At 51.1% G+C, this 72,089-nt stretch overlaps 2 long non-coding RNA genes across 2 annotated transcripts; one reads left to right on the top strand and one right to left on the bottom strand.

Annotated features, from left to right (window-relative positions):
- Window positions 1–59,383: 59,383 nt before the first annotated feature.
- On the top strand, window positions 59,384–63,787 carry LOC144737019 (uncharacterized). Its single transcript, XR_013588853.1, has 3 exons — window positions 59,384–59,953; window positions 61,403–62,790; window positions 62,983–63,787. It is a non-coding gene; the product is annotated as an uncharacterized LOC144737019 (long non-coding RNA).
- Window positions 63,788–65,128: 1,341 nt separating this feature from the next.
- LOC144737020 (uncharacterized) lies at window positions 65,129–71,487 on the bottom strand. The gene is made up of 2 exons (XR_013588854.1): window positions 71,192–71,487; window positions 65,129–66,680 (listed from the first exon to the last, which is right to left on the bottom strand). It is a non-coding gene; the product is annotated as an uncharacterized LOC144737020 (long non-coding RNA).
- Between the last annotated feature and the right edge of the window lie 602 nt (window positions 71,488–72,089).

Here is a 72,089-nt window from a genome sequence, read left to right as displayed (position 1 = left end):
TCCTCTCGACCAAGGGAGTATGGCAAGTGGCACTCCTGTAAAAAGTAAACGTCCTTTTTCAGGGACCGTAGATAATGTAGAATGGCCCCCCTCCTAGCCCTGCCCCACATTCCCCTCACGTTTACTGATGCTACGGTAAGGTCCATACCCAGAATTGTCTCTCCCTACCCAGACCCGTCGTCCAATAGTTCATACAGGTTTGTGTCAGCCAATCCCTGCAATTGTTCCCCTCTCCTAGGCTCCTTGGGCAGCCCTCTTCCCTGGTTGGTCTTAGCCGCCACAGCACCATCTTCCGACGACCTCGCGTCTATCGAGGAGTCTGTTGCCTCCAGGTCCCGTTTGCGGGTCGACCTCGCTGGGCCACGCGGCGCTTTCTGCTTCCTTTTCACCACCATCTTGAATTTCTCCCTCCTGGTGCTCTCCCTCTGCTGCTCCTCTCCGTCTTCCCCCGCCTCCACCGCCTCCGCCCAGTCAACCACCGTTGGGTCGGGGGGTTTTCCCACGGGCTCCTCGTCCTTGTCCCCAGGGTGCTCCACCTGCCGGCCCGTGGGATCCGCGTCTTCCTCCGACGTCATCTCCCCCTCCTCCCTCTCGTCCTGCAGTGGCGTACCCTGCCTGCCCACCTCTCCACCCCCGTCCTCCATCTTCCCGCCAGGCTGCGTTGGCTTCAGGCCGTCCTTGGCCACCTCCCCTTCTCCATCCGCCACCCTGCTCCTATGTGCGCGGACCTTATTTGCGTACGACAGCGGGCAGTCCCTGTACAGGTGGTCTTTATTCCCGCATAGGTTGCACAATGCCGGGGTGCAGCATTCTGCCACAACGTGGTCTCGTGCCTTGCATCGGTAACATATCCGTGCCTCGCACGCTGCAGCCAGATGGCCACTCCCCCCACATCGCCTGCAGAGCTTCGGCTGCCCCGCATACACCACGTAGCCCCTATTGCCACCAATGTTCAGGGCGCTCGGGATGTGTTGCAGAGCCCCTTCTGCCGTTCTCAACCTCACTCGCCATTGCCTGGCGCCCGTCCAGATCCCTAAAGAGTCTTGGACCCGCTTACTGTCCGAAAGCACCAGGCAGTGCTGCCTCAGCCACACCTCGACGTCGTGGTCTGGCAGAGCCTCGTTGTACAAAAATATGGTGACCACTTTTGTATCGAGCTCAGAGAGCAGTTGGAGCTTCAGCAGTGACAGTGGCCGTTCCCCCGCCTTCTCCTCGAACAAAGTCATAAAACGCTGCAGTAAGTTACTTGTCTTAAAGCTCACGTCAAAAGCCCTGCCACCTGGCAAGGCTATCAAGCAAAACAGATCTGCCGGATCCACCTTCAGAGTTTCGACCATCACTGACCGCACGAACCTCGGTCTGTCGATTGTGACCTCCTCTGGCACGTCCTCCTTAAAGGACACCCGCACGCAGTTATGCCTCTTAGCGTGTAGCGGGGTGAAGTTCCCTGCCGAACCTCCGCGCCACCACCCTGCGCGCTCCTGGGGCCGCCCTGCCCCCACAGGTCCAGGACTTGCCTGGACAGCGTCGCTTTGGGCACCTTGCGCCTGCAGGCCCGCCGAGCTCGGTGCTTCCTCCGCCTCCTCTCCTGGGCTGGCCGACACCATCCTACTCCTCGTCGGCTCCTCTCCCTTCCTCGCCCGCTGCCACCAGGCATCCTCCTCCGCTCGCCTCGAGGTCGACGCTCGCGCCTCGTCCCTCTCCTCTGCGGGTCTCCCTCCTCCAGGCCGTCTCATCGCACCATCCTCCGCCTCTTGGCTCACCACCCCAGATCGCTTGGTCGCCATGGCCCCGAGGGCCTGCGAGGCTGCCACTGGCCAGGCAGCCAGGGAGCCGAGACTAGGCACGACACCAGCAGAGACACGGTAGATACAAACCAGCCGCGATTTAAGGTTTTTATTTCCTTTCAAGCGGGAGCAGGCCACTGCTTTGTACAGCCAAAAGGACCGGAAAAACCACACAAACGTAACGGGAACAGGGGATCCCCTTCACTGCCGACGCACCGAGCTACGCCGCGATCAAGTTCCTCTCTTTCACACCCTTCACTCAGAAAAAACCAAAAATTCACCGTCGCAAAAAAAGGGGGGGGGGTGCGTTCATCCACTCATTCTCGAAAGGGGGGGGGGGGGTCGTTTCGAATTAGCCCATCCCGCACTTGGGCAGCGGCCACCGCCACTTCGCGCCCGTGGCTGCTCCGCCCGCTGTCGCCCGCTCCACCTCCACCACCCTCTCCAACAGCCCCCTGGCCAGTCGGCACACCTCGGGAGGCGACATATAGGCGCCCTTAATCAGTTTCTGGCGCGCCATCCACAGGGCCTCTTTTACGGCACCTATGACGGCCCATGCCTGAGCCCAGACCCCACCCGCTCTCTGCCTGAACATCCCCCAAATCATATTAGGCGCTGTGGCCTTTACGGGGCAAAAATGGGACAGCAGGGGTCGGCTTAACTCCCACACCTCCTGGGCAAATGGGCACTGTATGAGGGCATGAGCAGCACTCTCTCCCAGGCCGCAGCCTCTCGGGCAATCAGGTGAGCGGGCCAATCTGCGGGAGCACATAAATAGTCTGCACTCCAGCCTGTCCCATGCGGCCAGCCAGGATAAGTCCCGCTGCCTTTTTGTCAGGGCTGCCGATGCTACGTTTTCCCAAATTTGTCGTGCCCGGGTACCCCGAGCACCTGGCACCTCTGTGCAGACCTCCTTTTTCGACATTTCCGCCAGGACTTCCTTGGGAACCCACGACCCCCGCGTCCGGTCCGGCTCGTACTTCGTGATGTATTCATTTACCGCGGTGCACAACCACCCCTGAGGCCAAGCCAGGGGGGTGCTGCGCGGCAACGACGCCATGCTTAGCCGTCTCAGGAGCCATGCCAGTCTATACCGAACATAATATGAGGCTTTCACCTGGAGCCCATTGGAGAAATATAGTCGCAGCGTATTACAGACAAAAATCGTGTTAAGGATACACACGACATTCGGGGCTCCCCTCCCACCGTTCTCAGCACGTTTATACATTGTTTCTCTCTTCACTCGGTCCATCCCTCCCCCCCAGATGAACTTGAAAAACAGGCGCTCCAACCTTTTTGCCATTTGCGCCCCTGGCGGGAACACGTAAGCCAGGTAGATGAGTACCGGGAGGATTTCCACCCTCAAAACTAACATTCTACCTTCCATTGAAAGGCGCCTGTCTGCCCAACCAGCCAGCCTGCCTCTCACCATGCACTCTTTTCCCCGCCAATTCTTAGTCGCCGAGTCCTCCCTATAGAACGTGACTCCTAAGATTTTGATACCCTCACCCTGGACCGTTATACCTGGCGGGCGGCCCTCAAATAACCTGGGGTCACCGAATATCAGCAGCTCACTTTTGCTTACATTCACCTTTAATCCTGAGGCCAAAAATAATCTATCCGCAAGTCTTAGGGCCTCCCATACTGAAGCAACATTCCCACAGAAAATGACAACATCGTCCATATACGTTGCAATTTTTGCTGGTTCCGCACACCCTGGCATGCTCACCCCTCTAATCAGCCGACTTCCCCTGACAGCCTGGGAAAAAGGCTCCACGCACATTATGAATAACACCGGCGACATCGGGCACCCCTGCCGCACACCGGACCCAATTGGAAACCCTTCCGAGAGGACTCCATTTATTAGCAGGCTACCTGTGAGCTTATGATATAGCTTCCCTATCCAGTCTATAAGCTGTTTCCCCACCCCCATTTGCCTCAAAACCGCGAACAAATAATCGTGCGAGATGCTATCAAATGCCTTCTCCTGATCCAAACTGAGTAGACCCAATGAATTACCCCTCTCCACAGTGGTTTACACCACCTACCTCAACAGAACGAGGGTATCGGATATCCGCCTGCCCGGAACCGCACACTTCTGGTCCGACCCCACCACCTCCCCCACCACCTTCCCCAGACGCGCCGCGATAACTTTGGCCAGGATTTTATAATCGGTGTTCAGCAGGGTGATCGGGCGCCAGCTCCCGAGGTCGCTGCGCTCCCCCTTCCCCTTGTATATAAGGGTTATGACCCCTCTTGTCATTGAATCTGGCACAGGGCCTTCCTCCGTAATTTCCTTATACATCTGCCACATGTCGTCCCTGAGGGTACTCCAAAACGTAACATAGAATTCAGCCGGTATCCCATCTAAACCTGGTGCACTGTGCCGACGTAATCCCCCCACCACCTCATCCAATTCTGCCCTCTGGATATGCTTGTTTATCTCCTCTGGAGCCTCAATAACCCTATCTACCCCCCCTAGCAGTGTGCTCCGCGCCCCCTCATCTGACGGCCTGCTCCTGTACAATTCCTTGTAGTAACCCCTGGCGGCCTCCGTTATCCCCTCTGTGTTCTTGAGTCTACCTAACCTGGGACATACCAATTCTCGGATTGTGTTGTCTGCTTTCCTGCACTTCTTAAAGAAAAAACGCGTGCAACGCTCACCCTCCTCGACCGCCTTCACCCGAGCCCTGAATGCAAGTTGCGCGGCCTGCTTCTCCCACACCGCAGAGATCCTATCTTTTAGTTGCTTTATTTCGCCCATGACGGGGAATCCCAGTTCCATCAGTTTATATGCTCCCTCCAATCTCTCATTCAATCCCCGCAACACAACCCCTACGCTCCTCCTTCTACTCTGGGACTGGAAAAAGGACTTAATTCGCCCCTTCACCATTCCCCACCATTCAGCTATCGTGCCAAAGCAGCACCGCAGGCTCCTCCATTCCTCGTACTGCCTGACAAATTCCTCCACCACCTTTTTGTCCTCCAGCAGTCCCGAGTTCATGCGCCAGATTCCCCTTCCCAACCTCAGCTCATCTGGGATTCTGAGCCCCCCCGCTATCATCTTATGGTCAGAAAAAGAGAAAGGTTCGTTTTCCACTCTCTCCACTTTAACCTTGGCAGAGACAAAGAGGAAATCAATCCTCGAGTGTGCGGTTCCCAAACAACTCGACCACGTGAACCCTGGTCGCTTTGGGTGTAACGACCGGTAAGCGTCAATCAAATCAAAATCTCCAACCAAAGCCCCCAGCCTCCTAGAGGAGGGGTCCAACTTTCGACATCCGGCGACTGGCCGCGTGTCCGCCAGGGTTAGAGGGCAATTAAAATCACCCCCCATGACGATGTGTCTTCGTGTTAGCAGCAAGGCTGCCACGTTCTCTAGCAACTCCACACGTTCCGGAGAGCCTGTGGGGGCGTACACATTGATCAGCCGGACCGCCGCCCCACCATATGCAACAGACATAGTGGAGTCGTCCCGGGACCACTTCTCGGGCCTCCTGCACCTCTATGTTCTTTCTACCTAGGAGGATAACCACTCCTGAGCACCTATTAACATTGCTTCCGGACCAGAAGCAGTGTCCCTCCCAGTCCCTAGCCAGATCCTCTCGACCAAGGGAGTATGGCAAGTGGCACTCCTGTAAAAAGTAAACGTCCTTTTTCAGGGACCGTAGATAATGTAGAATGGCCCCCCTCCTAGCCCTGCCCCACATTCCCCTCACGTTTACTGATGCTACGGTAAGGTCCATACCCAGCATTGTCTCTCCCTACCCAGACCCATCGTCCAATAGTTCATACAGGTTTGTGTCAGCCAATCCCTGCAATTGTTCCCCTCTCCTAGGCTCCTTGGGCAGCCCTCTTCCCTGGTTGGTCTTAGCCGCCACAGCACCATCTTCCGACGACCTCGCGTCTATCGAGGAGTCAGTTGCCTCCAGGTCCCGTTTGCGGGTCGACCTCGCTGGGCCACGCGGCGCTTTCTGCTTCCTTTTCACCACCCTCTTGAATTTTTCCCTCCTGGTGCTCTCCCTCTGCTGCTCCTCTCCGTCCTCCCCCGCCTCCACCGCCTCCGCCCAGTCAACCACCGTTGGGTCGGGGGGTTTTCCCACGGGCTCCTCGTCCTTGTCCCCAGGGTGCTCCACCTGCCGGCCCGTGGGATCCGCGTCTTCCTCCGACGTCATCTCCCCCTCCTCCCTCTCGTCCTGCAGTGGCGTACCCTGCCTGCCCACCTCTCCACCCCCGTCCTCCATCTTCCCGCCGGGCTGCGTTGGCTTCAGCCCGTCCTCGGCCACCTCCCCTTCTCCATCCGCCACCCTGCTCCTATGTGCGCGGACCTTATTAGCGTAAGACAGCGGGCAGTCCCTGTACAGGTGGTTTTTATTCCCGCATAGGTTGCACAATGCCGGGGCGCAGCATTCTGCCACAACGTGGTCCCGTGCCTTGCATCGGTAACATATCCGTGCCTCGCACGCTGCAGCCAGATGGCCACTCCCCCCACATCGCCTGCAGAGCTTCGGCTGCCCCGCATACACCACGTAGCCCCTATTGCCACCAATGTTCAGGGCGCTCGGGATGTGTTGCAGAGCCCCTTCTGCCGTTCCCAACTTCACTCGCCATTGCCTGGCGCCCGTCCAGATCCCTAAAGAGTCTTGGACCCACTTACTGTCCGAAAGCACCAGGCAGTGCTGCCTCAGCCACACCTCGACGTCGTGGTCTGGCAGAGCTTCGTTGTACAAAAATATGGTGACCACTTTTGTATCGAGCTCAGAGAGCAGTTGGAGCTTCAGCAGTGACAGTGGCCGTTCCCCCGCCTTCTCCTCGAACAAAGTCATAAAACGCTGCAGTAAGTTGCTTGTCTTAAAGCTCACGTCAAAAGCCCTGCCACCTGGCAAGGCTATCAAGCAAAACAGATCTGCCGGATCCACCTTCAGAGTTTCGACCATCACTGACCGCACGAACCTCGGTCTGTCGATCGTGACCTCCTCTGGCACGTCCTCCTTAAAGGACACCCGCACGCAGTTATGCCTCTTAGCGTGTAGCGGGGTGAAGTTCCCTGCCGAACCTCCGCGCCACCGCCCTGCGCGCTCCTGGGGCCGCCCTGCCCCCACAGGTCCAGGACTTGCCTGGACAGCGTCGCTTTGGGCACCTTGCGCCTGCAGGCCCGCCGAGCTCGGTGCTTCCTCCGCCTCCTCTCCTGGGGTGGCCGACACCATCCCACTCCTCGTCGGCTCCTCTCCCTTCCTCGTCCGCTGCCACCAGGCGTCCTCCTCCGCTCGCCTCGAGGTCGACGCTCGCGCCTCGTCCCTCTCCTCTGCGGGTCTCCCTCCTCCAGGCCGTCTCATCGCACCATCCTCCGCCTCTTGGCTCACCACCCCGGATCGCTTGGTCGTCATGGCCCCGCGGGCCTGCGAGGCTGCCACTGGCCAGGCAGCCAGGGAGCCGAGACTAGACACGACACCAGCAGAGACACAGTAGATACAAACCAGCCGCGGTCGGGGCCCTCATCGGGCAATTCGCCAGAATGGTGAGGCTCTGCTGTGTCTCCCGTTCTTATATAGAGCAGCAGCAGGGTGACGTCATCATTAACTCATTAACTCATCAGGTGCAAAGATTTGAGGGGGGGGTTATTGTAATTATATACTTGATTAGTAATAAGGCTATTGTTACGATGCGAGTTGTAGATTAGTAATCATTTGGAATGCGTTATATTGTGATTATGCTATAATTAATCATCAGTTAGTGCTTGTTTCCCTTATAAGGAATTGTAATGCATCTTATTTAATAATACGCTTCCAGGCCGCACTAAGCCTGTAGCTGTCTGAGCGATTAAAGTTATTTCTGTTTCTCTCAATCTCAATGGATTCTCTAATTAGTCTTTGCCAGTAGTAACTAGTTTTACACAACACTTCAACGTTGTCAAAATCAATTGAGTGTCCCTGTTGGCAAGCATGTTCTGCCACTGCCGACAGTTGTGTTTGCGAAAGTTTAATATTTCTCTGGTGTTCTTTTAGTCTTACACTAACGTTACGCCCTGTCTGTCCAATATAGCATCTGCCACATACACAATTAATCCGATATACACCTTCTGTTGATAATTTAGGTAATTCGTCTTTAGTGCACGTTACTAGTTGTTGAATTTTGTGTACTGTACCAAATCTTACTGTAATGTTTTGCTTTTGCAAAACACGGGCTAATTTGTCAGTTACTCCTGAGATAAATGGTATTTTTATTGTTTTAATAATCTGATCGCTTTCAGCAGTGTTGCTTTGCGATCGTGATTTGGCATTTAGTGCTCTGTTAATTTGAGCATTATTGTAGCCATTCTGTCTTAGTGCTTCTTTAACATGTTTAATCTCTCTCACTAGACTTTCATCATCTGACACTGTTTTAGCCCGATGTATGAGCGTCTTGATAAGAGAGGATTTCTGAGCTGGGTGATGATGCGATTTCGCATTCAGATAGGCATCAGTGTGCGTTTGCTTTCTGTAAACGCTGTGTGTTATTTTACCATTTAGGCCATGCCCAAGTAAAATATCCAGGAACGGGAGTGTGTTATTCACCTCCATTTCCAAGGTGAACTGAATGGCCGGGTTTTGTGCATTGAGATGATTTAGAAAATCGTTAAGTGTATCTTTACCATGTGGCCAGACAACCAAAGTGTCATCCACATATCTAAACCAAAAGGATGGTTTTAATGTGCTCGAGGCAAGTGCTCTGGTTTCAAAGTTTTCCATGTACAAATTTGCTATAGCAGGAGATAAAGGAGAGCCCATTGCTGCTCCCTCCCTTTGTTTAAAGAATTCACCTCTCCATAAGAAGTAAGTGTTATTTAAACAATGGTCAGCGAGTTTCGGAATATCTTTTGGTAAATCTGTATTCTTTACCAGTGTATCAAGTAATTTAAGCGACTCGCTCACTGGAACCTTAGTGAATAGCGAAATCACATCAAAACTCACCAAAATATCATTAGGGTTAAGTTTAATATCTTTGATCATATTCACAAGATGTTCTGAATTTCTTATGAATGATGATGTCCTACCGATGTAGGGCTGTATTTGTTTAGTTACATGTTTTGCTAATTTATATGTGGCAGAGCCAATTGTACTGACTATGGGTCGTAAAGGGATGCCGATTTTATGGATCTTTCGAAGGTAATACCAAACGCAGTTAAAATAACACATCACATAAAGTCTTCTAAAGCTAACAAAATACTACACAAAGCTAGCGAATTATTATTAATAGAGAGAATACAACACAACAGGAGTGAATTATCCAGCATTTCTGAATCGCTAAAGCATTTACATTTAAATATAAGCAATAGTGTGTCCATGCATGATTGGAATATAATCGATACTATAACACAACAATCGGCTGATAAAGTGTTTAATCTAACAAATGCTAACCAAATTAACACATTTTCTAGACTTTACAATAAACAAATCCCTATTAAAAACGAACAATTTAAAAACAAAACCGTAATGATCTTGACTAACACTGATTTAACCACTGACATGATTTCTGTCCTTTCTAAAGGCCTTAACTTTGCCGTTACCCCACGCACAATTCCAGTGGATGAGATAATTGCTGAGGTAGAATCAGCAGTAAGACTCCTTCCACATAATGAGGCAGAGATGACTAGACACGAGGTTGCCAAAATAATTGAGAATAGTAAAATACCGAAAGTAGCAGTTACATTGGGGAAACCAAACGACATGTCTCGGACCGCATCCGTGAACATAAAGCTGACCTGAAACACGGTAGGACAAACACCTCAGCCGTGGCAGATCACTGTTACAACTCAGTGGGCTCACATGACATTGACTTCTCCAAGACAGAGGTTCTCTGCAAGCCATCTGGCTATCATGAGAGATTCGTTCATGAGGCGATCCACATATACAAACACAGAGACAATTTTAACCGAGAAGATGGATTCTGGCTTAGCAATCATTGGAAGGATGTAATAAACCATTTCGATACACATTAGGGTGGGTAGAATAATACATAGTGTTATGTTGAAATGTATAAGGTATAGGGTGGTTTATAGTAATACAGTATATAATGTAATGTTGGGTTTATCTATGGCAGTATATAGTACGGTATATGCTCGTGTGATGTAAGAGAATGAAGTTTAGATGGAAGCATATTATATAATTTTTACGACGTAGAATTGTAATGTATTACTTGCTGTTAGTAACTCAGCTTATTGTAGAGTATAGTAAGTATACTGATGGTGCTATGCAGTTTATACTTTAGTTTTTTATGTAGTTTATACTTTAGTTTTCTACGTGGTTGTTTAGTAACTGCAGCTACATATCAATAACATTCCTTTCCTTTGTTAATGCTACTCCCTGCACCCCCCCTTGGTGCTGTTGATCCTGCATAATGCATGGGCATAATATGCCTTTGAAACCCCCCCCGCCCACCTCCTACGCATTTTCCATGAATATGCTAAATTCCTCTTAATATACACATTCTTTTTTGTTAAGGCGCTCTTCCACCTCCAACCCAGTTTATATATAAGCTCATAGCTTGGTAGTGTCTCATTCTTCACCTGAAGACGGCTGCTTGCGTTGTAGCCGAAACGTCGTGAGAATTATTTCATTTTATTATGTTTTATTTTTATTATTTTATTACTTCCCTTCTACGTGACTTTACCGAAAGAACCAAGAATATGATAATAAAATTAAAGATTTATTAGAGGAAAGTACCTACATTAAAATTAAACGAGATCCAACTAATACTCTGGAACGTAAGACTACTGCAATCATTGCAAATTCATTAATCCCAAAAAATGAGCAATTCCTAATTAAGCCAAGGGCTTCAAAACCACCTAGACTGTATGGGCTACCAAAGATCCATAAAATTGGCATCCCTTTACGACCCATAGTCAGTACAATTGGCTCTGCCACATATAAATTAGCAAAATATGTAACTAAACAAATACAGCCCTACATCGGTAGGACATCATCATTCATAAGAAATTCAGAACATCTTGTGAATATGATCAAAGATATTAAACTTAACCCTAATGATATTTTGGTGAGTTTTGATGTGATTTCGCTATTCACTAAGGTTCCAGTGAGCGAGTCGCTTAAATTACTTGATACACTGGTAAAGAATACAGATTTATCAAAAGATATTCCGAAACTCGCTGACCATTGTTTAAATAACACTTACTTCTTATGGAGAGGTGAATTCTTTAAACAAAGGGAGGGAGCAGCAATGGGCTCTCCTTTATCTCCTGCTATAGCAAATTTGTACATGGAAAACTTTGAAACCAGAGCACTTGCCTCGAGCACATTAAAACCATCCTTTTGGTTTAGATATGTGGATGACACTTTGGTTGTCTGGCCACATGGTAAAGATACACTTAACGATTTTCTAAATCATCTCAATGCACAAAACCCGGCCATTCAGTTCACCATGGAAATGGAGGTGAATAACACACTCCCGTTCCTGGATATTTTACTTGGGCATGGCCTAAATGGTAAAATAACACACAGCGTTTACAGAAAGCAAACGCACGCTGATGCCTATCTGAATGCGAAATCGCATCATCACCCAGCTCAGAAATCCTCTCTTATCAAGACGCTCATATATCGGGCTAAAACAGTGTCAGATGATGAAAGTCTAGTGAGAGAGATTAAACATGTTAAAGAAGCACTAAGACAATGGCTACAATAATGCTCAAATTAACAGAGCACTAAATGCCAAATCACGATCGCAAAGCAACACTGCTGAAAGCGATCAGATTATTAAAACAATAAAAATACCATTTATCTCAGGAGTAACTGACAAATTAGCCCGTGTTTTGCAAAAGCAAAACATTACAGTAAGATTTGGTACAGTACACAAAATTCAACAACTAGTAACGTGCACTAAAGACGAATTACCTAAATTATCAACAGAAGGTGTATATCGGATTAATTGTGTATGTGGCAGATGCTATATTGGACAGACAGGGCGTAACGTTAGTGTAAGACTAAAAGAACACCATAGAAATATTAAACTATCGCAAACACAACTGTCGGCAGTGGCAGAACATGCTTGCCAACAGGGACACTCAATTGATTTTGACAACGTTGAAGTGTTGTGTAAAACTAGTTACTACTGGCAAAGACTAATTAGAGAATCCATTGAGATTGAGAGAAACAGAAATAACTTTAATCGCTCAGACAGCTACAGGCTTAGTGCGGCCTGGAAGCGTATTATTAAATAAGATGCATTACAATTCCTTATAAGGGAAACAAGCACTAACTGATGATTAATGTAGCATAATCACAATAGAACACATTCCAAATGATTACTAATCTACAACTCGCATCGTAACAATAGCCTTATTACTAATCAAGTATATAATTACAATAACCCCCCCTCAAATCTTTGCACCTGATGAGTTAATGAGTTAATGATGACGTCACCCTGCTGCTGCTCTATATAAGAACGGGAGACACAGCAGCGCCTCACCATTCTGGCGAATTGCCCGATGATGCTGGATGCAATTACCAGCGAAACGTCGTACTCAAATTGTAAATGTTGTGGCTTCACGCTTCAACACACCGGTGGGCTAAAGCAGTGAACTATTTGTCTTTTGTCAACGTGACACTTTTTTACTGATTGGCCGTGTCGGGTGGTGGAGTGTTACGACACATTTATAAATAACGCGATCTAAACCCAAAAATCGTTGATTATGAACAATATTGGTCGCGAAAGCCTACGTGTTAAACAAATTAAATAACGCATGTTATAAAGGGAAATTATCAAATGTTTCATTGTGCGTCTGTATGTATCGACTCGTTTTACTGGCCCGATGTATTTCCATTTAGAATGACGCAAAAACCCAGAAACCAGCTCTGTCCACATTCCATTTCCATCATTTTAACTAACGATCAAAATAACCCCAAACAGCAACAGCAACAGCAGCAGCAACAACATCGCATTCAACAACAACATCAACATCTCATTCTCATGCGGCGACCCCCTTCTGCATGGCCGCGGGATTGGGAAATGCAATTTATTCACCCGCGCCCCGCGAACCCCGCGAACCGCATTACTCCGTGACCTCCCGTTATTAACCCGTCCCGCACGGCTCTCTCTCTCTCTCCTTCCTCTCCCTGTCTCTCTCCCCCCCCCTCTCTCTCTCTTTTCTCTCTCCCGTCTCTGTCCCTCACTCCCTCTCTTTTGTTTTACGATCAGTGGAAACAAGAAGATGCTCGGTTCTAGATTTGCAGCTTTCGTGACTGCAAGAATTCATATTCTTAGGTTTTTTCGGTAAAGTCACGTAGGTAAAACATTAAAATTAATAAAAGTAAAATAAAATAAAAACCACGACGTTTCGGAGGCAACACAAGCTTCCGTCTTCAGGTGGAACTGTCACAGCCACGACAGCTGTATCAAGTACAGCCACGACAGCTGTATCAAGTACAGCTGTCGTGGCTGTGACGGTTCCACCTGAAGACGGAAGCTTGTGTTGCCTCCGACACGTCGTGATTTTTATTTTATTTTACTTTTATTAATTTTAATGTTTTACCTACGTGACTTTACCGAAAAAACCTAAGAATAAGATGCTCGGTGTAGTCGGCCCTTTGCTTCGTTCATCATTTCGTAATTTTTTTTTTATAACTTTGCTTTATGTACACCCCCACCTCTCGCTCACTCTCTCGCTCACTCTCGTTCTGCACGCAGCCCTTCTCGCAGTCCGACGGCCTCCGACGGGTAGCTCATAACTGCATGCAGAGCTCCCCGTCATCTGCCACCGAGCACACGGCCTCCTCCCTCGCCCACTGCTCCTTGAAGGCCGGCACGGCGTGGGTCAGCCGCGCATGGCGGAACTCCAGCCACACCCTGGCTCCGACCAGTCTCCATCTCTCTCTCCCCCCTCTCTCTCTATTTCTCTCTCCCGTCTCTGTCCCTCACTCCCTCTCCATGTCTCTCTCGCTCTTTTCCTGTCTCTCTCTCGTTCCCCCTCTCTCCCTGTCACACACTCCCGCTCGATCTCTCGCTCTTTCTCCCTGTCACTTTCCCTGTCGGTCCCTATCTCTCTCGCTCAATGTATCTCTTTCTGCAGACTCCGGCAAGCTCCTGAAGCTCCGAGGCTGCAGGAACGTGTCCCTGAAGAGCACCCCGAACAAAGCGCTCTACACGTGCTGTGTCAAGGCGCTCTACACGTGCCGTGTCAAGGCGCTCTACACGTGGCTGTGTCAAGGCGCTGCATTCCCGGGACCTGGCTGACCTACCGGACACAAAATGGAGAGACTATTTTTGCCCCCTCATTGCGGCCGCCCCCCAGTGGAAACAATTGTACAAGTCTCCCGTAGCCAAACGCTGCGTTGACCTCCAGTGGAGGTTGGCACACTGCACGTTGCCATCAGCCGTGTGGCTCAGCCGAATCTCGCCGGGGGTAACAGACTTGTGCATTTCCTGTGGTGCCAGGGAGGATCTGCCCCACCAGTACTTACGCTGCCAGCACCTCAAACCAATGTTCCGCCTTTTTAGGGACATCTTCAGGAGACTGGGGGTGCCCTTCTACAACAACAGCTTCGTATATGGGGTGGTGCCTTACCTGGCTAACAAGCGCCATGACCTCGCCAACTTCGCCTGTGCTCAGGCGAAGATGGCGGTGTACAGAACGAGGGAAAAGATGCTGCAAGGTGACACTGACGGCTGCTCTGTGCTTCCAGTGTTCAGGGGCCTGCTCAAGGCGCGGCTCCGGTTGGAGCACGCGTACCAAACACATGCCGGTGATGTGCACGTCTTCTTCGAACGCTGGGGGGCAGGAAAAGACCTCTGTACCAGCGGGGATGGCACCCTCGTGTTCACCTTCTGAAACACTCGCTCATCCGTCACTCTTTCCTCGTCACTCTCGCTCCATATCGCTCTTTCTCCTCTGTCCATCTCTCCCCTTTTGCCCGAGGCTCGCATGAGGCTGGGTCACATAAGCGATGTTCTTCTCCATTGTTGACATCGCTTAGGTCGACGTCTGCAACTACCAATGCCCATTTTCCACTGCACCACCAGCCATGCCGAAGTGCCAGGTCGCTTCCAACTGATTGATTTTGGCGTCCTCTGGACTAACACCGTTTGAGACGAGGCTCAAAAGAAAGCTGTCTCTGGTGTGGACCAATCAGTTTCAAGGACAATGCAAATATTATCAGAGTATGGTTTTTGTTTGCAATCTGACCACAAGCATTGTGGTTGATGCAGCATGATTCCTTGTAAAAGGTTTCAGTTTGGTGTTTTAACATCTTAACACCTGTTTTGTTGCCAAAAAAAGGGGATACACCTATGATCATATTTTGGTACTGGCAAAGGAGGTCCCGTGATGTAAATGTGTTACTAGGTCAGCACACCGGCGTATTGGAGAGTAAACCCACAAAATGTACAATTAGAATACGACGTTTTGCCGATAATATCAACTTGCATCATCAAGTGGACAGCCGACTCTGATGGGACAGCCAACTCCTAGCTATCCTCCTGATGATGCTAGTTGTAATTACTGTTATGGGTGCTCAGCTAGTAACGAATTGGCATGTTTTGTTTACGTGACAAACCTTACTAATTGACTGTGTCAGGCGGTGACAGTTTAACGACAAATCTTGACTTAAAGCATTCGTGACTGCAGGAATTCGTAGTATTGGGTCTTTCCTGAAGACGACCGCTTATCTTGCGATCGAAATGTCGTGGGTTTTTTTTTGTTTTTTTCTTTGAACCTATCTGCGTAACTTTACCGAAAAACCCAAGAATAGAGGTTTATGCGATCTAACCCAAAAACCTCTATTATGGAGAGCAAAAGTAACTGCGTACACATTGAGATCAAAAACACCGTACAAAAACAACGGCCACGTGAATTACAACCACGTGAAATACAACCACGCAAAACACAGCCAGGCAAAATACTAAACAGCAGTAAATGGCAAAATTCACCGCTGTTTCCAATTTGGTCCCAACAACAAGCGTCGCCACCCCCCCACCCCCACCCCCTGCCGTCTTCTGGGCCTCCTCGCCGGTGTCTCTGTTAATTTCTTCCCAAAATTAAGCTAATGGGCCTCAAATCGAAAAGCGCAACCACATCATCACCATAATCAGCAGCAACAGCATCACAAGCAACATCATCACCATTAGTTCTCTCTGGAACGTTAGGTCGATTCGGCACGGCACCACGTGGTGGACGAAGGTGGCTGCGCGGTGAGAATGTAACGCGTTGCGAGTGTGGGGAGAGAGAGAGAGAAGTGCGCCACGGGTAGTGAACAAAGGGTGGCCGGGCCCGCCAGCATCCATCACCTATAGCAACTCCCCTTGTATGTGCGCCATGCCAACCTTCCTAGGTGCTCGCTAACAGCCGACTAAAAACTATACACATTTTTTGTTATCGTACCAGGTAAGGCCCACTGTGCTATGTAGCTCTTTTCTGAAGCGACCTGGCCACAAATAATAGCTCAACGTAGTGGCTTATCGTGTGGAACTGTGTAGGAGCCAAATACTTCAAAGGCATGATTCCGGAGGACCCGGATAATAATGCACGCGACCACGGAAAGAGAGACACGCAAACTCCAAATGTACAGCAGGCGTCAGGGTCGAACCCACGACCTCCTGTAGACCAGGTGAGGGAATTAACATCTCGCCACCACGACACTCTACCGCAGCACTTGTCTGTGGAAGGTTCTACGGGGGAGCTTTGCCTGTGTTGCGTGCACACGAGCGAGAATGCGTGCAGCTTGTAATGGTGCTATTGAGTTTGCTTAATTGAATCACAACCCATATCTCTGTCTTAATGACGCTAATTGCACATCGAGCCGGAAAAAATGTTCGGGATACTGTCTGGGCAGTTCGCGAGCTCCTATGAAGGCCGGCATGGCGCACAAGCGAGGTGGGTGGCTAACACCACGCCGCCTTTGTCTTTCTAGTGGCGATGTTTACACACAGCAGCAGGTCCTCATTTGAGGCTGAGTCGACCTAGGGGTGACCCACGACCGTTTTAGATAATCGGCACTGGTGTTGGACGTGACTGGGTTGAGTAGCGAATACAGAAGATTGACCGCGGTTTATTTATATTCGCTGTCACGTTTCAGTTTGTGATCCTATGAACGTATGTTCTCTCGCCAGAATATTCTTTAAATGCTAGAGAATATAAGAAATAAAATGCAAAAAGCACATTGTCTATGTATTGTATTCTTACGTAAAAAGCAGGATGACTGAGAGAAGAGAGTAAACATGAGGACAGCTACTCTGCTCAACAAGAGCTATACATGTCCTGATACTTGCATTGGCTTTGTACTATTCGCATTGTGGCGTTGTTCTCTGATCTAACACTGGTGCAGAGACAAGGCCATGCAGAAGGTTGTTGGGGTAGGCCAATCAGTCTCAAAGACAATGAATACATTTCTATTAGAGCATGTTTGTTTGCATGTGTAATACCGTCGAATGCAGATCGACACCCGGGGTTGAGGCACACTAACGTTTATTACAATAAGCACAGGGGATACTTAATACTGGAGGGGGTAACGGCCCCCTCACCCGGATAGCTGGGAACACACGGCTATCTACCCTGACCTGCCTCTTAATCCTCCAATCTCTGGGCTAGGGGAGGCTGTCTGGCCCGACACTGGTGAGTCGGCCTACGGCACCCAGAGTCCCAGAGTCCTAGCTCTGATTCACGGGGCCCCGCCACTGGCTCGGTCCTGCGCGGCCCTTACAAGGGCGGCGTCTCAGGGGAGACCAGGGCTCTCTCTAGGCAGTCTTCGATCTTCAAGAGTTACCAACACATTCTGCCTCGAGCCCTCCGGCTCATCCCCTTATATCTCGACCCCTCCCTGCTGGGGTCCCAACTGTGGACGTCGTTGCGAGCACCCTCCCGTGTGCTCACGAAGCCCCGCCCACTGTGCTAGTTTCTCGTAGGATCCCATACATCTCACCTCTACACATATCTCCTCCGTAAGACCCCTACATCACCCCCCCCCTCCCTGTACAGCTCGCAGCCGTCCCGGCTGCAACATTGACAATAAAAGTTTATTCACCCCTCGATCCCCCAGCGTGTGCCTCATTTTTTTCAACAATAACGCAACGAGAAGAACAACAGGAAGGAAAAGTAACCCGACGAACCCCCCCCGAATAAATACGAAATCCGTAGGACGAGCGTATATACACGTGTTCCTCTTCCTGGAACCCCCCCAGCACGCACAGAACACACAGAACACACACAACACACAACACGCCCAACAATCGTACAGCGCAACGTGGCCCGTGCCGGGAACACAGCACGGACGCCCCACACCGTGAGCACAACATGCGAATGTACACCGGAAAGAGAACCCACAAAAGATGCAAAAAAATAAAAACAAATTTTCTTCTTCTCTTTTTTTTCACAAGAGTTTTCGCATTTTTGCGCGTGTCCTCGCCGCAGGCCCGTCACACGGGACAGGCCCGGCCGGCAGGTCGTCGGCCGGCAGGTCGTCGGCCGGCAGGTGTTCATCACCGAGCGAGTCTGTTGCCGACGTCGCAAGACCCTCAGCATCACCTGCGGGGGTCGTCGGGCGTGAGCCCGTCACTCCCGGTGCACCTGTGGGTGGGACAGCCGGCAGCACGTTAGGCGGGAGCAACGGAGAAGACCCCTCTGAGTCGGACGCCCCCCCACATGTTTGGCCACGCGCGTGTGTAGTGGGATCTCGCACCGCAACGAAGGGTTTTAGCCTGGAGGGGTGTACAAACCACCGGCGCCTCCCCCATTGAATGCACACGCACTGGGGTCTCAGGACCTCAACCACCTCGACGGGACCCCGCCACGGTCGCAGCAGTTTAGAGGAGGACGCGAGCGGTACCTGGGGACAGTGCAACCATGCCCTGTCCCCCGGCTTCCACTGTATCACATGCGCGCGACCCATTCTGAGGCGCTCATTAGCCCTCTGCCGCCTGGCAGAATTCTGCATGGCAGCATCCCGTGCCTCCGTTAATTTTTCCAGGTTGAATTTAACATGTTCGGCCAATTGAGTCTTCCCATGCGGCGCCGGGATCTGCAGTTGGGCCTGAACAGGTGGCTCCGGTTCGCGGCCATACATAAGGAAAAAGGGGGAAAATCCCATCGCAGCATGGGGGGCCAACCGGTATGCTGACAGGACCCCCTGAATTTTCAAATCCCAATCTGTCTGTGAGTCAGAAACGTGCTGCGACAACATCGACGTGATGGTACGATGCAACCGCTCGACCATCCCGTCGGTTTGTGGGTGATATGGAGAGGTGTGAATCTTTTTAGTGCCAAGGATCTCACAGACCTGTTTGAGCAATTTGCCTGAAAAATTTCTACCCTGGTCGGTCAGCAGCCGCTCGGGAGCACCTTTGTCAAGGACATATCCCTGGACAAAGGCCTCCACGATGGCTGCTGCCGACTGGTTGGCCAGGGGCCAGGCCATAGGCCAGCGCGTGAAATATTCAACCCCGGTTAGCAAGTACCTATTTCCCCTGGGGGTGGCGGGGAACGGTCCTAGAATGTCCAGCGCGACGAGTTCGTTCACCCGGGAAACCCTGATAGATTGCAGGGGCGGGTTCGACTCCTTCGCTGGTGGTTTGCGCTGCGCACATCTAGGGCACGATCCTAATAGATCCCCAACATCCCTTGTCATGCCCGGCCAAAAGAAATCAAGTTGGAGCAAGGCCAGGGTCTTTTGGGTACCCAGGTGGAGGAGGCGCTCGTGAGCGGCCCACACCACCCTACCCCGTAACCCCGAAGGGACCACCAGCCGGTGTCGACGGGATTTGCCGTCCCAATGCATCAACAAGCCACCGAGCATTTCCCATGCGTCGGCATCACTCCTCCCCCGCCCCCGGTCCCTGACGCGGCGGCGCAACGCAAGGAGGGAAGTATCTTCCATTTGCAACCGACCCCATTCCGTAGCAGGCAACCCCAACAGGGAATCAGAACCCTGGTGTGCGATGGAATTTGTCACTGGTGCTGCATCGTCAGCAGCCGCCAAGACCGGAACAGGCAATTCAGCAGGATGCCTGCACCGACCAGACCCCAGGAGGCATGCGCATTCGGGGGTGGTCGGCATGCGTGACAGGGCATCCGCGTTGGTGTGGCGAACGCCCTTACGGTACGTGGTCTCAAAATCAAAATCCTGGAGAACCTCCAGCCATCGAGACAATTGTCCCGATGGTTGTTGGACTCGCAGGGCGTACTGTAGCGCCGCATGGTCTGTACGGACGGTGAAACACTGTCCGTACAGATATGGCCGGTACTGCTGGATGAAGTAGACAATTGCCAGCAGTTCCCGACGCGTGACACAATATCGTTGCTCCGCTGGAGACAACACTCGGCTACCGTACGCGACCACCCGTTCCACGCCCTCGACCACCTGGGACAGCACGCCCCCAATACCTGTGTTGCTCGCGTCGGTATCGAGCACAAAGGGTTTCGAAAAATCGGGATAAACCAGGGGAGGGGCATTAACCAGAGCGTCCCGAAGTGAGCGGAACGCAGCCTCCTCCTCCTGTCCCCAATGGAAGCGGACCCCCTTTGACGTCAAAGCGTGCAAGGGCTTAGCAATGGTGGCAAAGTCCGCGACAAAGCGTCGGTAGTATGACGCGAAACCAACAAAGCTCCTGACCTCTCCCACCGAGGTGGGAGCCGGCCAGGAGCTGACGCACTGCGTTTTGGCGGGATCGGTAGCAATACCCGAGCGTCCTACGATGTGCCCCAAATAACGTACCGATTCGCGCAACAAATGACACTTTTGAGGTTTAAATTTCAAATTAGCAGCCCGCATTTTGAGGAAAACGGCCCGCAACCTCTGGAGATGCTCGTCAAATGTTCTGCTAAAGACGATAACGTCGTCCAAATAGATTAAACACGAATCCCACTGCAATCCAGCCAAAACCAATTCCATCAATCGCTGGAAAGTCGCCGGCGCCGAGTGTAATCCCATCGGCAACCGGTTAAATTGGAAGAGACCATGTGGTGTACGGAATGCAGTTTTTGGCTTAGATTCATCGTCCAGAGGAAGCTGCCAGAATCCCGAAAGCAAATCCAATGTGGAGAAGAATCGCGCCCCCGCCAAGGCGTCGAGCGATTCATCAATACGGGGAAGCGGGTATGCGTCAGCAACGGAAATTTTGTTGAGGCGGCGAAAATTGACGCAAAACCGCAACGATCCATCCTGTTTCTTTACCAGAACGATCGGTGCTCCCCACGGGCTGGTAGAGGGGGAAATGATATCGGCGGCTAACATGTCATCAACAGCCGATTTGACATGATCCTTCTCGGCGGGACTCAGCCGGAAGGGATTTTGGCGTATGGGCGCGCTGTCACCAGTGTCAATATGGTGACGCAGCAAATGGGTGCAGCCCAGATCAAATTTGTTTTGACTAAACACATCGGCAAATTCGCGCAACAGTGTCCGAAGTTTTTGACGCTCTGCATCCGACAGGTCCGTCGAACCCGCACAAAGCGCCTCAAGCCAGCCTTCATCGGTGTCCGAATGTGGAGTCGGCAGAGTGGCAGCGCGCACGTGATTTGCGACAGGCTCCTCACAGGGCACCGGCGTTGCGTGAGCAAGCACGGTCCCTTGGGGAATTACCACGGCCTGCGACCCCACATTGAGGACCGCGATGAAGGGGTCCCCGTCCCCCCTTACGATGGTCTGAGCGGGAATCAAATGCGGCCCGCTAACCCCAGCCCTAGACGGCCCCAGCAGGATACCCTGGTCCCCAACACTCTTAGGGAATGGTCTACGAAGCTTTAGGGGCACCAACATTTGTGCCCCCGGCGGCACGCGAACCGTTTGAACTACAAACGCGGGTACCGTCGCGAACGCCGACCGATCCGTAGTAGGGGAGGGCAAAAACGCCATCCGTCGTCCCGACGGGAGCTCAATGCAACCCTGATCAATCATAATCCGAATCGGCATTTTGCCCAAGAAATCCGTCCCCAGCAGGCACGGAACCGCCAGCGAGGAGGAAACGAAAATAGGGCCGGACAATTTAATATCACCGATGGAAATTTGCGCGCGAATCTGACCCATGATACCCAATGAGCCCCCGTTAGCAGCGTAGAATGGGACATGAACCGGTAGCAAGGGACGACTTTGGACAGGAAGAATGTTGTATATTAGTTCCGAAATGATGGTCGCCGATGCTCCTGTATCGACAAGGATACGCACCTCGACCCCGTCAATATACCCTACTACGGCCGACGACCCCGACGGCGCAGCCAGAACGCGATGGGCCAACATGGATTACTGGGCGGGTTCGATTTGGGTCCCCATAGTGGTTGGTGTTGGCCCCACGGTGTGCAATGTTGGCCCCCCGTTCGTTGCGGTGTGTACATGTGTAACGGGTGTGTGCTTCGGCCAAACATGTGGGGTGCCGCGACTCGCCGGGTCATGTCGGTGGAGCTTGGGAGGAGGAGGAGGACCGGCGTCCCGACGAGGCGTCGTCCCACGCTGTCGAGGGGAGCGGCACCCCGAGGCGACGTGGCCCCGGATGCCGCAGTTATAGCAGCGCGGGAGCGCAGGTGGTGAAGACGTGCGGTCGGAGCGGGCCGACCCATCCCGGTCTGCCCGTACTCCCATCCGCTGCTGCTGTCGGAAGTCAGCGGCGTAGACCTCCTCCGTCGGTGGGGTGATGGCAGCCACCGTACGCCCGGCCGCTGCCCTGCTGGCCTTCCTTCGCTGCGACAGGAGGTTGGCGTGGAGGAGCCGTGCCGCTTGGAGGGAACCCATTTCCGCGTCATCTTGCGCGACGATAGCGACGTCCAGGTCGTCCGCCAGCAGAAGGATCTTCTCGGTGACCATGGCGTCGACGCCCTGGTCATCCATACGAGGGAAGGCCGTCTTTGCGAGCGCCAGAAGGCTCGTACGGTAGGCGAGGGGCGACTCCTTCGCACCCCGCTGGCGATCGTAGAATCGCTGCCTACACTCCGCCGAAGGTCCGTAGACCCCAGCCAGCAATTGCAGCGCCATCTGAAGAGTAGAGAGCTTGTCCCTCGGTGCGGACGTAAGAGCGGCGAGGGCATCGCCGTCAAGGAGCGCCGGTAGCGCGCAGAGGGCTTCGGCGTCTGACCACCCCGCCATCTCTTGATGCGCGAGGAAGCGCCGCTGGAATCCCCCCCAGTCGCCGTCCTCAGCCACAAATTCCTTCAGCGGGGGCAGCCTTTGGTGTAGCGCAGCGACCGCCGTGGAGGACCGCACTTTGCTGTCGCCACAACTCGGCTGAGCGTCAGCCCGAACGACAGATGTGATCGCCTGTCGCGCAGGTAGTGACGCTCCGTCCGAAGTTGATGACGCGGCAGCCCCAGCAGAGCCGATGTCGGACCCCAGGCTGAGGTTGGCCACGCCCTCGGCAGCTGCAGCGGCGATGGCGGGACTTTCAAAAGTGCCGTCGGTAGAAATGGCGGGAAGGTGTAACGGCCGTCGGCCGTCCTCGCCCCGCGGTGGTCCAGCAGCCCCCAGCCGAGTGATGGTCTCGAGTGTGGCGGCAGCAGCGTACAGCAGCTCCGCCAATCTCGCGTGCGCCAGCCGAAGTCCGTCGGACAGCGACTCCCCTTCCTCCCGATGCCCCGGTAATGGTGCATTCGGTCCCGGCTGCTCGTTGCCCCCATCAGCCGTCTCTGGTAGCGCATTTCCCGCGGAGTCGTCTGCCTCCTGCACCCCGGCCCGAGCTGTTCGGCGCGTGTCCATGTTCGTTGTTGTTTTTACTTCTGACGCCAGATGTAATACCGTCGAATGCAGATCGACACCCGGGGTTGAGGCACACTAACGTTTATTACAATAAGCACAGGGGATACTTAATACTGGAGGGGGTAACGGCCCCCTCACCCGGATAGCTGGGAACACACGGCTATCTACCCTGACCTGCCTCTTAATCTTCCAATCTCTGGGCTAGGGGAGGCTGTCTGGCCCGACACTGGTGAGTCGGCCTACGGCACCCAGAGTCCCAGAGTCCTAGCTCTGATTCACGGGGCCCCGCCACTGGCTCGGTCCTGCGCGGCCCTTACAAGGGCGGCGTCTCAGGGGAGACCAGGGCTCTCTCTAGGCAGTCTTCGATCTTCAAGAGTTACCAACACATTCTGCCTCGAGCCCTCCGGCTCATCCCCTTATATCTCGACCCCTCCCCGCTGGGGTCCCAACTGTGGACGTCGTTGCGAGCACCCTTCCGTGTGCTCACGAAGCCCCGCCCACTGTGCTAGTTTCTCGTAGGATCCCATACATCTCACCTCTACACATATCTCCTCCGTAAGACCCCTACACATGTTTGCCACAAGTGTGTGTGACGCCCTGTGATAGGTGTGTCTATTTGGTGATTCAACATCTTAACACGCCTTTTGCTTTATTGCCAGAAAGGGTAAAAATATGACAATTTTTTTTTATGAGAGCAGCTGTCTCTGATTTCTCCGCATGTCCTCTCATCCTCATGCTCCTCTCTCTGCCTCTCAGTGTCATTCTTATAATGCATCTCCCCACGATTTTATCATCGTCATGGTCTACTATACTGTTGGATGAAGATCCATGATGATGATGTCGTCGTCATTAACCTGCCTGTGTTCTCTAATCCGCGTGTTCCTCCGTCACTTGATTGCGTAAGTGGGATGGGTGAGTGAATGAGCGGGTTAACCAGATAGGATTGCATGGGTCAATGGGTGGGTGAGTGAATCCGTGGGTTAGCGGGTGAGTGGGTGAGTGAGTGGGTGAATTGTATTCATGTGAAGAGATAGGGTGAGTGTGCAGCATTATTACTGAGATGTGTTGGGGGAATTTACTTGTTTTCTGATCACGAGTTCAAAATTGAAACTAAACGCTCATGCCTGCCTTCTGCCTTTGATGGCTTACACACACACCCATCACATACATGGAGCTATCACACGCACACACGCATCACACACACATCACACTCTCTCTCTCTATGTGTGCCTTATTGTCTTTGTGTCCCTTTGCGTCTGTCTCTCTCCCGATCCGTCTCTAACTTTCTCTTCTGCTCTATCTCGCGTGTGCTTTCTTTATCCCTCTTGGTTAGTCTCTCTCCATCTCTTGTATATTTTCTGTATCTTTTGCATATCAAATTAACCTGCGCAGTTCCGAAGATGTTGACACTGTTCAACAAAATTATGAATCTGTGTTGCTTCTGGTGAGCAATGCAGTCAGGTGTTTTTAAAAGTCAAACCTCTCTCTATCGCTCTCTTCCGGCTCCCCAGCGTTCGAAGAAGACGTGCACATCACCGGCATGCGTGTGGTACACGTGCTCCAGTCGGAGCCGCGCCGCGCCTTAAGCAGGCCCCTGAACGCTGGAAGCACAGAGCAGCCGTCAGTGTCACCTTCCAGCATCTTTTTCCTCGTGCTGTACACCGCCCTCTGCACCAGCGTGGACGGCACCCTCGTGTTCACCTTCTGAAGCGCTCGCTCGTCACCGTGGCGTGCGCGATGACCACCACCACCACGTGACGTTTCTTTCGTGTTGTGCGCGGTGCATTTAGCGCCACAGCGCGTGGATTTATAGCGTTTATTTGCATTTGTTTACTGATGACTGTATTTCATATCGGAATCGCCTCCAGTGCTGTTGCTGCTGGCAGCAATAAAAGTTTTTAAAAGTCAATAAGTCTCTCGCTCTCTTCCTCGCTCTCTCTCGCTCTCTCTCGCTGTCTCTCTGGGCTCAGTTAATTGAGGGGGCTCGAATTTAGCAGATGGCGTCACAAAGCGACCAGCATCACGACCAGCGTCCAGCATAAATACTTCCTCATCGGAGACCCACACAATCATCGTCAAACTCCTCCTGGCTCACATGTCCTCCTCGAAGGCACTGGTGGACCCATAAACTCAATCATGCGCTCACCAACATCCCTCACCACTGGTGGAGCCATCAACACCACCATCCCTCTTCACAACTTCCCTACCCACTCACACTCACTCGTCATCAAGCGCTCGTCGTCACTCATCATCGTTTACTTCAGGCATCATCATTTTCAAGTACAGGAACACCCCGATTTACACACTACCGGTGTACCTACTCTCGCTAGAACGTGCTCCACTTATTGATACCCAGTTACGTTTTATACACCGTGGTGCCTCGCCATAACGTTCACGACAGCATTGACGGACATTACCGCTGAGTTTAACGTTTTTGACGTTGCACAGCGACATTGAGACACCAGATGGCGCACAAACGTTAACGTCTCATGACGAGATTCTTGATTCATTCGGTAAAGTCACGTAGATAGAAAATAAAAAATACAATATTTTTTTTATTTAAAAATAAAATAAAAAATAAAAGCAAAAAACCGCGACGTTTCGAATGCAACACCAGCGGTCTTCAAAGCTGTGCGGCGTAAGCAGCATGAGCGGGGCAGCCAGCGCCAATGTAGGAGCAAAGCACCAGAAGTACAAGCGAAGCGAGTGCGTTAGACAATGGGAGGGGTTATAGAGATAGAGGTGGAGCTGAAGGCGAGGGCGCAGTCGAAGTGTGCTAGACAATGGGGGGGGGGGGGTGGAAGAGGGTAGAGATAGAGGGGAGGGAGGGGGGTAGAGATGGGGGGGGGCATTGCACATCGCTACACCCATTCACACTACTGACGGTGGAGGTTGACAAGAAAACACAAATCAAGTCATGACCCAAAGTGGTTGATGACATTTTTCCAATGATTGCTGAGTTGAAAACCGTCGTCTCGGTTGAAATTGTTTCTGTAAATATGGATGGCTTCGTGAACGAATCCTTGTTGATAGCCAGTCGGCTTGCAAAGTACCATCGTCTTAGAGAAATTAATTTCACGTGAGCCGGCCGCATTAAAGTAATGATCAGCCACGGCAGAAGTATTAGTCCTACCGTGTTTGAGATCTGCCTTATGCTCACGAACACGGTCCGAGACATGTCGTTTCGTTTCCACAATGTAATCTGCTGCCGCAGACACAGCTTAGTTTGTAGACGCCAGGATATCGCATGTCAGGAATCTTGTCCTTCACAGATGGGATCAGATCACGAATTTTATGCACAGTGTTAAATCGGACCTGGATCTTTGTTCAAGATTTTTGAAATATTTTGGCTATTCCTGCTATGTAAGGCAAGGTGATGTTTTTGTTTATTATTGGATCTTCAGATAGCTCCATCCTCACGGTTAGGGTGATGGCTTTGCGGATTGTGTAGTCAGAATATCCATTCGCCTTGAGAGCTTGGTGTCCGTGTTTGAGTTCACTGATTAGGTGTTCATGGTCGGAGATACATTGACCTCTATGGTGTAGAGTTTTGATGAGGGAATTCTTCTGGGATGGATGGTGATGGAAATCAGGTTTTACGTATGCGTCAGTATGGGTTACTTTCCTGTAGACAGAATGGCTCATTGAGCCATCTGGTCTCTTTTGATTAAGACATCCAAGAAACTTGAAGAAAGGTAGCATGCCATCCTTTTCTATCTCCGTGGTGAATTTGATTGCTGGGTGTATGGAATTTATGTGGTTGAGGAATTGATTCACAGCCGGTCGGCCATGTGGCCAGATAACGAACGTGTCGTCCACGTGCCTCTCCCACAAGGGCGGGCGTAGAGTGGGTGCCCGGATGGCGTCCGTCTCAAATTTTTCCATGAAAATGTCGGCCACAACCGGAGACAAGGGAGAACCCATTGGGGTGTCTCCTGACTGGCTCTCGTCTTTCTCACGTGTACTGGACTCTTTTCAGATTTTATCCACCATATACTATATTAATGGCGACTATTTTTTCATACAAGTGTAATGCGGGCGTAAGCGACCTTCCGGATGTGACGTCACGGGGGGTGGAGTCATGTGACGTGGGGGGAAGGTTCGGGTCCTTAAGCGGGTAAACCGGAAGGGGAAGGCAGTCGGGGTGTGAGCGGAAAAGAGTGAGGCCACGCGGGCGAGTGTGGAGAGGGGGGGGCGCCGACGGCCATCGGGAGCCAACCCCGAAGATAAGAGGAAGCTGCGGAGTGGTGTGCAGCTGCAGAGGAGACAGCCAGAAGGGCTGCGTGTTAGAGGCAGCGGTGTGGCTGCCAGGAGGAGCTGCGGAGAGAGAGAGAGAGAGGGCTGCATGTTAGAGGCAGCGGTGTGGCTGCCAGGAGGAGCTGCGGAGAGAGAGAGAGACAGCAAGAGGCTGTCAGAGCTGCGGAGGGAGAGGAGTTGCAGCGAGTACAGCCAAGGGGGGCTGTGTGAGAGAAACAGCAGCGGAGCTGCTGTTGTGGATCGGGCCGACATTGGAGTCAGCACCGTGGAGAAGCTACAGAGTAAAGACAGCCGTGTGGGTGTACAGCACGAACCGAATAAAGGACACTGAGCCAGACATCGTGGTCCAGTCGTTTATTACACTGGTGTCGGAAGTGCAACGGCATGTCGAAACAAGTGAGGAAGAAAGTTAATCCGGCGCCTGCATCGGCTTCTTCGTCCGACGACGACGAACTCCCTCCAACCACGGATCCTGTTGGGGTGGTGGAGGAGAGCCCGGCTGAGGCGACCACGGGAACGGGAGTGGAGGATGTTGGCGCGGTGGCGGGTCCGTCGACATCATCAGACGCGGATCAACGATGGCAAGCGATGGCGGTACAACTGGAGGCACTTAAGGACGTCCTGGCGCATCTATGCCATCTCGTCGCGCCAGGGACGATGGATGATGCAAGTGGTGCTCCGCGGGCCGCCACGTTGCCTGTCCTGCCGCCGCCATTGCCCACGCGGCAAGAGGCCGCCATTTTGCGCGCTCCGTGGCGCCAAACCGCCATCTTGGCCACGCCGCGGGCCGACGCCATTTTGAATTTGCCATCACAACCACCACCATTGGAAGACGGCGGGAAGAGGAGTCGGAGTCGCCACCTTACAACGGTTAAAGAATTTTCCGTCGGTGGGGACTGGAGCGCGTTCGCCTGCCGCTTCTTGGCGGCGGTACGCACAGCAAGATGGACCGATGCGGAGGCTTTGGAGGTGTTGCCGACTCTCCTGGACGACGAATCTGTCCGATTCTTCCGTTCCATAACGACCGATAAGAAGGCAACTTTATGTGGTGTTTTTCAAGAAATGGCCGATGCTTATGAGCCACCAGATGATGCGCATCGGCGATTCGCTCAACGACAACGAGCACCAGAGGAGTCGCCCGTGGCGTTCAGGGGTGCGGTGCTGGAGCTGGCCATGGCAGCTTATCCTGAGACGCCACAGGACCTGCTCGAGCCTCTCATATTAGGGAAAATGTTGGAGCTGTCTCGGGATCTAGGGATCCCCATGCCTGTGTGTGGGCATGAGAAGCTAACTTCCCGGACGGCTGCTAAGTGTCTCGATGCGCAATTCAACCTCCGTCGCTGGAAACAAGTGACGGCGTGGACGGGGGGGCCCGTCAAAGAAGGGGATGCGCTGGGGTGGAACCCTGCGCAGGCTGTCTATGTTCCGGATGACCGGGGCCCTCAACAACTGACGGCCGCCTCCGCTCCATGGACGGGACGCGGCGGGCCGAGACCGCGCGCGGCGCTACCAGAACGGGGCCGTCAGGAGGCGAGGCCTGCGCTTCGGCGCAACGAGGCCGAATGTTTCCGCTGCGGGCGTAGGGGCCACTACGCCAGAGACTGCTGGGCCCGCTTCCCGGCTCCGCCGCAGCAGGAGGCCTCGGCACCGGTCAAGTCGGCTAAAGATCCTCCGAAACAGGCATGTCGGCACGCACCAGACACTCGGCAAGGCTTTACACCTCACCCATCACCGTCGTTGCGCCATCCTAACGTTGTGGTTAAAGCATGCCCTTCGACGGGGCCTTGTCGCTCGGTCACGCAATGGCGCAAGTTGGCACGGAGAGTCGTCGCGGCCGCTACGGGCTCGTCCACTGTACCGGGGTCTGTTGCTGCTGACTCTCCCCTGCCTGCGTCCATTGATCTTGCTAGAGAGCCTGTCGTACCTGTTCCAGACAGGCCGGCCGTGACATTGCGGGGGACGAGGGGCCCTGCTCGGAGGACGCCTGCCAGGTCTGCGGGACCTTCGAGCCCTGCAGCCCTTCCGACCCAGCTGCGGGCACGGTCACAGGACAAGCCCAAGACTAACTCTTTAGAGACACGGGACGGCGGTGGACTTCCAGCTGCGACAGGGGGATTACCCCCTGTCATTCCTCGACTTTCATCGCGTTCCCGTTCTGCGAGTGGGCCGCCGACCGTCCGGGACGGGCCGGCGACCCGCACACGTTCCAAATCGCTTACGTTTCGTTGATTGTTGCTGTCTTGTTATTTTTTTCTTACAGTTGTATTTATTGCATGCTTTTTGTACGTTCGTTGATGTTAATTGCGTTGTTGTTGTTGTTCTTGCTGTTACATTGTATGCTTAGTGTCCTTTAGGGGGGGAAGCTCGGTTCGCCGCATTACGATTTGCTATTGGTCAGCCGAGGTCGGCTGGGATTTTTCTACGGGGGAGGGTGGTGTAATGCGGGCGTAAGCGACCTTCCGGATGTGACGTCACGGGGGGTGGAGTCATGTGACGTGGGGGGAAGGTTCGGGTCCTTAAGCGGGTAAACCGGAAGGGGAAGGCAGTCGGGGTGTGAGCGGAAAAGAGTGAGGCCACGCGGGCGAGTGTGGAGAGGGGGGGGCGCCGACGGCCATCGGGAGCCAACCCCGAAGATAAGAGGAAGCTGCGGAGTGGTGTGCAGCTGCAGAGGAGACAGCCAGAAGGGCTGCGTGTTAGAGGCAGCGGTGTGGCTGCCAGGAGGAGCTGCGGAGAGAGAGATAGAGAGGGCTGCATGTTAGAGGCAGCGGTGTGGCTGCCAGGAGGAGCTGCGGAGAGAGAGAGAGACAGCAAGAGGCTGTCAGAGCTGCGGAGGGAGAGGAGTTGCAGCGAGTACAGCCAAGGGGGGCTGTGTGAGAGAAACAGCAGCGGAGCTGCTGTTGTGGATCGGGCCGACATTGGAGTCAGCACCGTGGAGAAGCTACAGAGTAAAGACAGCCGTGTGGGTGTACAGCACGAACCGAATAAAGGACACTGAGCCAGACATCGTGGTCCAGTCGTTTATTACACAAGTGTAAACTATTTTATAAGATAAACAACTATTCATAAATATAGTATAACAGACGAGGTAATATATTAATCATATACACTTACTTTTCACACTGATGGTTGTAAAATATAGATATTCAATGGGTTACTAAGCATCCTCCCTCTTGGTAATTTACCACGTTACATTCTTTGGTTCTTTTCGGTTAAGTCACGTCTAAAAATAAAATAATAAATTAAAATGACATATTACGACGTTTCGATTGCAACACAAGCAATCATCATCAGGTTTAAAAGAAATAGCAACAAAAATCTAACTAGAAAACTATAGACAGACATACAAGCAGACAGACATCACAACGGCACACAGAGAGAGGACACAAATCGGCACAAAGAGAGGGGTCGTTTCTGTGACGGTCCCTTAAATATAGAGAGGGGGGGCGGGGACGGAGAGAGGGAGGGGGCAGAGAGAATTAGCATATCAATGAGTGTACGGCAACGTACTGCTGTTGCAAGTAAGATGACAATGTGGAACGGGCACGCAAAATTGAAAACGGGCACGCAAAATTGAAAATTAGGAGACAGGCACACGAAAATTAAATAACCTAGCAAAATATCGAAATGTGATGTAATACAACACAGAGAGTCGGTTAACACACAATTAACGCATAGCCTGGTTGATTACGTGTTTCAAAATGTGCTAAGTTAGAATTTTAAGTGTGAAAATTCCAAAGAGAGGACACAGGCAGAGAGAACAAATAGCCAGAAAGAAAAAGGATAAGCTTAAAACTTCCCCGTAGAAGTGGTTCAATCTTAATTTAGGAGCTTTCGTGACTGCAGGAATTATTCTTTGGTTCTTTTCGGTTAAGTCACGTCTAAAAATAAAATAATAAATTAAAATAACATATTACGACGTTTCGATTGCAACACAAGCAATCATCATAAGGTATAAAAGAAATAGCAACAAAAATCTAACTAGAAAACTATAGACAGACATACAAGCAGACAGACATCACAACGGCACACAGAGAGAGGACACAAATCGGCACAAAGAGAGGGGTCGTTTCTGTGATGGTCCCTTAAATATAGAGAGGGGGGGCGGGGACGGAGAGAGGGAGGGGGCAGAGAGAATTAGCATATCAATGAGTGTACGGCAACGTACTGCTGTTGCAAGTAAGATGACAATGTGGAACGGGCACGCAAAATTGAAAACGGGCACGCAAAATTGAAAATTAGGAGACAGGCACACGAAAATTAAATAACCTAGCAAAATATCGAAATGTGATGTAATACAACACAGAGAGTCGGTTAACACACAATTAACGCATAGCCTGGTTGATTACGTGTTTCAAAATGTGCTAAGTTAGAATTTTAAGTGTGAAAATTCAAAAGAGAGGACACAGGCAGAGAGAACAAATAGCCAGAAAGAAAAAGGATAAGCTTAAAACTTCCCCGTAGAAGTGGTTCAATCTTAATTTAGGAGCTTTCGTGACTGCAGGAATTATTCTTTGGTTCTTTTCGGTAAAGTCACGTCTAAAAATAAAATAATAAATTAAAATAACATATTACGACGTCTCTTTGTGCCGATTTGTGTCCTCTCTCTGTGTGCCGTTGTGATGTCTGTCTGCTTGTATGTCTGTCTATAGTTTTCTAGTTAGATTTTTGTTGCTATTTCTTTTATACCTGATGATGATTGCTTGTGTTGCAATCGAAACGTCGTAATATGTTATTTTAATTTATTATTTTATTTTTAGACGTGACTTAACCGAAAAGAACCAAAGAATAATTCCTGCAGTCACGAAAGCTCCTAAATTAAGATTGAACCACTTCTACGGGGAAGTTTTAAGCTTATCCTTTTTCTTTCTGGCTATTTGTTCTCTCTGCCTGTGTCCTCTCTTTGGAATTTTCACACTTAAAATTCTAACTTAGCACATTTTGAAACACGTAATCAACCAGGCTATGCGTTAATTGTGTGTTAACCGACTCTCTGTGTTGTATTACATCACATTTCGATATTTTGCTAGGTTATTTAATTTTCGTGTGCCTGTCTCCTAATTTTCAATTTTGGGTGCCCGTTTTCAATTTTGCGTGCCCGTTCCACATTGTCATCTTACTTGCAACAGCAGTACGTTGCCGTACACTCATTGATATGCTAATTCTCTCTGCCCCCTCCCTCTCTCCGTCCCCGCCCCCCCTCTCTATATTTAAGGGACCGTCACAGAAACGACCCCTCTCTTTGTGCCGATTTGTGTCCTCTCTCTGTGTGCCGTTGTGATGTCTGTCTGCTTGTATGTCTGTCTATAGTTTTCTAGTTAGATTTTTGTTGCTATTTCTTTTATACCTGATGATGATTGCTTGTGTTGCAATCGAAACGTCGTAATATGTTATTTTAATTCATTATTTTATTTTTAGACGTGACTTAACCGAAAAGAACCAAAGAATAATTCCTGCAGTCACGAAAGCTCCTAAATTAAGATTGAACCACTTCTACGGGGAAGTTTTAAGCTTATCCTTTTTCTTTCTGGCTATTTGTTCTCTCTGCCTGTGTCCTCTCTTTGGAATTTTCACACTTAAAATTCTAACTTAGCACATTTTGAAACACGTAATCAACCAGGCTATGCGTTAATTGTGTGTTAACCGACTCTCTGTGTTGTATTACATCACATTTCGATATTTTGCTAGGTTATTTAATTTTCGTGTGCCTGTCTCCTAATTTTCAATTTTGCGTGCCCGTTTTCAATTTTGCGTGCCCGTTCCACATTGTCATCTTACTTGCAACAGCAGTACGTTGCCGTACACTCATTGATATGCTAATTCTCTCTGCCCCCTCCCTCTCTCCGTCCCCGCCCCCCCTCTCTATATTTAAGGGACCGTCACAGAAACGACCCCTCTCTTTGTGCCGATTTGTGTCCTCTCTCTGTGTGCCGTTGTGATGTCTGTCTGCTTGTATGTCTGTCTATAGTTTTCTAGTTTGATTTTTGTTGCTATTTCTTTTAAACCTGATGATGATTGCTTGTGTTGCAATCGAAACGTCGTAATATGTTATTTTAATTTATTATTTTATTTTTAGACGTGACTTAACCGAAAAGAACCAAAGAATAATTCCTGCAGTCACGAAAGCTCCTAAATTAAGATTTTACCACGTTACAATCCACGGTCCGATCTCCAGGAGAACGTACTACTAGTAGTAGAACTATAGTAGGTTCTGTACCACGTTACGATCGTCTATCCCATCTCTTCGTTTCGATTTAAGTACTTTATATTTACGTTATGGTTTTCAGGAATGCATCCTGGGTGTACTGCAGGGTAATGCCTGTACTACCATCCTCCACATAAACTTACCTCATCACAACCGTTTTAATGTAGCATTGATAAGTCTCTGTTTAGCGCCTTGGTCAAGGCGGTGGCAAGATGTTACCTACCTCGCCTGGTAAAGATGAGGTCATGAGTTCGATCCCGACCCTGACGCCTGCTGTATATTTTGAGTTTGCGTCTCTCTCTCCTCATGGTCCCGTCGATTTTTCTCAGGGTCCTCCAGTGTTTCTCTCCACGTTTAGAATCAACATCAGGCGTTTGCAGTATTTGACTGTTACTATACATTTTTACGTGATGATAAGCCACTTCGTTGAGCTTTCATTTGTGATAGCCAGGTCGCTTCTGAATAACATTTCATAGCTCAGCGGGCCTTACCTGGTAAAATAAAATAAATAGGTTTAGTTTAGTTTGCGTGATTTGGTGAGATGCGGTTGTGGGCGCTGGGCTGACGTAGATGAGGGGTGGCAGGAAGATGGAGAGGGTGGCAGGAGATTGAGGCTGAGGCTAATGTGGGGGTGATGGATGTATGGAGCTGCTTAGCTATGGAAGGGGCTAAGGCGTCGGAGCGGTGGTTGTGGTGGCTACTGTGGTGTTTTTTCTGCTCGTGATACCCAGGAGAGCCTCACCGAGTCTCAACACTGCCAGGTTTGTCACGAGATTGCTGCTGCGTGATCTGCAGGGGATTGCTCAGCATAGGGGGTGTGGTTTTGGCCAATAGCAGTTCCACTGTGTGTGTGGGTTTAGCTATGGGAGAAGGAAATCGTAAAACCAGGAGAAAACTCACGCAGAATTGGGGAGAAGATACAGACTTCACGCTCACCGGCTCATTCACACAACAACAATCGCCATTCGTCACTACATGGTGGTAACGTCACCACGTCGCTTCTTCCAGGCTATGTGCACGTTAAGGCCACGTGAAGTGTCGATTGCCCGCTGGCAGGAGGTCAAGGGACAGACCCAGGTGCCATGGATCGACTGAAACGATTGGCCGATGCACCACCTGTGCCTCCTACTGTGCTAACTTGCTGTGTTTTAGTCACCCGGCGCTACGCACGTTGTTATTAATGTCGCTCCTCTGCTCTAGGTTGTTTCTGGAGGGCGAATGCCTCCAACTGCCCAGTAGCATCCTTCACGAGCCTCCTCCACAGAGGCCGATCTTGGCACCGCTGGTACCAGTCATGGTCAACTCCATTCAGCTCCATATCCTCTTGTCCTACATCACTCCATTTCTTCTCTAGCCCATGCCGGGCCTTTTTCGCCCCCTCTATCCGGCCGAACAAAAGCTATTTAGGCATGCGGTAGCTGGGTATGTGGGCTACATGACCCAGCCAACGCAGCCTTGCCTGCTGGCGGAGTTTACCGATGGGACGTTGTCCCGATCTTTCTAGGATTTGTGAGCTCCTAACACAACCCAGCCTGATTAAACCAGGGTGAATCGTAGGTAGGCCAGCCTACATATTTTAACCGACGGTGAAATTCCATTAGGGGTGTCAACGTTTTGCAAGCCGAGAAGACCCGAAGTTTAATGTGGAGCAACAGACCAGGTAGCTTCCACACAGTGATACGCAACAAATGAAAATATACTGCCGCTGAACTGATTCGGATTGAGACCTCTGCAGCCAATCCGGAGCCTGTCATGAGCACCCTGCCAAGGTATGGAAAACTCCCCACTCTCTCCACAACTGCCCCAGCACCAATTGGGAGTTATGGGGTGGGGTGTCTGATGGCATAAAATACCCAGGCAGGGGCTTAGTTTTGGTGGGGCTAATTGTTAAACTCCACCTCTTAGTGGGATGCTCCAGGTTCAGCAGCAGCATAACCAATTCCTCCTCTGAGTGAGCAGCAATCGCCAGATCAATAGGGAGCCATCCTTTGACCGAACCCGGGCATCGATCAGCCTCCGATTGTATCTGTACCAAATGGAAATTCTTTCGGTACAGCCATCGAAGGTTTCACAATTTACATGGTCGAAAAGATGTTAAATAATGTTGGTGCCAGAGGACATCCCTGTCGCACCCCACGGTGAACAGTGAATGGCTCCGACTCCCGGCCATGTAGTTTTACACGGGCATGCTCACTATCATGTAGGTCCTTAATGATTTTGAGCAGAGAGTCAATGACTCCGAAAGCATGAAGAACAACCCAGAGCCCAGGCCCACTGATGGTAGCATAGGCCTTGACCTGGTCAATAAAGCAGATATGTAGGTCCTGGTGGAATTCCCTACAACTCTGCTGTAGCAGATGGACAGAAAATATGGCATCTGTGCAGGACTACCATTTCCTGAAACCACATCGGGGCTCCAGAAGCCTTTCTACAGCGTGCCTAGCAAGGTCATGTTGAATCATCCTTGCCAGGACTTCTCCCGGCACACTAAGGATATAAATGCCCATATAGTTGTTATAATCTGCGTGGCCCCCCTTCTCAAAGAGGAGGACCACCAGGACTTCCTCCCAATCCCGCGGAACCTGTCCAGTTGTCCAGCCTGTTACTATGTTATGTGGGGCAGTCTTTGCACAAATGCCACCCTCCCTCAGAATTTCGCTCGGGAGATCATCTCTGTCTGGTGCTTTTCCTGGTCTCAGGCTCTGGATCGCCTTCTGTACTTCCTCAATGGATGGCACTTCAGCCAGCCACTCACAGCGGGTAAGTACTTATTCCGATATTTGAGGCACAACAGCCTCAGCAGGCTCATCCCCACTTTGGCCCATAATGATTTCCCCTCCCCCAAGGCCTCATAGAAATGCTCAGCAAATCTGCAAACATGTCCTTGGGAGTCTGAGATCGGATCGCCTTTCTTTCCCCTAATTATGGTAATAGGTGTGGCACTGCAAGTTACTTTTTGATGGAGTTAAAGAGTGATTTGTGATCGCGGGCTACTGAGGCAGACAGGAGCCACAACTAGTCCACCGGACCTCCTGAATACCACAGAGATCCAGACGGTACTGGTCCAGCACCCGACAGAGGAGTGGCAGCCTTTCCTTCGCAGTGAGCGTTCGAACATTCCACGTGACCACCCGCAGTGGCTTTTGTTGTTTTTGGAGGAACACTGGGGGTAAAGATTCAGTCTCCTGGCGCCACCAAATGAGGTTTGGCCAGGACACGTCATAGACGCCTGTCCCCCTGGGGCCTATGGCACAAGCTTAGCTAGATATTTTTTCCGTAGTTTTGAGGTAATTAATTGAAGGTGTGGTGGCTACAAACGCCATGAGGGGAATGGCCAATTGATATTGGTCCTCTACCCACGGCACTGCTCACCACAGCATTACTGTCCGGCACCAATGAAGAGGTTCGGGGTTGTTTTGTCGGACTACTCACACACACACTGTCTCACAACAACAACAACAACCGCCATTCGCCACTAAGTGGCGGTGACGTCACCACGACGCTTGTGCCAGGCCATGTGCACCTTGAGGCCACGTGAAGTGTCGAACGCCCGCTGGCAGGTCACGGGGCAGACCCAGGTGCCACGGGTCGACTGACCGAGATGACCGAGATGACTGGCTGATGCACCACCTGTGCCCCCTACTGTACCAACTTGCTGTGCTTTAGCCACCCGGCGCTCCGCTCTTGTTGTGAGCGTCGCTCCTCCGCCCTCCGTTGTTGTTGGAGGGCGACTGCCTCCAACTGCCCAGTAGCGTCCTTCACGAGCCTCCTCCACTGAGGCCGATCTTGACACCGCTGGTACCAGTCATCGGCAAGTCCACTCAGCTCCACATCCTCCTGTACCACATCACTCCATCTCTTCTCTAGCCCGTGCCGCGCCCGTTTAGCCCCCTCGATCAGGCCGAACAAAAGCTGTTTAGGCATGCGGTGGCTGGGCATGCGGGCTACATGACCCAGCCAACGCAGCCTTGCCTGCCGGAGGAGCTCACTGATGGGACTTTGCCCAGATCTTTCAAGGACTTGTGAGCTCCTCACACAATCCAGCCTGGTTAAACCCAGGATGGATCGTAGGCAGGCCAGCCTAAATGTTTCCAACCGGCGAAGATGCTCCACTAGGGGGGTCCACGTTTCGCAAGCATAGAGAAGGGAGGGAATGACCGTGGCCGAGAAGACCTGAAGCTTCGTGCGGAGCGACAGACCAGGTAGCTTCCACACAGCGTTACGCAACCGATGAAAAGATATTGCCGCTCGACTGATTCGGAGTGAGACCTCTGCTGATAAACTGGAGCCGGTCATAAGCACACTGCCCAGGTATGGGAAACTCTCCACTCTCTCCACAACTGCCCCATCACCAATTGGGAGTTGTGGGGGTGGAGTGTCCGATGGTACAAAATACCCAGGCAGGTGCTTAGTTTTGGTGGGGCTGATGGTAAGGCCCCACCTCTTAGTGGCATGCTCCAGTCTCAGCAGCAGCGTCTCCAACTCCTCTTCTGAATGAGCAGCTATTACCAAATCATCGGCATACATAACGTGGTTGACCAATAGGGATCCATCCCTTGATCGCACCCGGGCGTCGATCAGCCTCCCATTATATCTGTGAAGTACCGGTGAAGACGATGGACACCCAGGTTGAGGCACACGTATCTTTATTCAAGCTTGTCGGTACAGGACAGCACTAGAGGGGGTAGCGGCCCCCTCACCCGGATAACTGGGGATACCCCCTAGCTAATCCTGACCTATCCCCAAGTCCTCCACTAACGGGCTAGGGGAGGCTGACTGGCCCGACACTGGTGAGTCGGGCTACGGTCTCCGGAGTCCCAGGGTCTAACCCTGGTTCACGGAACCACGCCTCTGGCTCGATCCTCTGCAGCCCTTACAAGGGCGGCGTCGAGGGGAGTCCAGGGCTCTAACTAGAAGATCTTCCTTCTTCCTCCTTCGTTCCCAGACTCAGCCCCGAGCTCTCTCTGTCCTCCCCCTTTATACCCCCCGTCAGGATCACAACCCCCCAGGCTGCCTGATGCGGACGTCGTTGCGGGCACCCCCCCCCCCCCCCCGTGTACTCCCGTAACTCCGCCCACTGTGTTTGTTACCCGTTGGATCGTATGCACCCACAGCCCTCCCGTAACAGCCCTACATCACCCCCCCCATTACAGCTCGCAGCCGTCCCGGCTGCAACAATTCCAAATAAAGGAACATTTACCCCTCGACCCCGTGTGTGCCTCATTTTTTTTCAACAAAATGCAAATTGAAGAACAACAACAAGAACAACAACCATACCCCCGAAGGGAATGTCCGACGCACCCCCCCCCCCCCGCATAAATACGAAATCCGTAAAAGCACGTATATACAACTAGCCAGGAACTCCCCCCAGCACACACAGCACACCCACGACACACAACGCACCCACACACACACACCGCGCCCACACAACACACACAGTGTGAAAGGAGCACACCACCGACGCAGCATACAGTAACCATGACACGTGAAGGAAAAAAAAAATTATTTTTCTTCCTTCTGTATATTATAAGAGTCTGCGCATTTTAGCGCGCGTCCTTGCCGCAGGCCCGTCACACGGGGCAACCCCGGACGGCGGACCATCCGGTGGCGGCTGTCCCATTCGAGGTGAGGTCGCGATTGAAGTCGCGCGACTGTCGGCATCACCCGTGTGGGTTCTAGGGCGTGAGCCCGTCATTCCCGGTGCACCTGTGGGTGGGACAGCCGGCAACACATCAGGCGAGAGCAGCGACGGACCCTCCGAGTCGGTCGACCCCCCACATGCTTGGCCCCGCGCGTGTGGAGTGGGCCCTCGCACCGCAACAAACGGTTTTAGCCTAGAGGGGTGTACAAACCACCGGCGCCTGCCCCATTTGATTCGAACGCACTGAGGCCTCAAAACCTCGACAACCTCGACGGGGCCCCGCCACGGGCGCACGAGTTTAGAGGAGGTCGCGAGTGGTACCTGGGGACAGTGCAGCCATGCCCTGTCCCCCGGCTTCCACTGCAGCACGTGCGCGCGAGCCCGCCTGAGGCGCTCGTTCGCCTTTTGACGCCTGTCAGAATTTAGCCTCGCAGCATCCCGCGCCTCAGTCAGTTTGTCAAGGTTAAATTTAACGTGTTCATCCAATTTAATTTTACCCAGCGGCGCGGGGATCTGCAGCTGTGCCGGAACAGGTGGGTCGGGTTCGCGGCCATACATAAGAAAGAATGGTGAAAATCCCGTCGCAGCATGGGGAGCCAATCTGTATGCCGCTAGAACCCCTTGAATTTGTAAGTCCCAATCAGTCTGTGAGTCCGAGACTTGCTGCGACAACATAGACGAGATGGTGCGATGCAGACGCTCGACCATCCCGTCCGTTTGCGGGTGATAAGGAGAGGTTCGAATTTTTTTCGTTCCTAGGAGATCACAGACTTGTTTTAGGAGTTTCCCGGAAAAATTTCTACCCTGGTCGGTCAACAACCGCTCCGGGGCACCTTTGTCCATGACATAACCTTGGACAAAGGCGTCGACGATGGCTGCTGCCGACTGATTCGCCAGGGGCCAGGCCATAGGCCAGCGCGTAAAATATTCGACCCCAGTAAGCAAATATTTATTTCCCCTGGGGGTGGCAGGGAATGGCCCCAGAATGTCCAGTGCGACCAGTTCATTTATTCTGGAGACCTGGATGGACTGCAAGGGCGGGTTCGACTCCCGTGCTGGTGGTTTGCGCTGCGCACACTGAGGGCATGCCGCCAACAGATCAGCGACATCCCTAGTCATGCCCGGCCAAAAATAATTCAGCTGGAGCAAGGCGAGTGTTTTCTGGGTACCTAGGTGGAGGAGGCGCTCATGAGCAGCCCACACCACCTTACCCCGTAGGCCAGAAGGGACCACCAGCCGGTGACGCTGGGATTTCCCGTCCCAATGCATAAGCAAGCCCGCATGGGTTTCCCATGCGTCGGCATGACCCGTCACACGCCCCCTCTCCCCGGCGCGACGACGCAACGCGAGGAGGGAGGCATCCTCCAACTGGAGGCGCCCCCATTCATCAACGGGCAATCCAAGCAGGGAATCTCTCCCCTGTTCGGCGATATCAATGGGGACTACCGTTTCATCGTCGGCGGCCGCCGCCAGGACCGGAACCATCATGTCCCCTACTGGCTTGCAACGCCCCGACCCCAGGAGGCATGCGCATTCGGAGGCGGTTGGCATCCGTGACAGAGCGTCAGCGTTGGTGTGGCGAACGCCCTGACGATAAGTGGTTTCAAAACTGAAATCCTGGAGGACCTCCAGCCATCGGGACAATTGTCCCGATGGCTGTTGAACCTTCAGGGCGTACTGCAGTGCCGCATGATCTGTGCGGACGGTGAAATGCCGACCATACAGATATGGGCGATACTGTTGGATGAAATAGACAATTGCCAACAGTTCCCTACGGGTGACACAATATCTTTGCTCCGTTGGAGACAACACCCGACTGCCGTACGCGACCACCCGTTCCACGCCGTCAACCACCTGGGAAAGCACGCCTCCAATACCCGTGTTGCTCGCGTCGGTGTCGAGCAAAAACGGCCTTGAAAAATCTGGGTAAATCAAGGGAGGAGCCTTCACCAGCGCGTCCCGAAGGGAGCAGAAAGCAGCTTCCTCATCCTGACCCCAGTGGAACCGGACCCCTTTAGATGTTAACGCGTGTAGGGGTTTTGCAATCGTTGCAAAATTAGCGACGAAGCGTCGGTAATATGATGCGAAGCCAATAAAACTCCTGACCTCTCCCACCGTGGTTGGAGTCGGCCAGGAGCTGACACACTGCGTTTTGGCGGGATCGGTAGCAATACCCGAGCGCCCTACGATGTGCCCCAAATAACGCACCGACTCGCGTAACAAATGGCATTTCTGGGGCTTAAATTTCAAATTAGCAGCCCGCATCTTTAGGAAAACCGCCCGCAACCTCTGGAGATGTTCGTCAAAAGTTTTACCAAAGACAATAACGTCATCCAAATAAATCAGGCACGACTCCCATTGCAACCCAGCCAAAACCAATTCCATCAATCGCTGGAAAGTTGCCGGCGCTGAGTGTAAGCCCATCGGCAACCGGTTGAATTGGAACAGGCCGTGCGGTGTACGGAAAGCAGTTTTAGGCTTAGAATCATCGTCCAGAGGAAGCTGCCAGAATCCCGAAAGTAAATCTAGTGTGGAGAAGAATCGCGCTCCCGCCAAATCGTCCAGCGATTCGTCCATCCGTGGGAGCGGGTATGCGTCGGCAACCGAAATTTTATTAAGGCGCCGAAAATCCACGCAAAACCGCAACGAGCCGTCCTGCTTTTTAACCAGGACGATCGGCGCTCCCCACGGGCTGGTGGAGGGAGAAATGATGTCGGCGGCTAACATGTCATCAACAGCCGATTTGACATGGTCCTTTTCGGCGGGACTTAACCGAAACGGATTTTGGCGAATTGGCGCGCTGTCACCCGTGTCAATATGGTGACGCAGCAGGTGAGTGCAACCCAAATCATATTTATCACGACTGAAAACGTCGGAAAATTCCCTCAGTAGCCTTCTAAGCTGTTGGCGCTCTGAATTTGTCAGGTCCGTCGATTCCGCACAAAGCGCGTCGAGCCACCCTTCATCGCTGTCCGAATGTGGGAGCATCCGGGAAGCAGAGCCAACGTGGTTCGCGACAGGTACCTCGCAGGGCATCGGCGTCGCATGCGCGAGCACCGTCCCTTGAGGAACCACCACCGTCTGCGATCCCACATTGAGGACCGCGATGAAAGGGTCCCCGTCCCCTCTTACAACGGTCTGGGCCGGAATCAAATGAGGTCCATTAACCCCGGCCCTAGACGGTCCCAGCAAAACACCCTGATCCCCTATGCCCTTAGCGAAGGGCTTACGAAGTTTCAGAGGCACTAGCATTTGAGCTCCCGGCGGCACACGAACAGTCTTAACAACGAACGCCGGTACCGTCGCGAACGCCGTCGGAGCCGCCGCAGGGGATGGCAGGAACGCCATGCGCCGCCCCGACGGAAGCTCAATGCATCCTTGGTCGAAGAAATCCGTCCCCAGCAGGCACGGAACCGCCAGCGAGGAGGAAACGAAAATCGGCCCCGACAATTTGATGTCCCCAATAGAAATTTGCGCTCGAATCTGTCCCATGATGCCGAGAGAGCCCCCGTTAGCGGCATAGAATGGGACGTTAACCGGCATTAAAGACCGGCTTTGTACGGGCAGAATATTGTAAATTAATTCCGAAATGATTGTCGCCGATGCCCCCGTATCGACCAAGATGCGTACTTCTACCCCGTCAATGTGTCCGACCACGGCCGACGACCCTGACGACGCGGCTACCACGCGATGGGCCAACACGGACCACTGTTTGGGCTGGATTTGAGTCCCCGCAGTGATCCGCGTTGGCCCCTTGCAACGCGACATCGGCCCCCCGTTTGTTGTGGTGCGAGAGTGTGCAACGGGTGGGTGCTTTAGCCAAACATGTGTGGTGCCGCGACTCGCCGGATCATGTTGCTGGAGCTTGGGAAGAGGAGGGCCGGCGTCCCGTCGAGGCGTCGTCCCGCGCTGTCGCGGAGAGCGGCACCCCGAGGCGACGTGGCCCCGGACGCCGCAGTTGAAACACCGCGGGAGCCCCGGTGGAGACGATGGGCGATTGAAACGGCTTGACCCGTCCCAGGCCGACCGTACTTCTTGCGCCTGTTGCCGTCGATGGTCGACGGCGAAGAGCTCCTCCGTCGGAAGGGTGGCTGCAGCCACCGCACGCCCTGCCGATGCCCTGCTGGCTTTCCGCCGCAGGGACAGAAGGTTGGCGTGAAGGAGGCGCGCCGCCTGAAGAGAGGTCATCTCAGCGTCCTCCTGTGCGACGACAGCGATGTCCAGGTCGTCTGCCAGGAGGAGTATTTTCTCCGTGACCATCGCGTCCACGCCGTCGTCGTCCATACGGGGAAAAGCCGTCTTAGCCAGCGCTAGGAGGCTCGTCCTGTATGCCAGGGGCGACTCCTTTTCACCCCGCTTGCGCTCGTAGAACTGCTCTCTGCATTCTGCTGAAGGTCCATAGACCCCGGCCAGCAGTTGTAGCGCCTTCGGCAGAGTAGACCGCTTCTCTTTCGGCGCCGATGTGAGGGCGGCGAGCGCGTCTGCGTCGAGGAGCGCCGGCAGCGCGCAGAGGGCTTCATCGTCGGACCACCTTGCGATTTCTTGGTGGGCGATGAAGCGTCGCTGGAAGCCGCCCCAGTCGCCCTCTGCACCAACAAATTCTTTCAGCGGAGGCAGCCGTTGTTGCAGCGCAGCGTTCGCCTTGGAAGTCTGCAGGCTGTTATCCCCGGGACTCGGCTGTGCGTCGGCGCGAATGGCAGATGGAATCGCCTGTCGCCGATGTGATGACGCTCCCTCCGCTGGTGATGACGCAGCTGTCCCAGCGAGAGCGGTGTCGGACCCAAGGTTGAGCCCGGCCACGCCCTCTGCAGCTGCCATAACGATGGCGGGAAATTCAAAGTTGGAGTCTTCAGAAATGGCGGGAAGGCGCTCAGGTCGACGACTCCCCTCGCCCCGTGGTGGACCACCAGCCCCCAGCCGCGTGATGTTTTCCAGCGTGGCGGCAGCGGCGTACAGTAGCTCCGCCAGTCTCTCGTGAGCCAGCCGTAGCGCGTCTGGCTGCGGCCCCTCTTCATGCCGATGCCCCGGTAGGAACGCGTCGGCCCCCGGCTGCGCCATGTCTTGGTGAGCCGTCTCGGGCTCAATGACTTCAGCAGTGTCCTCCTCCGGTACTCTGGCTCGAGCTGTCTGGCGTGTTTCCATGTCCGTAGTTCTTCTGACACCAGATGAAGTACCGGTGAAGACGATGGACACCCAGGTTGAGGCACACGTATCTTTATTCAAGCTTGTCGGTACAGGACAGCACTAGAGGGGGTAGCGGCCCCCTCACCCGGATAACTGGGGATACCCCCTAGCTAATCCTGACCTATCCCCAAGTCCTCCACTAACGGGCTAGGGGAGGCTGACTGGCCCGACACTGGTGAGTCGGGCTACGGTCTCCGGAGTCCCAGGGTCTAACCCTGGTTCACGGAACCACGCCTCTGGCTCGATCCTCTGCAGCCCTTACAAGGGCGGCGTCTAGGGGAGTCCAGGGCTCTAACTAGAAGATCTTCCTTCTTCCTCCTTCGTTCCCAGACTCAGCCCCGAGCTCTCTCTGTCCTCCCCCTTTATACCCCCCGTCAGGATCACAACCCCCCAGGCTGCCTGATGCGGACGTCGTTGCGGGCACCCCCCCCCGTGTACTCCCGTAACTCCGCCCACTGTGTTTGTTACCCGTTGGATCGTATGCACCCACAGCCCTCCCGTAACAGCCCTACATCTGTACCAAATGGAAATTCCCCCGGTACAGCTATTGAAGGCTTCACGAACTACGCAGTCGAAATAGATGTTAAATAATGTGGGAGCCATAGGACATCCCTGTCGCACCCCAAGGTGTACAGGGAAAGGCTCCGACTCCCGGCCACGTAGTTTTACCCGGGCCCGCTCACCATCATGAAGGTCCTTAATGATCGTGAGCAGAGGGTCAGGGACTCCGAAAGCACGAAGAACAACCCAGAGCCCAGTCCTACTGATGGTATCATAGGCCTTGACCAGGTCAATAAAGCAGAGATGTAGGTCTTTTTGGAATTCCCTACACCTCTGCTGTAGCAGACGGACAGAAAATATGGCATCTGTGCAGGACCGCCCTTTCCTGAAACCGCATTGGGGCTCCGCAAGCCTCTCCTCAGCGTGCCTAGCAAGGCGAGGTTGAATAATCCTTGCCAGGACCTTACCCGGCACACTGAGGAGTGAGATGCCCCTGTAGTTGTTACAGTCGGTACGGTCCCCCTTCTTAAAGACGGAGACCACCAGGGCATCCTTCCAGTCCTGCGGAACCCGTCCAGTGGTCCAGACTGTTGTTATGATGTCATATAGGGCAGTCTGTGCACAAACGCCACCCTCCCTCAGCATTTCGCTTGGGAGATCATCTCTGCCCGGTGCCTTCCCTGGTCTCAGACTCCGGATCGCCCTCAGTACTTCCTCAAAAGCTGGCACCTCAGCCAGCCACTCACAGGGGGTGACCTCTTCCAATATTTGAGGCACCGCAGCCTCAGCAGGGTTATCCCCACTTTGTGCCATGATGTTTTCCTGGCTGAGAGATTTTCCCTCCCCCAGGACCTCACAGAAATGCTCAGCAAATCTGCAAACCTGTTCCTGGGGGTCGGAGATTGGATCACCGTTTTTTCCTCTAATGATGGTAATAGGTGTGGCGCTGCAGGTTACTTTTTTGATGGAGTTAAATAGTGATTTGTGATCGCGGGCCACTGAGGCAGACTCCATCTCCTCAGCAACCCGCGACCACCACCCATCCTTACAGCGCCTTACGGCTCTCCGAACCTCCGAGCGAAGGCTGCGGTAAACCTCCTCATTCTCTGACGTGGGATGCTGTAGGCGATGAGAGTGGGCCTGTCGCTTTTTCTCAATTAACCTGAACACCTCCTCTGTCAGCCAGGGTTTCTGGGGAGGTCTGGACCGCGTACCCAAAGCAGCCATTGCAGCTGCATGAGTCACAGTCTTAAACCTCGCCCATTTACCCTCGACATCACGTGGAGTGGGGGACGATGCCAACCCCAGCTGCAAGCGATGATGAAATTCTCGCTTGCAACTTTCATCAGCTAACTGAGACCAGGCCACTTTTGGTTTGAATGGGGTCCTGGGTGTACACCCACCACCGGAGTGGAAAAATGGCAGGCGCATCTTACAGATGACTAGTCGATGGTCAGAGGGCAGATCAGCTCCACGGTAGGTCCTGGTGTCAAGGACATGGGCTCGCATCCGCTGGTCCGTCACTATGTAGTCCAGCAGATGTTCTTGCTTGGACCCGGCATGTATCCATGATGTTGTGTGGATGCGCCGATGCCGGAAGAGCGTGTTGGTAATTACAAGCCCATGGGCTGCACAAAAATCTAGCAGCCTCCTACCGTTATTATTGAGCTGATCTGGCCCATGCCTTCCAATCACTCCAGACCAGGTGCCAGCATCATGACCAACTCGGGCATTGAAGTCACCCAACAAGATGACTCTGTCCCGAGTGGCCACTTTAGCCAGCACCTGTGACAGGAGGTCATAGAAAGCGTCTGACTCATCGGCTTTGCCTGCATCCCTCCACGGATGTTCGTCTTCGGTGGGGGCATAAGTAACCACGACCACCACTCCTCGCCTCTGATTGATGGGAAGGCGAGCCCAAAGTATCCTGGGGCTTACAGCTTCCCACACCTCACCGCCACGCTCCCACGCCCCCTTCATTCTTTTGTTCAGAAGAAGAGCCACACCCTGTTGTTTGGCAGTCTCCTGCCCCGAGTAGAGGACTGTCCACCCCTCATGGTGGCAGGATCCAGAACCGGTCCACCGGACCTCCTGAATGCCACAAAGATCCAGGCGGTACCGGTCCAGCTCCCGACAGAGGAGTGGCAGCCTCTCCTCCGCAGTGAGCGTTCGAACATTCCACGTGGCCATCCGCAATGGTTTTTCGTTGTTTCTGGAGGAGCCCCGAAGGTGAAAATTCAATCTCCTGGCTCCGCCAAATGGGGTTTGGCCAGGAGACGTCATAAAAGCCTGATCCCCCGGGGCCTCCGGCACACTGTCTCACTCACACACTGACACACACTCGCTCACTCACTCGCACGCTCAATCACTCACACTCTGCAGAACACGGAGAGAACACAGAAACTAGACTGACACACACTTATTCACTCACTCACACACGCTCACTCATACACTCACTCACTCGCAAGGTCACTCACTCACGCTCTGCAAAACAGGGAAAGAACACACAAACTCGACTCACACTTATTCACACACTCACGTTCACTCACTAGCACACTTACACTGCAGAACAGTGGGAAAACACGTAAAATCGACTCACACACATACTCTGCAGAACACGGGGGGGGGGCGCACAAACTCACTCACACATTCGCACACTCACACATACACACACACGCTCACTCACACACTCACACATCCACTTACACACTCTGCAGAACAGGGGAGAGAATACACACACACACAAACTCCACACAGAGAAGGCGACTGGAATCGGTCATCAAACCCAGGCGCCTCTCGCTGTGCGGTCGGCGCGAGCGTCGCCGCTGGAGGTTCCGATGAAGCCAAGAGGCGTGGGCGGTGCGACAGACGAAGGCGCAGGGCCTGAAAGTGCTCGCCCCTCGAGAGGAAGGGTACTTTGAATCCTCTTGCACGCTGCCCCCCTTCCCTCCTCCAGACGTCTTGGTAGTCTAGGATGAAGAGGAGGGAGTAACCACAATTCCCCCCACCATTGATTCAACTGCCGCGCCGGGAGATGGAGTCCAATCATGTTGCCCGCGGTGGGGAGATGTTAACTCCCTCGACTGATAAACAGGAGGTCGTGCGTCGGTTCGATCCCGACCTTGACAAAGCCTTGCTGTCTATTTAGGAGTTTGCGTGTCTCTCTCTCTCTCGCCCCGTGGTCGCGTGGATTTTTCTCCGGGTCCTCCGGTTTTTTTCCCTCCACATGTATAATCAGCATCACGCGTTTAGAGTTGTTTGGCTGCTGCTATAAATTTCCACGTAATGCTAAGAAGCCACTTCGTGAAGCTATGCATTGTTATAGCCAGGTCGCTTCTGGAAACTGATCGACATTCCTCAGTGGGCTTTATCTGGTAAAACAAAACAAGTATAAATAGTTTAGTTTAGAACCGGCAATCTCTGACTCGCGAGTCCATTTCACAGCACGTGGAGGACAGATAGTCGATGTTAGTAATCACGTGTGTGTGTGTGCTACGCACCGCGTGGGGAGGTCCCAGTACGGCAGTGGATTAACAAGGGCTTTCACATACGACTTGGATTCGTCACCATCATCATCATCATAGCAGCCAACGTCTATCCACTGCTGGATGTAACGATTAACCCGGCACCCGCTCCACCACACATGAGGAGCCGATACCATAATCGATCCATCTCCTCCACGGTTGTTCATGTTGTATACACCCCGCACGGGTTGCCTAGCAGAGTGCGTTAACCGGTGCACCACCGCTCCGCACTTACACGTGCGTGCGTTTGCGCCTCTGTGTGTGTGCGTGAGTTGTGAGTACAATGTTGTTTACTCTCTAGCATATGTGTGTTCCCTCTCTCTCTCTCTCCATTCCTCTCTCTCACTCTCAAGAATTTCGGACAAGTGACGCCGCGGGCCTCAACCAATTTCACGGCTGACTGAGGGCACACACGTGCACGTGCACAAACACACACTCACACACTCCTACACAACAAAGACAAAAATCCCCCGTATAGCCTTAACCAACTGTTGGGGTAAGTGCTGTTAGAGAGCACCTATGAAGGCCAACACGACACACGAGGGGGTGGATGGCCAACACCACGCCCGCCCGCCTTTGTCTCTCCAGTGGTGATGTTAACACACCACACCAGGTATTAATTTAAGGGGAGTCCTAGGACACGTTCAGATAATCGTGAACAGGGATCGAACTCGGAACGCCGTGTTCATAGCGCAGCACGCTAACTGCTACGCCACCGCTCCCCACTCGCACACGCGCGCTCTCTCTCTCTCTCACATACACGCACACACACACAATTCAGCAAACAAGAGATTGCTATAAAGTGAGAGCGAGTTGATGGTTGGGGAGATTGGGGAGAACGAGAGAGAGAGAGAGAGACACGGTGTGCTGAGTCTGGTAAAGCAAAGTAAATGTTCGGGGGACCCAAGTGGATCAAGGGACTCGGCATTGATGAACACGATAGGGGCACATTAACAATACAGTGCTTTGCAAGGATACGTGTTCAACTCGACGTATGTGGGTCTGTATGTTGAACTTCTGTCGCACCGTACATCGCCAACCGGACTAATCGGAAATGCGGGGGAAAGAACAACAAATAAACACAAAAAGGCAGTTCTGAAGAAATGAGTTTTCCATCCTAGATGATGATTTAAAAAGTGGCTTCCTAAAATCGGAAGGAAAAGCGTTCCAAAAGGCCGCAGAAATGCATCTCAAAGCGCGCGATGCGGTAACCGTCTTTGTTTGAAGCATCACCATGTTCAATCTACGGCTGGATGAAGATCAATCTGGTAATTATGGTGATGTCTGTACTCTGTGTGTGTGTTTTCGAAAGCACGTGCTCCTCCCTCGGTCTCTCAGTGTAATCAAAATCACCATGCATAGGTCCAGCGGCTTCCTAATATCAGAAGAAAGAGCATTTCAGACGGCCGCAAAAGCGCATATGAAAATGCGCGATACACACAGAGACCAGTAGACTCACGTGGACTAGTGTCACTTGAAGAAGGGCTCTCAGTGAGCTCTATAATATCCACGGACCATTCCGTGCGGATCAGAGTGTCACTTGAAAAAGAGATCTCAGAGGTAGCTCTTTGGTATCCACTTCTACAGAGCGTTCTACGTGGACCAGAATGTCACTTGAAGCAGGCGATCTCAGAGGTAGCTCTGCGACATCCACATCCACGGGCCGCGATATCTAACAACAACACCAACAACACGGAGGGGCCGCACGGCTGTGAGAAATTTCCGAACGCATTCCACATCCTCGCGACGCCGCCTGTTATAGCAGCAGCAGGATCAGCAGCAGCAGTGGCGAGATCTGCGAGATGACGATTGAACACCGCGGTAGGGGGGAAAGTGACACAAAAACGCATTAAGGAGATGACTTCCACCCCATCTTCTACTCGCCCAGGTCGAAGGTGGAAACCTCCGATTAGCAGCTGAAGCGTGGATCTTGTGTCATGTGTTAGCCCAATTACCTTGCGGATTGTTTAGTGATTGTAATTTTATTTAAAATGTTGGCTGCTTGCTCGGTGGGTTTTTTCCTTTCTCTGTCTCGGTAAGCCGAGTCACGGAGAACATCGCGAAATTCAACTCTCGGCTGGGTACCCCCTCCTCTACACCCACCTCTCCCCCACCCACTCCGCCCTCTACTCCCCATCAATAGCCTGAGTCACTCCGCAGCTAAGGGAGATGAACTGCACTGCGCCATGTCCCTGGCACGGTAATGGAGATCGTGCGTCCTTTGCCTGAACGGGCGGGCCGGTGGAATCATTGCAGCTGCTTCACAGCTAGAAGTAACCAGGTTCAATTCCAGACTCGGGCGCCACCTTCTGTGTGGAGTTTGTATGGCCTCCCACTGTTCTGAAGTGAGATGTTATCTCCCTCGCCTGGTATGCAGGAGGTCGTGGGCTCGATCCTGAATCTGACACCTGTTGTATATTTGGCGTATGCGTGTTCTCCCCATGGGGGTTTTGTCCCGAGTCTTCCGGGTTTTTCCTCTACATTTAGAATCAACGTGCGTGTCGAGTATTTGGCTGCTTTTATAGTTCCACGTGATAAGTGACTTCGTTGAACTATGATTTGTAGCCAGATGTCTCCTGAGAAAATAAGTTATTTAGCTTCGTAAAATGGAGTGAATGGGTGAGTGAATCGGTGAGTAGGTTAGTGGATACATTGGTGAGTTTGGTGAGTGGGTGAGTGAGAACATGAGTGTTTGAGTGTGTGAGTGAGGACAGGTAATGTAGTGCTTAGTGCGCTGCGCTACCAACCCACTAGGGAGACAAAGGCGGCCAAGTGAGCTCCTGGCCACCCACCCCCTCGTGTGCCGTGCAGGCCGTAATAGCTTCTACTTGCTAACAGCATACTCTTTGGATCTTTCGGTAAAGTCACGTAAATAGAAAAATAATACAAAATCACGACGTTTCGATCGCAACACAAGCAATCGTCTTCAGGTGAAAAAATACAGCAGCTAAACTGCTGACTAATGGGGCAAGTGCCAACAGAACTATTCTACCACTTTTAATAACAACCCCACCACTTTATTTTAACCACTAGCATCTTAAGTACAATCATTGTTGTAAATCGCGTTAGATTATGGCGCTTTGTGAATGATAGCTCAACGAAGTGGCTTATCGTGTAGAAATTTACATCAGCCAAATACTCTAATCGAATGGTTTCTAAATGTGGAGGAAATAAATCGGAAGACCCCGAGTAAAAATCCACACGTCCGCTAGGAGAGAGACACGCACACTCAAAATATACAACAAGAGTCAGGGTCGGGATCGAATCCACGACCTTTTGTTTCCCAGGCGAGGTAGTTAACATCTCGCCTTTCTCTATCAATACCGAGCGCAGTTCTAGAAACTGGCCGATTCTGCCTCGAATCAACGCCGCCCTGTGCGCCACTCCTCACACACAACGCAGGCAGGGTGAATTGATAGGCGTGCGGATGTTTGTCTGGCAGATAATACAGGGGTTTTATTAGCTGCTTGATTAATTCATCTTCTGCGCCGGGGCGCGCGTTTCCTTTGACGCGGCCAGCGCAGCGACCGGGCTGCATGCGGCAGCAGAGGTTATAGGGCATTACACGATTGAACGCGGGACGTATTTTGTAGAGCTGTCATTTATTTATTCATGACCATATTCAATAATCCATCTATCCACGCTGCATTCATTCCATCGCATACGTCCATTTCATCTTCCTGCGTGCATGTGTGAGTGCGTTTGTGATTGAGTGATTATGTGAGTGCGTGAGTGTGAGTGCATGCGTGAGTCTGTGAGTGCCTAAGTGTGTGACTGAGTATTTGAGTGTGTGCGGGCGTGAGTGTGTGTGTTCTCCGTGTTCTGCCGAGTGTGAGTGAGTGAGCGTGTGAGTGAGTGAGCGAGTGTGTGAGGCAGTGTGTGAGTGAGTGAGTGTGTGAGTAGTCCGACAAAACAACCCCCGACCTCTTCGTTGGTGTCGGACAGTAACGTTGTGGTGAGCAGCGCCATGGGGGGAGGACCAATTTCGTGTATGTGAGTGCATGTGTGAGTGTGAGTGCGTGTGTGAGTGCGTGTGTGAGTGTGAGTGCATGTGTGAGTGTGAGTGCGTGTGTGAGTGTGAGTGTGTGTGTGAGTGTGAGTGCATGTGTGAGTGTGAGTGCATGTGTGAGTGTGAGTGCATGTGTGAGTGTGAGTGCATGTGTGAGTGTGAGTGCGTGTGTGAGTTTGTGAGTCTACAGGGGCATCTCCCTCCTCAGTGTGCCAAGACAGATCCTGGCAATGATTATTTGACATCGCCTTGTCAGTCATGCTGAGGAGGCTTGTGGAGCCCCAATGTGGTTCAGACCAGGATGGTCCTGCACAGACTGCTGCAGCAGAGGTGTAGGGAATTCCAACAGAACCTACATCTCTGCTCTATTTACCTGGCCAAGGCCGGTGATAGCATAATAGTCCTGGGCTCTGGGTTGTTCTTCGTGCTTTCGGAGTCCCTGTTTCTATGCTCACAATCATTCATGATGGTATGTGGGCCCGGGTAAAGCTACTTGGCCAGGATTAAGAGCCATTCCCTGTTCACCTTGGAGTGTGACATTGATGTCCTCTGGCTCCATTATTTAACACATTTTTCGACCATGTAGTTCGAGAAGCTGTCCATGGCTCCATCTGGTAGACTGAGGTCCAACAATTGTCCTTGTTGCCTGGAAGAAGTTATGCCTGTCATGCTGGTCGGCATATCCCTCATTCTCTTGTGCCTTTACCACCCAACAGCTGTTCTTGATGGTGTGGATTTGCCATTGCATTTCGACATTTAGTTGGTGGTATGCTGCGGTCCTGTGCCGTGTCCTCAGGTGGTTTTGGCAGGCGAGAAAGGCTGCATGCTCGCACTCGAGGAGGTCGCGGATCTGGGTGTCATTTGCATCGAACCAGCCCTCTTGTCTTTGGGGTTCATCGCCGATGGTCTGGGCACATTGGTGTAGTACAGTGGCTTTGAGCTGGTCCCATTGTGCGTGGAGGGTGACAGACTCTGGTGCCCGACCGTTTGTCAATGTAGTACAGAGTTGAGCTTGAAGCTCCTCTTGCTTTCCATGGACCTTCCATTCTAAAGGATTCAGCTTTCTCTGGTTGGCCTTCCTGGTTTTCCGGTGTCTCAGCGCCAGGTGAATAACCATCACATAGCACACATGACGATGGTTGGTCCAGCAGTCCTCGGATCCCTTCATTGCCTTTGTAAAAAGAATGTCTCTCAGATCACTGGCAGGGACGATGACATCGTCCAGGAGGTTCCAGTACTTGGACCTAGGGTGCTTCCATGTGGTCTTTTCTTGGTATGTCCGGAGAAAAACTGTGGCGTTGACTTTTCCCACCTCGTTTGTGACAATGGTTCCATTCCGGATGCTGGTGTCACGTCCAACCCGGGCATTGTCACTCCTTGGGATGGCAGTGAGGGCATAATCGAGATCGGAGTAACACTGCTCCTTGATGCCATCATCCATGTCGAGGGTCGGGGCATAGACGCTGATGACAGTTGTGTGTTGGTTTTGGTTGAGGGGGAGGCGGAGAGTCATCAGCTTTTCGTTGATTTCTGTGGGGATTTCGAGGAGCACATCAGCAATTTTATTTTTGACCGCGAAGCCGTCTCCATTGATTCGAGGTTCACTGTCCAGCTTCTCCATCCAAAAGAAGGTTCACCCTCATCGCACTTCCCTCAGTTGTCCCTCTCTGGGAAGTCGTGTTTCTCTGAGAGCAGCAACATAAATGTTGCGTTTCGCTAACTCTCTGGACACGATTGGCCCTTCTTTGTTCAGGGCAATCACTCTTCATGTTGCCCATGCGTGTTCTCACATTCCAGGTGGCAAACTGTATCTTTCTTTTCATTTTTCTTTCATCTGTTTAGTTAGGGTTAGGGGTTTTGGTTAGGGTTTGGATTAGGGTTAGAGTTAGGGGTTACGGTTTGGGTTTGGGTTATGGTTAAGGGTTAGGGTTAGGATTAGGATTAAGGTTTAGGGTTAGGGGTTAGCGTTAGGGTTTAGGTTAGGGGTTATGGTTAGGGTTAGAAGTTAGGGTTAGATATGGTTACGGGTTAAGGGTTAGTGGTTTAGCGTTTAGGGTTAGGGTTAGGGGTTGGGTTAGGGTTAGTGGTTACGGTTAGGGGTTAGGGATTAGGGATTACGGTTAGGGTTTGGGTTTGGGTTTAGGGTTATGGATAAGGATAGCGTTTAGGATTATGGGTTAGGGGATAGGGGTTAGGGGTTAGGGGTTAAGGTTAGGGGTATATTAAGGTTAGAGGTGAGGGTTAGGTTAGGGTTATGAGTTAGGGTTAGAGGGTTAGGGTTGGAGGGTTAGAGGGTTATGGTTAGGGTTTGGGTTTGGGTTAAGGTTAGGGGTTATGGTTTAGGGTTAAGGTTTAGGGTTAGAGGCTAGGGTTAGGGTTAGGGGTTAGGGTTAGGGTTTGGGTTAGGGGTTAGGGTTAGAAGTTAGGGTTAGATAGGGTTAGGGGTTAGGGGTTAGGGTTAGAGGTTACGGTTAGGGGTTAGGGATTACGGTCAGGGTTTGGGTTTAGGGATAGGGTTAGGGTTTAGGATTATGGGTTAGGGTCAGGGGATAGGGGTTAGGGTTAAGGTTAGGGGTATATTACGGTTAGGGGTTAGGATTTTGTTAGGGTTAGGATTTAGGGTTAGAGTTAGAGGGTTAGGGTTTGAGGGTTAGGTTAAGAGGTTAGGGTTAAGGTTAGGGATTAGGGTTAGGGGTTAGAGTTAGGGTTAGGTGTTAGGTTTAGGGTTACGGTTAGGGATATGGTAAGGGCTCGATTATTCCGAATCACTACTCTCCGGAACATCTGGCAAAAACATTACCAAACTGCAGCATGTCAAAAAATTTGACTTAAAACTTTCGTGACTGCGGGAACTAATATTCTTGGTTCTTTCGATGATGTCACGTTGATAGAAAACCAAAAAAAAATTAATGAAATTAAAATATAAAAAATAAAACATGAATATACTAAATAGAAAATAATAAACACTATAAAAATAAAAACTGTAAAATAAAATTAAAATTTAAAATAAATTGAAAATAATAAAAGCAAAATGTGTTTTCTTGTCAACCTCTACCGTCAGCAGTGTGGATGTGTAGCGAGGTGCAATACCACCTCCCCCATCTCTACCCCCCTCTTCCTCCCCTATCTCTGCCCCCCCCCTCTCTCTCCCCCTGTCTCTGTCCCCCTCCTCCCCCCCCATTGTCTGCTCATGCATTAGCGCTGGTCTGACTGGCTGCCCCGCCCATGCTGTTTGCGCTGCACAAGCTCACCACCACCACCACCACCTCCTCCCAACTCCCCCCATTGTTCTGCTCCTGCATTCACGTGTTGCTCGCGCAGCTCATTTGCTTGCACAGCTCTCGTCCCCCGTCCACTCACTTTGGAACCCGCATAAGCAGCTACATTTGGAGGCTTGCCCCCTCTTTTCTCTACGCCTGATGCAGACGGCTTGTGATGCGATCGAAACGTGGTGTGTTGTTTTGCATTTATTATTTTCAATTTATTTTTATTTAAAAATATATACAAATTTTATTTTTATTTTTATTGTGGTTTTTTTTATTTATATAATTTCAATTTATTATTATTTTTTCTATCAGCGTGACTACCGAAAGAACCAAGGAATATGAGCACAACATTATTTGGCAGGCGTCATGACGGGTACTGCAAAATCCGACTATGTCTGTCCAGTGCTCACCGAATTGCATTGGCTTCCTGTTGCCGAAATCATCCATTATAAGGTTGCACTCATTACATACAAAGCGCTTGCCACAAATGAACCCCAATACCTTGCTGATATCATCAAAGAACCTTAAACCATAACGCAAACTCTGGTCATCCTCGCAGCAACTTTTGGCTAGTCATCGAATAAAGACGGTCGCTGTATTGCACGCTTTAAGATGCACCTCTGCAGCCATCTGGAATGTTTTTCCTTCCGAAATTAAGAAGTCACTGGAGCTACGCATTTTAAAAATGTAGATTGAAAATATATTTTCTTTAGAACTGCTTATTGTGCTTAATTTGTTGCAGTTCCCCTGCACCTCCGATGAGCATGGTTGGCTATGTACGGTCTGAAAGAAGTTCAACATACACATCAATATGGAAACTCGCTGAAATAACCTAACCAACATGGACACTCGCTAAATAACCTAACCAACATGGACACTCGCTAAATAACCTAACCAACATGGACCCTCGCTAAACAACTTAACCAACATGGGCACTCGCTAAATAACCTAACCAACATGGACACTCGCTAAATAACCTAACCATCATGGACACTCGCTAAATAACCTAACCAACATGGACACTCGCTAAATAACCTAACCAACATGGACACTCGCTAAATAACCTAACCAACATGAACCCTCGCTAAACAACTTAACCAACATGGTGCTGTAGCGCCACCGTGTGATCACGTGGTACAACTGCAGTGCCTGGCGCGATGACTGCAGCAGTGGTGCTGTGCGGCGTCTTCACGGCTTCATTGCCGTCAACCGCGCTTCGGACTAACGCCAGGACGCCGCAACGTCAGCGACTCACAACTACGGGGAATGCGTGGGGTGACGCTTGACAGCGGCAACTGCTGGCGTACTGTGTTGGCCTACACTGCACATGTCCACCACATAACAGACGTATCCACGAATTGAAAGCTTGTGATACTAAATCTTGACTTGTGGTACTGCACTTGTCCACCAGAAGGGACACGTAACACGTCCGGCGCCGGTAATAAAAACTAAACTCTGCGGCCGATTTGCACCGCAATTCTTTATTTCTTCACGGATTTTCAAATAACAAACTACTGCATTGACATCCCAAGCTGTCCCATACGTTTACACCGTTGAATATTTTGTGAACATCGGTGCTGAAATAGTGAAACGCACTGCATTCCCAAACAGTGCGCTTCAATACTCTTTGTTTATTTTGGTAAAGTAACGTAGGTATAAATAAAATTAAATTTCTACCTACGTGACTTTACGGATAGAACCAAAGATGATAGATTCCTGCAGACACGAATTCTTCAAATCAGGAGTGCGCTTCAAATCGGCAACAATCATTCCCGTATCGACTTCAATGCAAAATGCCACCACGGTTCCACAAGTCACACAACCAAGTGGTGTATGCCCTTCGACTCGACTCAACAGAGTCGCGTCAAATACGATGCAACTCATCTCGCTGAGACGCGTTTAAAGGCATATTTGAGGCATCTCACTTGCAACCCTAATACGTCCTAATTCCAAAGCAGGAGTCTCAATTCCAAATCTAGGAGTTCCGATTCTTCATCCGGGAATGTGAACACCAAGAAGTGGTTGTGGGGCTCACGGAAATGGAATAGGGACTCCCAAAATAATCCATATACCCTGTTAGCCTAGTCAGGGTTATGGTAAACGGTTAGGGTGAGGGGTCAATGAGAAGTGAATTCCTCCATTGAATTTACAATGCTGTATACAAAATAAAAACTGGGGAATTTAAAAATGAATATTTTTTTTGCGTGAAAAAATCGACATAGCAGTCAAATACACTGAACGCATGTGGAGGGCAAAGTCACACTACCATGGGGATAACATTCAAACTACAAATATACAGCAGGTGTGAGGGACGGGGTTGAACCTACGACCTCCTGTATACCAGGCAAGGTCGTTACATTCTTGCCACTGTGAATTCCTCCGTTGACGTTAATCTCACTACGTAATGTATGAAACTAAAACTGTAAAATTAAACGTACTACGTGTTTTTTGCAAAGAAAATGCCACAATTTTAACGTGGTGTGTTGGGGGGGGGTCACAAGACATGTGGACCAGCGCTCGCACGAGTGTGTGGGGGGGGGGGTCACAAGACATGTGGACCACCGCGCGCACGAGAGTGTATGTGGGGGGTCACAAGACATGTGGACAACCGCGCGCACGAGAGTGTGTGTGGGGGATCACAAGACATGTGGACCACCGCCCGCACGAGTGTGTGCGGGGGGGGGGTCACAAGACATGTGGACCACCGCCCTCAGGAGAGTGTGTGTGTGGGGGGTCACAAGACATGTGGGACCACCGCACGAGTGTGTGTTAGTGTGTCAGGTTGATTGGTGCCGCCTGCGTGGTGGCGTCATCGCGCTCAGGTTGATTGTTGCCGCCTGCGTGGTTACGTCATCGCGATCAGGTTGATTGGTGCCCCCTGCGTGGTGACGTCATCGCGCTCAGGTTGACTGGAGCGCCGCTGCGTGGTGACGTCATCGCGCTCAGGTTGATTGGAGTGCCGCTGCGTGGTGACGTCATCACGCTCGAGTTGATGAGAATCCGCTGCGTGGTGACGTCATCACGTTCAAGTTGATTGGTGCCCCTGCGTGGTGACGTCATCGCGCTCAGGTTGATTGGAGCGCTGCTGCGTGGTGACGTCAACGCGCTCAGGTTGATTGGCAGTCTCCTGCGTGGTGACGTCATCGCGCTCAGGTTGCTTGGGTTCCCCCTGCGTGGTGACGTCATCGCGCTCAGGTTGGTTGGAGCGCCACTGCGTGGTGACGTCATCGCGCTCAGGTTGATTGACGGCCCCCTGCGTGGTGACGTCTAGCGCTCAGGTTCATTGGTGCCCCCCTGCGTGGTGACGTCATAGCGCTCGGGTTGATTGGAGGCCCCTGTGTGGTGTCGTCATCGCGCTCAGATCAGAGGTGTGGACTCGAGTCATGTGACTTGGACTCGAGTCAGACTCGAGTCATGAATTTGATGACTTCAGACTCGACTCGACAAAATGTACAAAGACTTGCAACTCGACTTGGACTTTAACATCAATGACTCGTGACTTCACTTGGACTTGCGCCTTTTGACTCGAGAAGACTTGCTACTTCCCATGAAAACTGGGGGAAAAAATGTTCACACGGCCGCGCCGCTCTCAGTTTATCTGCATCTGTGAAAAAAATGTACACCACCTGTATGCATGCAGAGAGCACGCGCGCTGCCTGCACGACATCCAATCACTGTAGTCCCACGTTGTTTTGATTGGACAGCATCTAAGCAGGCACATTGCAAGACAACCAATGAAGCGCAACAAGCAACAACGCGCCAGTTGGCAAAATGATACCGAAGATAGTTTCGTTTGGCTATAAAAATTACGATGTAGTCGACAAAAAACGAGTTGCAATTTGCAAAACATGCGGGTCGAAGATTACAGACGGTGCTGCCACAACGTCTAACTTTGTTCGACACCTGAAGTTGCACAAAGAAAGGTAAGTTTTGAACGAATGCTAAGCACCTTATCGGATGTACCGTAACTTACTAGCTGCTGCATATTTACTGTATCAACGAGACAGTAAACGCACGTCTCCCTTGCTGGTTAATGCTTACAAAAATAGGGATTTTTGAACCCCGATTATATGAGGTACATGAGTGTAGCACACTCAGATGGAAAACCTCTTCAACATCATGTCAACGTCCGTTTTAAAGTATAATTTCTACCTTGCTGCTAGACGGATAAACACAAATGTATATCTCAGTCTCTCCAACACACATGAGACAAAAACAGGCCTTCCAGTTTTACTCTTTCAATCGTTCAGTTTCAGAGTGGCTGGTGTGCTGCCTCATTGAGGTCGTTTATCTAATTTTGGTTAATCACAACTAAGCTGAACTGTCGCTGAAGACATAAACTATCACAATTAAACAATGAATGAGGCAGCAGTAGACCTGCAATTGCTGTGTGATGCAGCAAGGCACCATGGAATCTGGTGTGCAGGAGAGAGTGAACTATAAAGCAGGGATTATTCTTTGGTTCTTTTCGGTTAAGTCACGTCTAAAAATAACGTGACTTAACCGAAAAGAACCAAAGAATAATTCCTGCAGTCACGAAAGCTCCCAAATTAAGATATAAAGCAGGGGTTCCCAAACTTTACCATGACAAGGCCCCCCATATACCAGTAGATTCCAGCCAAGGCCCCCCTGACATGGGCCGTGCCACACTCTTTTTTCTGTGCACCTCCTTTCACAACTCGATGGAGTTGGTGCATCCCTAAACCCATCCAAGTACAACAGGAAACATAGTAAGACATATACACTGTAAAGAGGAAAATGATGACACAGTCACAGAAGATCCACCATTAGCCTTCCCTTTTCATATCATGCCCAAACAGCAGGCAGCGCATGGACATAGCGTGCTACCGTAGTCTAGGTCTGTGAGGCAGCACACCACTGGGATATATACAGTATATAATAAAATAATAACGATTATAGTAGTAATGTTCAGAGATGCAATAGATTATTATAGTGCAGTTCTTAACTAATGGGGATATTGTTTAGCTTATTTTTGGTTTAATTTGGTTTATTTTACTTATTTAATTTATTCAATTATTTTGTTTTGCTATACTTTTCATGCCAACTTGCCATGGCCCCCCTAGCACCCCCTCGCGGCACCCAGGGGTCCCCGTCCCCACTTTGAAAACCACTGCTATAAAGCATATGACTTCAGTTTCTTGAGGGAAAGGGCTTTCTTATGACTTTTGAAGCAGTGAAAATATTCTTAATATTGCATACACTGAAACTGAAATGTATTATCGTATACCGTAGTGTACAATAGACAATGAATATTAACACAACATTGATATGAGTAAAGAGTAGTTTCAAATACAACATGTGTGGCTATAAGGGGTTTTCTGACATCTGTTTCATATTCTTTTCTGTTACAGGTATGAAGAATACCAGATGAACAAAAGCATCGTAGATGAACCACAACAGCCTTCAATCTCACAATTCCTGGACACTCGTGTAGGGCGTTACAGCATGAGCCACCCACAGCAGAAGGCCATCTCCAATGCGATACTGTCTGACTTGATTATTGATTGCAATTTTCCTCTATCTATTGTGGAAAATAAGAGCTTTCGTCACTTTCTGGCTGTGCTGGACAGCAAGTATACCCCAGTCTGTCGCCGAACGCTGACCACAAAAACAGAGAGCCTTGCTGAGGAGAGACGTTCAAATTTAAAAACTCAATTGAGCAACACTGACCATGTTTCAGTCACTGTGGACATTTGGTCTGATCGAAAGATGAGGGGATTCCTTGGTGTCACTGTGCACTGGATGGAGAGAGATGCAGAGAGGGTACAGCTAAAGACAAATCTCTTGGCCTGCAACCACTTCAAAGGCTCTCACACAGCGGAGCGCATCTGTGATCAATTTGAGGCAATATGTGATGAATACAACATCAAAGCTAAATTGGACTATATCATTAGTGACAATGCTGCTAACATGCGCAAGGCATTTACGGTCTGCTTCCCCAGCGAACAGGAGGAAGATGATGATGCTGGAGATAATCTTGATGATCCTGAGCTATGGCATGACTTAACCCTAGAAGACCAGCAAACCGTCGATGCTGCTATGGCCAAGAAACAGCGCCTGCAGTGTTTTGCACACACATTGCAGCTGGTGGTGGGAGACGGTTTGAAAGAAACAAAAGCGGCATGTCCTTCTCTCTCCAAGTTATCAAAACTTAGCTCCCTGCTCCACACAAGCACAACGTTTAAAGACATATTCGATGGTGAATTTGGGGAGCACAAAGGCATCCCTGCTGCAGTGAGCACGAGGTGGAATTCTACACTGCGGCAGGTGAAAGCAGTCCTTCATTGTGATCAGCAAAAGCTCTGCGCAGTTCTGGAGAAAGCCGGGCATAAAGAACTGTCATTCACACTACGAGAGTGGAATCTGCTGAAGGAGTTGGTGGACATCTTGAAACCGTTCGGAGAAGCAACTGATTTGACACAGGGGGAGAAAGTCATTACAATCAGTGCAGTTGTTCCATCCGTCTTGTCCCTCAATCACCATCTTGAGAAGCTGAAGCCTCAAGTTCGTTTCCTGAGCGGCCTGGTCAGAGGTCTGCAGGCATCCCTGGAAAAAAGATTTCTTCGGATCTTCATTAATGTGAAAATGGCCCAGTCTCAAGAAGGGATCACTGCCCCCTTTTCAGACACAGTCTACCTGAAAGCAGCTGCCTTGGATCCAGCCTTTTGTCTGCTGTGGATTGAGCCCCATGTGCTGGTCAACCGTGACATCAAGGCAGAGGTGGCACAACGAGTTAAAGGTAAATCTTATTGACTTGCAATGCAACTTAAATGCAACGTAAAATAATTTGATCCTAATCTGATCTAGGATCTAATGTGACATTAATCTGACTTTAACAATAATAACAATTTTCAGTCTTGCACAGTATCATCAACATCAGTAATGGTAATACGAGCTCTTTTGTTTCTGCTGTTGTGACACGTTTTTTTAGAATTGATCCTGAAAGATGCTGCAGAGACGGAGCAACCTGTGCCTGTGCCGGTGCCTGCTGAAGAAGAACTAGAGGACATGGAAGGAGAAGGGCTGTTTGCTGCATACCATAAGAGGCAGAAAAGGGATGTTGGGACCCCACCAGCAGTACAGCTAAGTCACTACATTGACATGGCAGAAGGACAGAATTCCCTTTTGTTCTGGGCACTGAACAGTAAGACTCTTCCTTCACTCTTTCAAGTAGCCATCCGAGTCTTGGCAGTGCCTGCTTCTAGTGCTCCAGTGGACCGAGTTTTCAGCCATGGTGGCATCATTCTGCGTCCCCATGGTGCACAAATGACTGACAGACTTTTGGCCAATTTGATCTTTTGCAAATGCAATGCAGTGTAGGGGCCTCCCTCCACCTGTCCACAGCACGCATGCGCACACACACTCACTCTCTGCTCATCACCTGTCCACACAGCTCTCTCTCTCTCATACACACCAGTCTCTATGGAGGCATTCCAATTATATTATCAGGTTGGTCCAGTTTTTCAGAAGTGATAATTTTGAGGAGTGAGGATTTTATTGATGACATGTTTAAAAAAGTTTAGGCTAAAAGAACCCATGTCTATTTGAAAGTTAAACTGTTTTGCAATATGAGGTCAATGCAATACAGGACTGAAGCTGCTGTGCATTGTTCTAGTGCAATATGCTGTTGAAATAAGAGCATTTTTTGTGAAAATTTAATTTTCTGTTTTTTACTGTGTTTGATTAATGTCATTGTATAAAAAGAGGTTTAAATAAATACAAATCTTACAGACATACATGATTTGTATAAATTTAATTTCTGTGGTAAGAGGACTTGAAATGACTCGAAACAAAAATGGTAGGACTTTGGACTCGACTTGAGACTTGCAGGCTTTGACTTCTGACTCGACTTGGGACTTGCCTCATCTTTGACTCGACTTGACTCGGGACTCGAGAGCAAAGACTTGAGACTTACTTGTGACTTGCATAACAATTAGGGTTAGGGTTAGGGGTTAGAGGTTAGGGGTTAGGGGTTAGGGTTTAGGGTTAGGGGTTAGGGTTAGGGGTTAGGGTTAGGGGTTAGGGTTAGGGGTTAGGGTTAGGGGTTAGGGTTAGGGTTAGGGGTTAGGGTTAGGTTTAGGGTTAGGGGTTAGGGTTAGGGGTTAGGGTTAGCGTTAGGGGTTAGGGTTAGGGGTTAGGGTTAGGGGTTAGGGGTTAGGGTTGGGGTTAGGGTTAGGGGTTACGGGTTAGGGTTAGGGGTAGGGTTTAGGTTTAGGGTTAGGGTTTAGGGTTAGGGGTTAGGGTTTAGGGTTTAGGGTTTAGGGTTAGGGTTAGGGGTTAGGGGTTAGGGGTTAGGGTTAGGGTTAGGGTTCGGGTTAGGGTTAGGGGATAGGGTTAGGGGATAGGGTTAGGGTTAGGGGTTAGGGTTAGGGGTTAGGGGTTAGGGTTAGGGCTAGGGGTTAGGGTAGTCCCGCGTGCGGCGCGCGTGCGCGTGCTGTGGTCCCGCGGCCAGCACGTTCACCCCCGCACGCGCGCGCGTTCACCCCCGCACGCGCGCGCGTTCACGCCCGCACGCGCGCGCGTTCACCCCCGCACGCGTTCACCCCCGAGCGCGCGCGCGTTCACCCCCGCGCGCGTTCACCCCCGCGCGCGCGTACAAACGCCACAACTGAGATGCCACATCGACCATCCACCCCGACTGACAGGCTCTTGTCCACATGCAGGCCGGTGCAGGGCCACCACCTTGTGCCACACAGGGGCAGCTACTACTTGGGGATGCTCTTCGAGTGTTTGAGACGAGATACGATACAAAACTCCGAATTGCTGGGGCGATTAAGCAAGCACCATATAAATGCAATTCATAACAGTGAATGCTTGGGAGCTTATTGGCTCTCGCTCCTGGTTAGAGATCTCCCCAACACACAGGTCCACAAAAACTGGCCGCTCTTACCCTGCAGGTTGCACCTAGGAACTGAGTGTTCAACTTCACATTCTTGTCATAAAAGGCCTGTGATAAAGGTGCATCTATTGGAGCGGCATCGTCTAAGGCAGTGGTTCTTAACCTTGTTGGAGGTACTGAACCCCACCAGTTTCATATGCGCATTCACCGAACCCTTCTTAATTGGAAAAATAAAATATTTTTTCAAATTCAAAACATAAGTACATGTTTTACTGGTGCACAATCATATGAGTCAGGTGTGTGTCTTAACCTCCGCCGAACCCCTGGGGCTCGATCGAACCCAGGTTAAGAACCACTGGTCTAAGGCTTACGCATCTCCCGGGTCTCCATTTGACTTTGTATTGTCTCGGAGGAAGTCCACCCACACCTCCACTTCCACAAACTGCTGGGAGTTGCCTCGCTCTGCTTCACAGTCAGAATTCTCCTCCTGCTTCACGTTGCCTCCATCGATGTGAAGGTCCGATTTGGGAGTTGAATCTTCATATTCACATTTTACCTTCACTTCTTCACATTTCACCTTCACCTCTTCATATTTCACCTTGATTTCTTTGAAAGTGTCCAAGCTGGGATTTTCTTCCGGTTCTTGTTTGATGAGGGATGGGCTCATTGCAGCACTTTGACTTTCACAAGCTGATTTCACACTCCACTCCTGGTGGATCTTTTGATACTTGTGTGTTCTCTGGTGTCTTTGAAGATGTGGTGACCATGCAAACGCCTTCCCACACACACTGCACTTGAAGGGTTTCTCTCCCGTGTGTGTTCTCTTGTGTGCTACAAGAGTAGATGAATCTGAAAACGCCTTCCCACACACACTGCACTTGTAGGGTTTCTCTCCTGTGTGTGTTCTCTGGTGTGTTACAAGAGCAGATGAATCTGAAAACGCCTTCCCACACACACTGCACTTGAATGGTTTTTCTCCCGTGTGTGTTCTCTGGTGTTTTACAAGATGAGCTGAACGTGCAAACGCCTTCCCACACACACTGCACTTGAAGGGTTTCTCTCCCGTGTGTGTTCTCTGGTGTGCTACAAGAGTAGATGACTGTGAAAATGCCTTCCCACACATACTGCACTTGAAGGGTTTCTCTCCCATGTGTGTTCTCTGGTGTGCTACAAGAGTAGATGAACGTGCAAACACCTTCCCACACACACTGCACTTGCAGGGTTTCTCTCCCATGTGTGTTCTCTTGTGTTTTACAAGAGTAGATGAATCTGAAAACGCCTTCCCACACACACTGCACTTGAAGGGTTTCTCTCCCGTGTGTGTTCTCTTGTGTGTCACAAGAGCAGATGACTGTGCAAACGCCTTCCCACACACACTGCACTTGAAGGGTTTCTCTCCCGTGTGTGTTCTCTGGTGTGCTACAAGAGCAGATGACTGTGCAAACGCCTTCCCACACACACTGCACTTGAAGGGTTTCTCTCCCTTGTGTGTTCTCTGGTGTGTTACAAGATCATATGACTGTGCAAACGCCCTCCCACACACACTGCACTTGAAGGGTTTCTCTCCTGTGTGAGTTCTCTGGTGTGTTACAAGATCATATGACTGTGCAAACGCCCTCCCACACACACTGCACTTGAAGGGTTTCTCTCCTGTGTGAGTTCTCTGGTGCCGTGTCAAATGTTCAGGACGATCCGTGCTGTATGCACACTGGTCGCATTGATGCCTTTTTGCACCGAGCTGCGCCGAGTGCCTTTGCTCCATGAGACCAATTCTGCAGAGGCAGCGACAGCTGCAGACAGAAACAAAGAATATCCACACCATCTACACGTCAGTATCGAGGCACAGAGGAATGCATATATACACAGTCACACGTGACTTACACGTCTATAGTTATTCATATATTTATGATATAGTAAAAAAGTGTCCCAAATTCATCACATGGGCTGTTATGGCACACAATGAGAGGGCAAATGGTTATAACCGTGCCTGGAAGCCCTCGTATCTTCAAAATGAACGTTAACCCAAAACTCAGCACACAATTTCAGCTGTCTGGCTTCTAAATAAATGTTTATGAAAGCTAAATTCAGCTGACATAACAATGGGTGTTGAAAATAATACTATTTGTGTTATGCACAAATGCATAAATTAATGTTCAATCGCAATTTAGAGGTGTGAAGCCAGGCACAGATGTCCTTGATTGCTCGGATGAGCAGTTCCGACTTAAGCTGCTGCACGTGTTTGCTGTGATCACTTCCTGACTCCATTCTTACAAAGAGTTCCAGAGGAAAACTAAAATAAACTACTGTTTTGATATAACCTCTGTGCTCAATAGAGTTAATAGACTTTACTGCAAATACAAACTTGACACTGTCACACACTCAGAGGTGGAGCCAGGATTTTCAGGTAGGGGGAGGAAACCCCTCCAGCAATGAAAAATTACAGGAGTTGTTAGTAAGTAAGGAGTTGTTAGTGAGAAAGGAGTTGTTAGTAAGAAAGGACTTGTCCCTTGCTTTTCATTCGACGCGTGTGATCGTCATCGCCCTCGCTGAACGTGTTGATGCCTTCAGGAAAGAAAAATAGACTTTTGTATTTTGGGGGGGGGGGGGGGGGGGAAATGACCATGACGTATGTGGCATCAACCCGCATCACACCTGAGCTAAGGGCTCTGCAATGCTTACCCCCCTACCACATGGCTCTTCGCGCGCCGTACTTCTACAGCTGTTCACAGCGTGCCGGGAGATTTTAGGTGGCGCTTCGCTCCTGGCCGATTAAGTCATTGGCTTCTCGGAGTTTCAATACAAATCCGTGTGAAGAACAGGTACAACTGCCATCTTAAATATATAGCAGAACTTACACCTGTTTGTTTGTGTGAAACAGCAAAAACTCTCCAACGCTGAGCTCTGGCGTCATGAAATTTTCACAGCTTATGCTGTCTGGAATTTCTAAGCGAACGCCACGTCATTCCCTTCCCGAGTGGCAAAAATCGACCTGACGTAGCAGTGGGTTCAGGTTGAATTTCCTTGAGTGAAAACATCCGATTTAGGTAAATTGAAGTGTTTCGGCTTCCTTCTTGCAAGCATCAATTTTTTCAGGGTTTTTCATTGAATTATGAGGGAATATTAAATTAATCCAAGACAAGAATCCAAGTCCCGGGCAAAGCCGGGTAGTGAAGCTAGTTACTAATAAACCCCAATGATCCTATCGAAATTACGGATTTCTATCGGATCGTTGGGGGGGCACGTGCCACCCCACCCCCACTGGCTCCACCACTCTCACACACTGGCAGCATGGTTCACAGGTGGTGGTGTGTCCAGACCCACGCCTGGCCACCTTCACCTGCTCAGTATTAATGCTTCCTCACTCCACCAAGTAATTCATTGAGGATCAACCAACACAGCCGAGGCTGCGTGTCTCTCTGTGGTGAGATGTTAACTACCTGTCCTGGCATACAGGAAGTCGTGGGTTCGATCCCGACCCTGACGCCTGCTGTATATTTGTAGTTTACGTGTCTCTCTCTCTCTCCCCGTGGTCGCGTGGATTTCCTTCCCGATCCCCGGGTTTCCCCTCCACACGCCTATAGTGAACACCGCCACGTGTCTATAGTGAACACCTCCACGTGTCTATAGCGAACACCTCCACGTGTCTATAGTGAACACCACCACGTGTCTATAGTGAACACTGCCACGTGTCTATAGTGAACACCTCCACGTGTCTATAGTGAACACCGCCACGTGTCTATAGCGAACACCGCCACGCGTCTATAGTGAACACCTCCACGTGTCTATAGCGAACACCTCCACGTGTCTATAGTGAACACCTCCACGTGTCTATAGTGAACACCTCCACGCGTCTATAGTGAACACCTCCACGTGTCCAGAGTGAACACCGCCACGCGTCTATAGTGAACACCTCCACGCGTCTATAGTGAACACCGCCACGTGTCTATAGTGAACACCTCCACGTGTCTATAGTGAACACCTCCACGTGTCTATAGTGAACACCGCCACGCGTCTAGAGTGAACACCTCCACGTGTCTATAGTGAACACCTCCACGCGTCTATAGTGAACACCTCCACGTGTCTATAGTGAACACCTCCACGTGTCTATAGTGAACACCGCCACGCGTCTATAGTGAACACCTCCACGCGTCTATAGTGAACACCGCCACGCGTCTATAGTGAACACCTCCACGCGTCTATAGTGAACACCGCCACGCGTCTATAGTGAACACCGCCACGCGTCTATAGTGAACACCTCCACGCGTCTATAGTGAACACCGCCACGTGTCTATAGTGAACACCTCTACGCGTCTATAGTGAACACCGCCACGTGTCTATAGTGAACACCTCCACGCGTCTATAGTGAACACCGCCACGTGTCTATAGTGAACACCGCCACGCGTCTATAGTGAACACCGCCACGCGTCCAGAGTGAACACCGCCACGCGTCTATAGTGAACACCTCCACGTGTCCAGAGTGAACACCGCCACGCGTCTATAGTGAACACCTCCACGTGTCCAGAGTGAACACCGCCACGTGTCTATAGTGAACACCTCCACGTGTCTATAGTGAACACCTCCACGTGTCTATAGTGAACACCGCCACGCGTCTAGAGTGAACACCTCCACGTGTCTATAGTGAACACCTCCACGCGTCTATAGTGAACACCTCCACGTGTCTATAGTGAACACCTCCACGTGTCTATAGTGAACACCGCCACGCATCTATAGTGAACACCACCACGCGTCTATAGTGAACACCGCCACGCGTCTATAGTGAACACCTCCACGCGTCTATAGTGAACACCGCCACGCGTCTATAGTGAACACCGCCACGCGTCTATAGTGAACACCTCCACGCGTCTATAGTGAACACCGCCACGTGTCTATAGTGAACACCTCCACGCGTCTATAGTGAACACCGCCACGTGTCTATAGTGAACACCTCCACGCGTCTATAGTGAACACCGCCACGTGTCTATAGTGAACACCGCCACGCGTCTATAGTGAACACCGCCACGCGTCCAGAGTGAACACCGCCACGCGTCTATAGTGAACACCTCCACGTGTCCAGAGTGAACACCGCCACGCGTCTATAGTGAACACCTCCACGTGTCCAGAGTGAACACCGCCACGTGTCTATAGTGAACACCTCCACGTGTCTATAGTGAACACCTCCACGTGTCTATAGTGAACACCGCCACGTGTCTATAGTGAACACCTCCACGCGTCTATAGTGAACACCGCCACGCGTCTATAGTGAACACCTCCACGCGTCTATAGTGAACACCGCCACGCGTCCAGAGTGAACACCTCCACGTATCTATAGTGAACACCTCCACGTGTCCAGAGTGAACACCTCCACGCGTCTAGAGTGAACACTGCCACGTGTCTATAGTGAACACCGCCACGCGTCTAGAGTGAACACTGCCACGTGTCTATAGTGAACACCTCCACGTGTCCAGAGTGAACACCTCCACGCGTCCAGAGTGAACACCTCCACGTGTCCAGAGTGAACACCTCCACGTGTCTATAGTGAACACCACCACGCGTCCAGAGCGAACACCGCCACGTATCTAGAGTGAACACCGCCACGCGTCTAGAGTGAACACCGCCACGCGTCCAGAGTGAACACCACCACGCGTCTAGAGTGAACACCACCACGTGTCTAGAGTGAACACCGCCACGCGTCTAGAGTGAACACTGCCACACGTCTAGAGCGAACACCGCCACGCGTCCAGAGTGAACACCACCATGCGTCTAGAGTGAACACCACCACGTGTCTAGAGTGAACACCGCCACGCGTCTAGAGTGAACACTGCCACACGTCTAGAGCGAACACCGCCACGCGTCCAGAGTGAACACCACCACGCATCTAGAGTGAACACCACCACGCGTCTAGAGCGAACACCGCCGTGTCTAGAGCGAACACCGCCACGCGTCTAGAGTGAACACCGCCACGTATCTAGAGTGAACACCACCACGCGTCTAGAGCGAACACCGCCACGTGTCTAGAGTGAACACCGCCACGTGTCTAGAGCGAACACCGCCACGTGTCTAGAGTGAACACCACCACGCGTCTAGAGTGAACACCGCCACGTATCTAGAGTGAACACCACCACGCGTCTAGAGCGAACACCGCCACGTGTCTAGAGTGAACACCGCCACGTGTCTAGAGCGAACACCGCCACGTGTCTAGAGTGAACACCACCACGCGTCTAGAGCGAACACCGCCACGTGTCTAGAGTGAACACCACCACGCGTCTAGAGTGAATACCACCACGCTGTTGACAAGCCTCACCTTGTTGTTGTTGTTGTGGGCAGGTCGCTTCTGAAAACAAGAGCGGTACAGCAGCTCAAGCGGGCGTGGCCTGGTAAGAAATGAAAAAAAACTGTGTGAATATTTAAAACAAAACAAGTTACAAAGTAGCGAGCCAGGTGAAGGGAAATTAAAACTTAAGCAAGATACTCTTTCGGTAAAGTCACGTAGGTAAAACATTAAAATTAATGAAAGTAAAATAAAATAAAATATTTTATTTTATTTTATATTATTTTACTTTCATTAATTTTAATGTTTTACCTACGTGACTTTACCGAAACAACCTAAGAATATGAATCATTGCAGTCACGAAAGCTTCAAATCTAGAAGAAACTCTTTGGTTCTTTCGGTAAAGTCACGTAGAATAAATAAATAAAATAATAGCATACGACATTTCGATTGCAACACAAGCAATCATCATCAGGTACAAATGAAAGAGAAAAAAAACCTAGTAAACTTAGAAATGTAGTGCAATACAACACAGAGAGTCGGCTAACATAACAGTCAACAGCCCACCTGGTTGATAACGTTCTTCCAAAGATTGCTCAATTTGAGAGAGAGACACGGAGACACATAGACAGACACATAAGCAGAGAGAGAGAGAGAGAGATGACACATAGACACACAGAGAGAGATGACAGAGAGACACACAGAGACACACAGAGACACACAGAGACACACACAGAAACAACGCCTCTGTGTCGAGGCCTTAAATAGAGAGAGAGGGGGGCAGAGAGAGAGAGGGGGGTAGAGAAAGGGGCAGAGAGATGGGTGGTGGTGGGAATCCGGTTTCAAGTACCACCATCCCTCTCAAAAGAATTCTCTCATCAAAACGCTATACCGCAGAGCCAATGGCATTTCTGACCAACACCACTTGGCC

Source organism: Lampetra planeri, chromosome 64, assembly GCF_965212315.1.
Source record: "Lampetra planeri chromosome 64, kcLamPlan1.2.h2, whole genome shotgun sequence".
Classification (NCBI taxonomy): Eukaryota; Metazoa; Chordata; class Hyperoartia; order Petromyzontiformes; family Petromyzontidae; genus Lampetra; species Lampetra planeri.
The sequence above is the reverse complement of the archived record's forward strand: the minus strand, read 5'-3'. Positions and strand labels throughout refer to the sequence as shown.